Source organism: Lolium perenne, chromosome 7 (genome assembly GCF_019359855.2).
Source record: "Lolium perenne isolate Kyuss_39 chromosome 7, Kyuss_2.0, whole genome shotgun sequence".
Lineage (NCBI taxonomy): Eukaryota > Viridiplantae > Streptophyta > Magnoliopsida > Poales > Poaceae > Lolium > Lolium perenne.
In genome coordinates this window covers 185,610,277-185,682,365 of record NC_067250.2, presented here as the reverse complement: position 1 = coordinate 185,682,365, position 72,089 = coordinate 185,610,277, and the positions used below count along the sequence as shown (strand labels likewise).

The 72,089-nt window shown below is 44.0% G+C and overlaps 1 protein-coding gene and 1 pseudogene across 1 annotated transcript; both read right to left on the bottom strand.

The window, feature by feature from the left end:
* Positions 1-6,824: 6,824 nt before the first annotated feature.
* Positions 6,825-8,621, bottom strand: LOC127315697 (protein FAR1-RELATED SEQUENCE 5-like). Its single transcript, XM_071824130.1, has 2 exons — positions 7,873-8,621; positions 6,825-7,548 (listed from the first exon to the last, which is right to left on the bottom strand). Exons 1-2 carry the CDS (start codon positions 8,619-8,621, stop codon positions 6,825-6,827), a joined length of 1,473 nt encoding a protein of 490 aa, XP_071680231.1.
* Positions 8,622-42,525: 33,904 nt separating this feature from the next.
* On the bottom strand, positions 42,526-46,208 carry LOC127314708 (F-box/kelch-repeat protein At3g23880-like; annotated as a pseudogene).
* Between the last annotated feature and the right edge of the window lie 25,881 nt (positions 46,209-72,089).

The window sequence follows — 72,089 nt, the reverse complement described above, 5'->3', positions numbered from 1 at the left end:
TTCGTGTAATCCTACGCAATGGTGTTCATCATCCAACAAGAGGGTGTAGAGTATGCATTTATCTATTCTGTTATGTGATCAAAGTTGAGAGTGTCCACTAGTGAAAGTCTAATCCCTAGGCCTTGTTCCTAAATACTGCTATCGCTGCTTGTTTACTGTTTTACTGTGTTACTACTGCTGCGTTGCTACTGCTCATACTTATTCATACCACCTGTATTTCACTATCTCTTCGCCGAACTAGTGCACCTATTAGGTGTGTTGGGGACACAAGAGACTTCTTGCTTTGTGGTTGCAGGGTTGCATGAGAGGGATATCTTTGACCTCTTCCTCCCTGAGTTCGATAAACCTTGGGTGATCCACTTAAGGGAAAACTTGCTGCTGTTCTACAAACCTCTGCTCTTGGAGGCCCAACACTGTCTACAGGAAAAGGAGGGGGCGTAGACATCAAGCTATTTTCTGGCGCCGTTGCCGGGGAGGAAAGGTAAAAGGCACTCATACTCCGGTTCCAGGTAACAGTACTTTTCTGGCGCCATTGTGTTTATGCTCGAAGCTATTTCCTTTAGATCCTGCAATTGCAACTTTTTGTTTCTTGTTTACACTAGTAAGGCATAATGGAAAACAACAAAAATATGAGAGATCTTTATGAGCTTTATCTTGAATTAGGACATGATGTGTTTGAAGAAAGAATTAAAAAACCCATGGAACTTTATATGCATGCTAATGGGAATGTTATTAATATGAATGCTTTGAACACTGTTGTTGCTAATGCTATGGAAAATTCTAAGCTTGGGGAAGCTGGTTTTGATGAGCATGATCTTTTTAGTCCACCAAGCATTGAGGAAAAAATTTTCTTTGATGATACTTTGCCTCCTATTTATGATGATTATAATGATAGTAGTCTTTTGGTACCGCCTGTTATGGAGGATAAATTTGATTATGATTACAATATGCCTCCTATATTTGATGATGAGAATAATGATGATAGCTACTTTGTTGAATTTGCTCCCGCTATTACTAATAAAATTGATTATGCTTATGTGGAGAGTAATAATTTTATGCATGAGACTCATGATAAGAATGCTTTATGTGATAGTTATATTGTTGAGTTTGCTCATGACACTACTGAAAGTTATTATGAGAGAGGAAAATATGGTTGTAGAAATTTTCATGTTACTAAAACACCTCTCTATGTGCTGAAATTTTTGAAGCTATACTTGTTTTATCTTCTTAATCTTGTCACTTTGCTCTTCATGAATTTATTTGTGTACAAGATTCCTTTTCATAGGAAGCATGTTAGACTTAAATGTGTTTTGAATTTGCCTCTTGATGCTCTCTTTTGCTTCAAATACTATTTCTTGCGAGTGCATCATTAAAACTGTTGAGCCCATCTTAATGGCTATAAAGAAAGAACTTCTTGGAAGATAACCCATGTGTTTATTTTGCTACAGTACTTTGTTTTAAATTTTTGTCTTGGAAGTTGTTTACTACTGTAGCAACCTCTCCTTATCTTAGTTTTGTGTTTTGTTGTGCCAAGTAAAGTCTTTGATAGCAAGGTTGATACTAGATTTGGATTACTGCGCAGAAACAGATTTCTTTGCTGTCACGAATCTGGGAAAAATTCTCTGTAGGTAACTTAGAAAATTATGCCAATTTACGTGAGTGATCCTCAGATATGTACGCAACTTTCATTCAATTTGAGCATTTTCATTTGAGCAAGTCTGGTGCCTCAATAAAATTCTTCTTTACGGACTGTTCTGTTTTGACAGATTCTGCCTTTTATTTCGCATTGCTTCTTTTGCTATGTGGGATGGATTTCTTTGTTCCATTGACTTCCAGTAGCTTTAGGCAATGTCCAGAAGTGTAAAGAATGATTGTGTCACCTCTGAACATATGAGTTTTTGATTATGCACTAACCCTCTAATGAGTTTGTTTCGAGTTTGGTGTGGAGGAAGTTTTCAAGGGTCAAGAGAGGAGGATGATATACTATGATCAAGAAGAGTGCAAAGTCTAAGCTTGGGGATGCCCCGGTGGTTCATCCCTGCATATTTCAAGAAGACTCAAGCATCTAAGCTTGGGGATGCCGAAGGCATCCCCTTCTTCATCGACAAATTATCAGGTTCCTTCTCTTGAAACTATATTTTTATTCGGTCACATCTTATGTACTTTACTTGGAGCGTCTGTTTGTTTTTGTTTTTGTTTGAATAAATGCTTGTATGGGAGAGAGACACGCTCCGCTGGTTCGTATGAACACATGTGTTCTTAGCTTTTAATTTTCATGGCGAAGGTTGAAACTTCTTCGTTAAATTGTTATATGGTTGGAAACGGAAAATGATACATGTAGTAATTTGCTAAAATGTCTTGGATAATGTGATACTTGGCAATTGTTGTGCTCATGTTTAAGCTCTTGCATCATATACTTTGCACCTATTAATGAAGAAATACATAGAGCATGCTAAAATTTGGTTTGCATAATTGGTCTCTCTAAGGTCTAGATAATTTCTAGTATTGAATTTGAACAACAAGGAAGACGGTGTAGAGTCTTATAATGTTTTCAATATGTCTTTTATGTGAGTTTTGCTGCACCGCTTCATCCTTGTGTTTATTTCAAATAGCCTTGCTAGCTTAAACCTTGTATCGAGAGGGAATACTTCTCATGCATCCAAAATACTTGAGCCAACCACTATGCCATTTGTGTCCACCATACCTACCTACTACATGGTATTTCTCCGCCATTCCAAAGTAAATTGCTTGAGTGCTACCTTTAAACAATTCAAAATTTATCACCTCTGATTTGTGTCAATGTTTTATAGCTCATGAGGAAGTATGTGGTGTTTATCTTTCAATCTTGTTGGGCAACTTTCACCAATGGACTAGTGGCTTCATCCGCTTATCCAATAATTTGCAAAAAGAGCTGGCAATGGGATTCCCAGTCCCAAATTAATGAACAAAAATAGACACTCCTCCATGGTATGTGATTGTTGGACGGCACCCGAAGGATTCGGTTAGCCATGGCTTGAGAAAGCAAAGGTGGGGAGGAGTGTCATCATAATAAAACTAAAATAAAAGGGCACTCCTTCATGGTATGAGATTGTTGGCAGGCACCCGAGGATTCGGTTAGCCATGGTTTGTGAAAGAAAGGTTGGAAGGAGTGCCACACAAAAATAAAAATAAAATGGGAGCCGCTCTTTGAAGGTTTGTCTGGCAAGGGGGATTAGAGTGCCCACTACCATTCATTGACAACAACAAACACCTCTCAAAACTTTATTTTTATGCTCTCTATATGTTTTCAAAACCAAAACTCTAGCACAAATATAGCAATCGATGCTTTCCTCTTTGAAGGGCCATTCTTTTACTTTTATTGTTGAGTCAGTTCACCTATTTCTCTCCATCTCAAGAAGCAAACACTTGTGTGAACTGTGCATTGATTCTTACATACCTGCATATTGCACTTGTTATATTGCTTTGCATTGACAACTATCCATGAGATATACATGTTACAAGTTGAAAGCAACCGCTGAAACTTAATCTTCCATTGTGTTGCTTCAATGCCTTTACTATGAATTTGTTGCTTTATGAGTTAACTCTTATGCAAGACTTATTGATGCTTGTCTTGAAAGTACTATTCATGAAAAGTCTTTGCTGTATGATTCAGTTGTTTACTCATGTCATTTACATTGTTTTGATCGCTGCATTCATTACATATGCTTACAATAGTATGATCAAGTTTATGATGGCATGTCACTCCAGAAATTATATTTGTTTATCGTTTACCTGCTCGGGACGAGCAGAAACTAAGCTTGGGGATGCTGATACGTCTCCGACGTATCGATAATTTCTTATGTTCCATGCCACATTATTGATGATATCTACATGTTTTATGCACACTTCATGTCATATTTGTGCATTTTCTGGAACTAACCTATTAACAAGATGCCGAAGGGCCAGTTACTGTTTTCTGCTGTTTTTGGTTTCAGAAATCCTAGTAAAGAAATATTCTCGGAATCGGACGAAATCAACGCCCAGGTTCCTATTTTGCCCGGAAGCATCCAGAACACCCGAGAACCGCCAGAGAGGGGGCACAGGCCCACCAAACCCTAGGCCGGCGCGGCCAAGGGGGGGCCCACGCCCCCCTATAGTGTGGTCGCCCCTTCGACCTCCTGACGCCGCCTCTTCGCCTATATAAAGCCCCTGGACCTAAAACCTAGAGACGAAAAAGCCACGGTACGAGAAACCATCCAGAGCCGCCGCCATCGCGAAGCCAAGATCTGGGGGACAGGACTCTCTGTTCCGGCACGCTGCCGGGACGGGGAAGTGCCCCCGGAAGGCTCCTCCATCGACACCACCGCCATCTTCATCAACGCTGCTGTCTCCCATGAGGAGGGAGTAGTTCTCCATCGAGGCTCGGGGCTGTACCGGTAGCTATGTGGTTCATCTCTCTCCTATGTACTTCAATACAATAATCTCATGAGCTGCCTTACATGATTGAGATTCATATGATGATGCTTGTAATCTAGATGTCGTTATGCTAGTCAAGTGAATTTTACTTATGTGATATCCGGAGACTCCTTGTCCCACGTGTGTAAAGGTGACAGTGTGTGCACCGTGTGGGTCTCTTAGGCTATATTTCACAGAATACTTATTCACTGTTATGAATGGCATAGTGAAGTGCTTATTTATATCTCTTTATGATTGCAATGTGTTTTGTATCACAATTTATCTATGTGCTACTCTAGTGATGTTATTAAAGTAGTTTATTCCTCCTGCACGGTGTAATGGTGACAATGTGTGCATCCGTGTTAGTACTTGGCGTAGGCTATGATTATGATCTCTTGTAGATTATGAAGTTAACTATTGCTATGACAGTATTGATGTGATCTATTCCTCCTACATAGTGTGAAGGTGACAGTGTGCATGCTATGTTAGTACTTGGTTTAGTCGTGTTGATCCTTCATGCACTCTAAGGTTATTTAAATATGAACATTGAATTGTGGAGCTTGTTAACTCCGGCATTGAGGGTTCGTGTAATCCTACGCAATGGTGTTCATCATCCAACAAGAGGGTGTAGAGTATGCATTTATCTATTCTGTTATGTGATCAAAGTTGAGAGTGTCCACTAGTGAAAGTCTAATCCCTAGGCCTTGTTCCTAAATACTGCTATCGCTGCTTGTTTACTGTTTTACTGCGTTACTACTGCTACGTTGCTACTGCTCATACTTATTCATACCACCTGTATTTCACTATCTCTTCGCCGAACTAGTGCACCTATTAGGTGTGTTGGGGACACAAGAGACTTCTTGCTTTGTGGTTGCAGGGTTGCATGAGAGGGATATCTTTGACCTCTTCCTCCCTGAGTTCGATAAACCTTGGGTGATCCACTTAAGGGAAAACTTGCTGCTGTTCTACAAACCTCTGCTCTTGGAGGCCCAACACTATCTACAGGAAAAGGAGGGGGCGTAGACATCACTCGCCGCCATCAACCTTCAACGTGCTTCTTGGCTCCTACTGGTTCGATTAAACCTTGGTTTCATACTGAGGGAAAACTTGCCGCTGTACGCATCACACCTTCCTCTTGGGGTTCCCAACGGACGCGTGCTGTACGCGTATCACCTGCATACATATGTTTTCCAAAGTTACACATCTGTTTTAAATTTTGAGAAGTAACTCTGTTGAATTTTATTATGTACATGATAACATGTTAACCTTTTTTAAAAGATCATAATAATATCATTTTAGGCTACTTCAAATCCTGATCTATTTTCTTGCTATTCTTGCTGACTAGAACAAGTTGCGAGACCATGCCTTCACCGGCAAGGACATTAAGAGGGTGTTTTCATTCACAGAGAATAACCGTCTTGACCACAAAGAGCAGGTTACATAAACTACTTTTTTTCCCTCCACATAGCTGTTTGCTTTTTAACTTCCAACTGTGTTGACAGAGTTACATATGCAGGTCATGTTTCCTGTACTACAGAACTTATCTACTATCGATGATCCAAAGTACTTTTGTGGACACTACTACTTAATCAACCTCAATCTCAAGGCTGAGAGGTTCGAAATTTTTGATTCCTTGAGGAATCTTGGGGACAAGAAGCTCAAGAAAGATAGTGCAATCATAATTGATTCTGTTAAGACTCTCTGGGCCAGAAACTACAAGCAGTCAAATGTATCAATTCAAAACTACGAAACGATTTACATCCCATCTCCTAAACAACTTACAACGTAAGTTACCCCATATTTTCTCTCTTTTTTGTCTACATTTTTTCAGACATTTGCATTCTAGCAAAACTTCAAAAACTAACACTGTTTTTGCATTTCCTTGTTGTTGTAACACATGTTAGTTGTGATTGTGGATACTCAATGTTGAAATGCATTGAGTTATGGGATGGAAGAAAGTTGGGTCATTTCGACCAAAAGGAAATGCCACTATACAGGATGCTATACAGCTTCAAGTGGCTTGACTGGTGGGAAAACAAGATTTCATGGTGAAACAAGTTCAAAGCCAAAAAATGACAAGTTTTACAAAATGGTAATTCATGTAATGTTTTTTCCCAAATCATTTTTGTGTCTTCTATTTATGCAAGACAACACGGTTCACCGAGTGTTATGCTTCTGGTCATACATTGCAAATCAACATATATATCTTTCACTTGGGAAACACAAAGTAGTTTTCAGTAAACTCAATACTAGAAAATTAAACACAAGTAAACACCACTAATCTAAACACCCTGCATCTTCGATCCATATGGCTCAAGCAGTACAAGAAATTTTTCTGTCCAACTTTTGTTTCTACTTCTCATGTGCTGACACAATTTTTTACTTCCTCGTCATTGGAAAAGCTGAATAATTGGTGTCTTCTCTTTCATTGCAATCTTAGATGGACAATCTTTTGGATTATGCAAGCTTGACCCACAAATTGTACATTTTGTTGGTTTTGCAGGTTTAAGATGTAGTCCACTCTTCTTCCTCTTCTCCTCTGGCCTCCCTTTTGTTACTGTCAAAGGTGGATCCCTAGCTTTCTTGTTTACATGCATATTATGTTCAGCACCAACAGTTGAGCTGCTAAGATTTTCTGTAGTTTCAGCATGTTCTGCACATGGAGAAACTGTTTCCTTCTGCTTCTTTTTTCTCTTCAATGCATCTGCCGCTTGTTTCTTCATTGCTGCAAATTCAGCTTTCATTGCACGCATATGTTTCCTAGCCACTTCATCTGTTTTTTCTGAAGCACATGCATTAACTGCTAGTTTTGCGAAATCTTTAGTGAGGTTACCATAGCGAAGTAACCTCATTTCCTTCCTAGACAATTTGCCCGCTGGCATCTGCTGGGGTTCAGTCTGAGGAATACGTATGTCTGGAGGGGGAATTGACCACCCAGGTAGAATGTAACGTTCTGGCATTACTTCTACTTTACCAACAGCAGACATAACCTTTATTATATGGCAATAAATCAACCCATCTCTAGTAAATTTGCAGCATTCACAACTGTATTCATCTTGCTCCAGATTTGCAGTTATCCTGTAATTCCTTGCTCCATAACCAAACACTGCATTTCTGATTAGAGAAACCTCAAACAATGAAGGATTAATTTGCTGTATGTTGTAGGATGTAAATTTCTTCAACTCAAGTTGAAATCGCCTGAATATGGGTAGTGTGTATATGGATAGTACTTGCTCCTCCATTGGAAAGTCACACCAAGTTTTTAGAGTTTTGTCCTCACCCATAAATTCATGTGAATCTTCAGTAATATCTATCCTCTCTTGTAACTTCATGTATTGTTTGAAGAAACGTAGCAGGCTTGCATTTGGGTCAACATATCTCTTGAGCTTGCATTGAACCCTTCATCATGCGACGGTAGTTTGTAGGAAAGGGAAGAACCTATCCATAAAGTAAGCTGGGACAAATTTAGCTCTAATTTCATATAGGTAAGCAAGGTCTGTGTTGTCTGATACACCATGCCTCTCAATCATCTCTCCCCATCGGTTCTCAAACTCGACAGGTGTCAGGCTATAGTCAACAATTTCATTGAACTCCCTTCGTAGTTCCTCATGCTTCGCCATGAAAGGGCCGAGAGGGGATCCTTGTGCATTTTGCATTATATGCCACCGACAGTTCCTATGGAACGAGTTAGGAAACATTTCCTGGATGGCAGTAGTAATAGCAGCATCCTGGTCAGTGATGATATTCAGAGGGTGTAAACCATCCATAGCATCCAGGAACTGCTCAAACAACCAGACAAAGTTACTTATCTTCTCATTCCTCAAGAAGCCACATCCCAACTGGATTGTCTGCCCATATCTGTTAATTCCAATAATGGGTGCACACGGCATCTTATAAGCGTTTGTCATGTATGTAGTGTCAAAGGATATGCAGTCATTATAATTCTTGTAAACTTCTCTAGTGGGTCCATCGACCCAAAATATATTTTCAATCCTGTCCTCACTATCAAGTTTGTATTTGTAGAAGAAATTTGGATCTTCTTTCTTCAGTTCCTCAAAGTAACTAAGAAGCTCTGGTATGTCTTTCACATTTTGCTTCTCATCTATACTTGCCATGTAGTTACTTATTGTCTTCGTGTCATAAGGAACTGCTTTTCCTGTTCCATAAAGCTCAGACATGATGTCCATTATTCTTCATGCTGAGAGGTTCACACTGTCTAACAGATCAATGAACTTCTTTTCTTCTTTTGGTATCTTCTTGTGTGATCGTAAATACTTCTTCAAACCAAGCTTCTTGTTGATAGTTTCATGAGTGTGCTCTTCAATGAACTGTGTTACTTCCCATATTGAACCCTTCCTTTTTACACGCATTTTTGCTTGACAGTTAGTCCGTATCGTGATTGCTCTGTTCCTCAACTTCACTGCCTCAGTCTCTTCCTTCTCTGAATTAGTTCCAGACTTGTTGCACACAAACAAGTACTTGTCCTTCTGCTTGTCCAATACTGAATTTCTGGAAGAACTCATCTTCATAGAGAAACCAACATGTTCGGCATACCTGTTGTAGTGCACTTTAGCAGCCTCCCACGTATCAAATTTCATCCCTAGGTATGGTTTACGTGGTGCAAATCCTTCTGGCGTTGACTGCACCTCACCATCACTGCCACTTTCTTCACTAGACAGCGTTTGACCAGTCGGAGCACCATCAATAGTATCATCTACTGACATGAATCCAGAATTAGCACCAGTACCATCTACTGATGCGCCTTGGACTGGTGCTTCAGTTCCATCTGGTTCAATGAAGTCATCATAGCCAGGCGGATGGTTCAGGTCAATACCATGCAGGTTAAACCAATCCATTGCCTGCAAAGAAGAAACAAGTTAAAACATTTTTTTGTTACTTCACCCATGTTTGGCATCAAAACAAAACATCAAAGGGCAAATTACTTCTTCACATTGTTTGATTAACAAGCATCAGCTACTGTTAGCTTTATACAAGTACTGTTTTATGGTTCTTACACCCTAATTTTCTTTCTTTTTTCATGCAGATATCGTTCATGCCTACATCAGTGTTCCAAGAGCGCCATGTTTGTTTTACTGGTTGAATACTTCCTGCTGTCTACAAGATCAACACAACCAGGTTCTCAGCTTGCAACTCCCTGATGGCTTCTACAGAATTCAAAGGTCATCAACTAGATTACTTCCTGAAGGCTAGAATGTCAAGTAGATTACTTTCCTGAAGACTTCTACTGACTTTGGTACAGACAACAACTCAGCAGGAACTGTGAGTAACATGTGAGTTCCATTCAGTATGTAACTTTTTGGCTGTGGTGGATCTAGATGGAACTGCTACAACTGGATGGAACTGCTAGATGAATACTGGTAGTACTGGATGGAACTGGACGAATTTGAATCATGTTTTTGTCTTTGTTTACCTTTCTTACTTCTCTGGGCGTCGTCCAGATGAAGCAGCTCCTGTTGTGTTTCTTCCTGAAGGATCTGGGGATCAATTCATGGAGGTTCTAGGGTTTGCCTCCCCTTCCTGCTGCCTCCTCTTGCTGCTGGCGGCGGTGGAGAAACAGGGGAGGAAGAAGAACCCAGATCTGGTTAGGTAGGATCCTTTTCTATAGCTGCTTCCGTCGAGACAAAGTAACGTGTGTTGTTTTGTTCGTTGTTTTAACGTGGGCTGTGTGGTCCCGTCATTTCCTTTTCGGGAAAGAAGAAAAAACGTGTTTTGACCCTAATGGGCTGTCCGAACTGACCACCGGGGTAGGCCCAATAGTGGTTGACCACTGTGTAGTCAGTCCCAATTCAAAATTATTCAAAATCACTCTTGTGAGTGGTTTGGGGTGTCCTTCCTTCCTTGACCAACTTGCGGGAGGGGAAAGAAAAGATTCCACCCCCGTCCCCGCTGCGCTTACCCCTTCTTCCTCGCTTCCCTGTCCTTTGTCCATTCCCCGTCGTCCCCGTCATCGTTCGTCTTCCTCAAACCCCTCGCCTAAACCCCAACCTCCTCAACCACAAGCCATGGCGAGCGACTTGACCGTCTGGTCCCTGATCGGCCACGACATCCAGGCGCTTGGTGCGGCGGCCGGATCCGGCGAACAGGGTTCCCGGGAGGTGGCAAGCCGGCCTGTTGCGGCCACAGGCGCTGCTTCGGGAGCCGGAGGCGAGTATGTCGAGCATGCGTGGGTACCCGCTCTCCTCGGAAGCCGAGATTTCCGAAGGGCCGCGGCCAAGGGCCCCCGCGACGTCTGCTTCCCCAAGGTGCACGCGTTCAAGACATCCTTCGCCGCCCTCGTCAAGAAGGCGGTGACCGCCAACAAGCAGGAACCAGAGGAGCATAACGTCCACGACGCGACGTCGCGCACCAACGGCGATCTCAAGGCGCCGTGGGCCACTGAGAAGAAGCAGGGCCTCAAGCCCACCTTCGCGGCCGTCGTCAAGAACCACGAGGCGCCGCCGCCCACGCATGAAGATTTCAAGGCGCCGTGTGCCGGGGAGAAGGAGCAGGGGCTCAAGGCGGGGTGTGCCGGGGAGGAGGAGCAACTGCTCAAGCCCACCATCGTCAAGAAGTGCGGGCAGGCTCTCCTCCACGAGGCGGCGACTCTCACCTGCGACGATCTCACCGGTGCGGGAGAGCGCCAGCGAGAGGTCAACATCAAGGGGGGCGGCGAGGTGTACGCCTCGGCCATCGGTGCGGGAGAGCGCCCGCGCGAGGTCGTCAAGTCCAGCATCAGCGGGGCGGCGACCTGTACACCTCGGCCACCGGTGCGGGAGGGCGCCCGCGCGAGTTCGTGAAGGCTAGCATAAAAGGGAGCAAGCTATACGCCTCGTCCGTGCTTCAGTTCGACGACGACGCGGCTCACAAGACGCCGATCGCCAGCAACGAGGAGCCCATTATGGCGAGGGACGTCAGCGGCGAGCCGGATGACAAGCTGTTCGACCTCAACAGGGACTTTCCAGACCTTCCGAGCTCGAGCGCGATTCTTGGTGGTGGCCACCATGGTCTCGCAGGCCGGACACCAGATCAGAGTGGCCCGGCGAGGCAGCAGGCGGGTCATGGCGGCCGAGGCGGGCAGCAGCCTGGCAATGCCGGTGGCATTGCAGGTCCTGCCGGGCAGAAGCCAGTCAATGGCGGCGGCGGCGGAGATCCTGCTGGACAAGAGCCTGGCGGTGGCGGTGGCGGTGGTCGTGGTGGTGGTGGCGGCGGCGGCGGTGGAGGTGGATTCCAGTTGTGTCCGCTCCCGTTCGCGCGGTGCGGCATGCTGTTGATGGAAGGATTCAGGTGCCAAAAATTTAATGCCAGATACTGTACAAATGAGGATTGCAGGCTGAACGGGCAGAATTCCTTCTGGGGTATACGGTGCAGCGCATGCCCCTGCGGATGCGGTCCGGCCGGGCAAATGGAGGTTCTTCCAGCAGCACATGTTACCGGGAGTTTCACACAGTATCAAGTTTTTGCACCCATCCCCTTCAGGGATCTACCGTCCATCTTCATTGGCGCGCGCCGACCAAGCCTTAATCAGATACTGTATTACTTCGCAGACCTGAGGAACTTGACTGCTGACACTGATCAGGTATTGGTTCATATCTATGAACTCAACCTGCAAGGGTGTTGGGTTTATCCTTTGGTGGAGTACGACAGGCTTCTGAGCCGTCAGGATCTCTTTCGCTAGTTGCTGGATATGGTTCATTTTTACTCAGTTTTTAACCTTGTTCGAGTGGGTCGAGTTTCTGTTAAGTTGTGCAACTTATGTTTGGAAACCTGTTTTGACTGGGTTATGATGTAAAGCCAATGTTTGTGTCGTTGTTATGCTTTGAGACTTGTTGGGAAATTGGAAACTACTTTAAGATCTTCATGATGGCTCTATTTGTTTCCTTTTACAGTGAGATCTACACATCAACTATTGTTCTTTTTAGATATTTGGATGCAAAATTTAATTAAGTGCAAATGTTTTATGGTCCAAGCAGACTCAAACAAGGAACTCCCTACCAGGGCACTGCAGACCGTGGGTTGTGCTAGCTGGTGTCCTGTTCTTTTCTTATTCTTTTGTTGTTCTTATTCCCCCTCAGAGCACTAATGTTTCTTATCATACAAATCTATAAAACTAACACAGTCTAACTGGTTGGGTTTCAAACAAACAAACAAACAAAAAAGCAAAACCTTGCGACTCACAGTTCAAAATGGACACGTTTTAATGATTTTTTTTGACCCTTAAACACGTTTTAAGGATTAGCTCTATGTGGTGCTTAGGCTAGCAAAATAAAAATGAAGCTAGGATAGTTTTCAAGATAGTCCCAAATTGCGAGCGAAAGTCATTGCAGCTGCAGCTGTACAAAACACACAGAAAAAACCACCTGCACTGGCCGTATTCTGGATTTGCAGAGGCTACACTAGACTAGACATGTTGAGCCAGAGGAGGACAGGTGTAGCATGTAGGCATTTTCTGTTGATTCTGTAAATAAGCCATTTGATCTTACCACATCTCCAACGGGGCGACCCATATGATATCCGGTTGCATCGCTCCGCGAACATCTTTTGACCGCGCGTCCGTTTCCGTCTGGGTATGCTCCAGCGGGATGACCTATTTTTTCTTTTCCAATAATATTTAAAAATATAATATACTACAAACTACAGTCGATACAAGCCCTAGGATACTTGCAGCCCGACGGCCCGACCCCGTCGTTACGTCCCTCCCTCGTCTGCTTCTCCGTCGCCTGTCGTGCGGCCTCTAGAGCTTGGTGCGCCGCCGCGTTCTCTAGCAGGCGCCGCCGCATCGTCTCGTTGGCGGTATTCTCGGCTTTCTTGATCGTCTCGAAGGACTCGTCTAATGCCCTCTGCTCGCCTCCCTCTCCTCTGGGGTAGGCGCATCAGGGTCATCATATGAACATGAGATGTCGGAGGAGTCGTCCTCTGCGGCGGTCACCTCCCTGCGGCATTCCATCTCGGCATCGAACGCTGCGTGGGCTGCCCGCTCCTCCTCCGCTTCCTGCTCCGCGTCAGCCAAGAACTTTGCGTCCCTGGCCGTGTTGAGGACGTTGACCCTGCTTTCGTCGTCCTCCAACCCCTTGTCGGAGCTCTCGGCCGGGGGAGGTGGAGTCGGAGGTGGAGGCGCGGTAGCCTGGCCGCGACCGGTGCTGCTCATGGCAAAGGTGGAGGTTGTGTGGTGGCGGCGCTACAGTGGAGGTTATGCGGCGTCTAGGGTTTTGTTGGGAGGAGATGAGATGCGCGGCTGGAGGCAGACGACGGCCGCGACACACGTGGCATCGCCATTACTTCATGCGCAGAGGTAGGCGACGGCTGCACGCCACACGAGGCATCGCCATTAACGTGGCCGCAGACTGCCGAAGCGACGCCTCGGCGCCAATACTGGCGCGTGTGAGAAGACGCACCTAGCATGGGCACTGCCAGGCGAGCCCGACGAAACATCCGGCAGACGTGAGCAGAGACTTTGCGCGTCCGCGCAGCGTCCGTAGAAACGCATCTGAGGCACATATTTGGGCCAGGTTGTATCGCTGCGGACGGCCTAATCACTATACGTCACCTCGCTGAAGAAGGACCCAGATGTATTTTTCAACCGTGCGAACGCAAACAGTTGCGCGAATGCAAACAGTTGCCCAGTATCCGTTTACCTGCCTCATTGAAAATATCCTTAGAGCAAGTATAATAAGGCTGACTCAGCTGGCTATAGCACTTGCCACCTCATTGAAATCCTATGTGGCAGAGAGAGAAGCACGGAGAGAGAGTGGAGCGGGCGCTTCTGCTGTCGCCGGGCTGCAGCATGCAGTACGAGGACATGCAGCTGGATGTAGCCCATCCCTCCAATCACGCTTGTGCAAGCACATGCAAGACCAATATTCAATTCTTTCGTGAAGCAAGCTAACAGCCACCGTATAGCTGATCTATTATATGAGTAGGCTGTAAGTTAGCTTTTTGGTGACATGGAGTAGCTCTATAGCCGGCAGTCGACGGTTCTATTAGCCATGCTCTTAAGCAAAGAAGAAGAAAGCTGCTGTTCTCCATACTACTGGTCTGCAGCGTAGCAGCCCTGCAAGGGAAGAAAAGTAGGATGTAGGCGTTTTCTCTGGGAGAGACTTGTATAGGATCTCCCCATTAGGTAGGATCATAGGATCAACTTAGAAAAATCATACTTTGGCTATGCGAAAAAATCTGAAAATAATTAGCAACATGCATATAGGTTGTATCTACAACTCCAAGAAATTTCAGCTCAAAATCTAATCTACACTTGGAGAAACAAAAAAGACAAATTCTGTTGTGAATAGTGTCAGATCTGTTTGAATAGTATTTCACACTATTCACACCAAGATTTATCTTTTTTGTCTCTCTAAGTGTATGTCGAATTTGAAGTTGCAAATTTTTGGCATTGCATATATAACATAGATGTGTGTTGTCATTTTTTTTCAGAATTTTTGAACATGTTTTGTCTTTGTAAAAAATTAATCTCATAGATCCTATCTAAGACCTGATCCTACCTAAGTCTTCCCCCGTTTTCTCTTTGCTGTCTGTGCCCAGTGCCCTTCCACATGTAGTGCCCTTCCACGAAGTAATGGCGTGCAGTTTCTATATGTCGTGAATGCCGTACTGCAGAAACTGCAGAAATGCCCGCATAAAAGATATAAAAAATGCATAATTTTAGTTCGAAATGAAAACATAAACATGAAATACCAATAAATGGTGACATATAGGCTGGCCAAACTATGATTTTCCATGATTTTATGCATGTCATCAACAACGTGCTCTAGCTTACAACATCTTCAGGGGCCCTCTCAACAACCCTTTCAATAGGCGTATTGGGGCGCCGAACACAAAATCGGCGCTCAGCCGCGATCCAATAGCGCGGTTTGTACTGGCGGCCCAATAACTAGCAGATACTTCCACGCAGGCCTCAACCCATACAATGACAGGCTCTGAATTGCCTAACAGCGCTGACAAATGATGCCAGATCAGACTATGACAAGCGGGTATCACATGGCAGCAACCTAGCCAAAAAACTATTTCGTTTTCACTTTTCTACCACTTCCCCTCTCGCGTTCCATTCTCCTGCCCGCCAGCCTACGATATTGTACGTACTTTTCGTTTGCCGCCGCCGATGCCGCAACCCCAGCGCCTCATCGTAAGTAACATACTTCTCCGCCGCCGGGGATGCCACTAGAGGAGGGTAGGTGCCGGAGATGGCCCGACAGAAGGCTGCCATGATGATCACAATGGGAGGCGCAAGAAGGGAAAAGTTATGAATGCGGTGATGGATGCGGCAGCTGCGTTGGAGGGCTTTGCTGGAAACCAAGAGCTCAGCGCTGACACCATCAAACGACCCCGTTGGTGCAAGCAAAGGGAGCACCAGCACGATCCGAGCGCATCACCGTCTTCCACAACATGCTACGAAGAGAGCGTTGTAGTGACACCGCGGTCACAGGTTCCCCCTTAGATTGACGAGAACGAGGCTGCCTTTGATCCCAAATATCGTATTTTCTCCAACCAGCATCGACATGGATCATGGTACCTAAGGTGGAATTAGCGTCGACCTCTAGCTCTTACTCTGACTCGTTGGCCCTGTGGTGGGCGGCACTCACGTTCGACGACGACGTCGTCACCCAGGCTGGCATCAACCTATTTGGCATGCCAGTTGATTTTGATGGCGGGAGGCCATCAACTTGTTCGATGGATTGCTCGTCGGTGGCTTCGGCGCCGACGAGGTGTGCGAACCGAGGTCTTGTGTTTGTGTGCATAGAATAATCATAAGTTTATTTAGGAATTGTGTCCGTGTGCATAGATTTAGGGCGTCGAGATGTTAGAAAACATAATCCATGATGGTGGTTGTTCCGCGAGGGAGACATCGAGGCTACCGCCTCCACATAAAATGAAGAAGATTATGACTAGTAAGAGGAGCACATCAACACAACGATGTTGAGATGTTGAGACTGTAAACGAAGATAAGGGATGGGAACCGTGGTCCGAAGTGGAAGATTTGGAGGACAAGTGCTTGTGTGATGGTCGAAAAGTCGTGAGTCTTGACCCCATTACTTCATTACTCAAAAGGTTTAAGCATTACACCTAGCCTCTGCATAACTAATATGCACACAGCCGTTCAAAGTATCAAAAGGATCAAAACAAAAATGTTCAAAGTCAAAAAAGGTAAAACACTAGACAGTCCCGGTACAGCCTAATTAGCCTCAAGACGCCTATTATGATGCCACCCATGTTGAGAAATAAACTCCTTCGCCGTGTTCTCCAATCGTGTAGACACCTCCTTACAGAGGTCGCGATCCTCCAAACGTTGGAGTGGCGACCATGAACAGAGCAAAGTCATAGCGTGGTAAACAACCTGCAAAAGAGAAGATTTTTTGTCATTAAAAACCTTCTCATTTCTACATAGCCAAAGCGACCATACAACAACAATCGCGCCCATCCTGATAAGTGTTTTATACCTAGCGTCAACCCCGTTTAGCCAATTTCCAAAAATGTTTGCAACGCTACGGGGAGGATATAAAGTAGAACCTATCTAAATGATTGACCATATAGACCTAGCAACTCGACAGCTAAAGAAAAAATGTTTTATTGTCTCTTGTTCATGACAATAAACGCATTTCGTACAGCCATGACAATTGCGTTTGGCAATGTTATCTTTAGTGACAATCACACCCCGACGAACATACCATGCAAAGACCTTTGTTTTCAATGGTGTCTTCATCTTCCATATGGATTTGTTATTAACGATCGGTTGACTATGTATGATTAAAGCTTTATACATGGAACTGACCGAGAATTTACCATTCTTGGTAAGCTTCCAACTAAATTCACTGTTTCCCTGAACCAATTGGACTGAAGCTAATCTCGTTAGCAATTCATTCCATGAAGCCAGTCTGGGACCAATGAGATTACGTCTGAACGACATAGAGGGTGGATAGGTTTCCATTACCTCCTGTAAGGTATCTCCCTTATGTCGAACAATATTGTACAAAGCCGGATATTGTTCTCAAAGAGTAGTTATACCCTACCATCTATCCTCCCATAGTCTTATCTAAGACCTATTCCGAATGGAGAAGGAACCGAATGGGAAAAAGTGTTTTTTAGTTGCCATAATGCCAGCCCAAAAGTGAGAATCTCCAGGTTTCCATATAACCTTAGATATTGCTTTCGATCCCACATACTTTTTCCGCAAAAATTGTTACCATCGACCATCCTCAGTTAACAACCTGGCCAGCCATTTTCCTAGCAAGGCCTTATTTTTACTTCAAGATCATGAACTCCAAGTCCACCTTGATCCTTGGGACGGCAAACAACCCTCCATTTGGTTAACCGATATTTTTTCTTCTCATTATCCCCTTGCCAAAAGAATCTTGATCGGTAATAATCCAATCTATGCAAGACTCCTTTGGGAAATTGGAAGAAAGATATCATATACAATATCATATTTGTCAGTACTAAATTTATGAGAATTAATCCCCCCCCCGAGGGATAATAATTTACCTTTCCAACTACTCAGGCATTCTAGAGTCTTTCCGCCACAATTTTCTATTCGGCCAGCGTCAGCCTCCGATAATGAATCGGAATGCCTAGATAGTTAATTGGAAAACTCCCAAGCCTACATCCGAAAAGCTCAGCATTTAGTTTGGCATCGTCTTTGGCCTCACCGAAACAAAACAATTCACTTTTATGGAAATTTATCTTGAGACCCGACAATTGCTCGAAAGCTGAAAGAATTAACTTTAGATTCATTGCTTTGTCCAAGTCATGATCCATAAATAAAATTGTGTCGTCGGCATATTGTGTTGGAGATATGCCCAAGAGGCAATAATAAAAGTGTTTATTGTTATATCTTAGTGTTCGTGATAAATGTTTACATCCCATGCTATAATTTTATTAACCGGAAATATTAATACTTGTGTGTTTTGTAAACATAAAATAGTCCCTAGTAAGCCTCTTGTTAAACTAGCTTGTTGATTAATATATGATCATGGTTTCCTGATCATGAACATTGGATGTTATTAATAACAAGATCATATCATTAGGTGAATGATGTGATGGACATACACCCATAGTAAGTGTAGCATATGATCAAGTCATTAAGTTCGTTTTGCTTCAAGCTTTAAGATACATAGTAACCTAATCCTTCGACCATGAGATCATGTTAATCACCTACACCGGATGGATGCTTTGATGACATCAAACACTACTTCGTAAATGAGTAGTTATAAAGGTGTCATTAAGTGTTCGGAAAGTATAGGTTGAAGCACGTGGATAAATAGTGGGATTTGTCCATCCAGATGATGGATAGATATACTCTGGGCCCTCTCGGTGGAATGTCATCCAACTAGCTTGGAAGCGTGTGACTGGCTCACAAGGGATGACATATCACGGTACGAGTAAAGAGTACTTATCGGTAACGAGGTTGAACTAGGTATAGAGATACCGGCGATCAAACTTCGGATAAGTAAAATATCGCGCGACAAAGGGAATCGGTATCGTATGTAAATGGTTCTTTGGATAACGAAGTCATCGTTGAATATGTGGGAGCTATTATGGATCTCCAGGTCCCGCTATTAGTTATTAATTGGAGAAGAATCTCGATCATATCTGCATAGTTCACGAACCGTAGGGTGACACACTTAAGGTTCGATGTCGTTTTAAGTAGATATGAAATATGGAATGGAGTTTGAATATTGTTCAGAGTATCGGATAGGATCTAGGACATCATGAGGAGTTCCAGAATGGTCCGGGGAATAATATTCATATATAGGAAGTCACATTCCAAGTTTGGGAATGGTCCGGTGCATTTATGGAAGGTTGTAGAAGATTCTAGAATCATCTGGAATAAATCACTATGGCAGGTAGAGTCCCGGAGGGACTCCACCAGCCCTAGACAACCCACCAAGTGGGAAGGTGGAGTACATGGTGGACTCCACCTAGTTGGCCTCCCTTTCCATCTAGGTTTCCAATTTTGGTAAGTTTGGGAGGTGGACTCCAAAGTGGTTTTGGGGGAACCCTAGGTTTTCCACCTATATATAGAGGAGGAGAGGGGAGGGGGCAATACACACCAATGCAGCCACACCACCAAGGGGCTCCCAGGCCGGCGCCCCAAGTGCCCCTCTCCCAAACCCTAGCTACTCCCTCCTTCCACTTTCTCCCGCAGCACTTACGGCGAAGCCCTGCCGGAGATCTCCACCACCACCTTCACCATGCTGTCGTGCTTGCGGGATTCTGAGGAGAATCTACTACATCCGCTGCCCGCTGGAATGGGGAGAAGGACATCGTCATCCACACGGTACGTGTGACCGAGTGCGGAGGTGCTGCCCGATTGTGGCACTATCAAGATCTTCTACGCTCTTTTGAAAGCTGCAAGTGATCGACTACATCCATCGCGATATTTATCTCATTGACGCTTAACAATCTTCGAGGGCATGTTGATCTTCACCTCGTTGCTACCATCTACTAGATTAGATCTTGGCATGTTATTCGTTCTTGCGGTAGGAATTTTTTTGTTTTCTATGCTACGAATCCCTACAGTGGTATCAGAGTCATGTATATGCATAGATTGGTTGCACGAGTAGAACATAATAGTTTTGTGGACGTTGATGCTTTTGTTGTCGCTTGCTTATCGTGTACTTTGCATCTTGCGGCATGGTGGGATGAAGCAGCCCGGGCTAACCTTACATGATCGCGTTCATGATACTTGCTACACGCTTGACATGCAACTTGTATTGCATAAGTGGCTTTGCGGGTGTCTATCTCTCTCACCATAGTTAAGATCGGATTTACAATCTGCACTTGGCAACACTTGTATCAGCGTTATGGTTCATGTTCATAGGTAGATCGGATCTTAATCGAAAACCCAAGCCACGTAAAATATGCAAACAAAATTAGAGGCGTCTAACTTGTTTTTGCAGGGGTTGGTGATGTGATATGGCCATGATGTGATTGTGAATATATTTTATGTATGAGATGATCTTTATTATATTGTGGCAAACGGCAGGAGCCTTATGGTTGTCTTTAAATTCATATCGATTCATCATGTAGTAGTTTTATTTCAAAGTAGTTGTAATAGTTGCTACAAGTGTTGGACAACCATGAAGACAGCGCCATGGACCTTGACGCCCCGCCGACGATGATGGAGATCATGCACGTGCTTTGGAGATGAAGATAAAAGGCGCGAGATAAAAGGACCATATCATATCACATTGTGAATTGCATGTGATGTTAATCCTTTTTATGCATCTTGTATTTCTTAGATCGCGACGGTAGCATTATAAGATGACCCCTCTCACTAAAAATCAAGATAATAAAGTGTTCATCCTTACTTAGCATCGTTTATAAGACCCATTGTTTCAAAGCACCACGTGATGATCGGGTGTGATATATTCAATGTGTGCATACAATGGGTGCAAGCTATATTTACACATGCGGAAACTAAGGTTTAACTTGACGAGCCAATCATGTACAGACATGGCCTCGTAACACGGCAAACCGAAAGGTTAAGCATGAATCATATAGATGATATGATAAACATCTCGATGATCACCATTGAAGCTACATCATCTCTCGTGATGATCAGACTTGGTGTAGTGGATTTGGTTCGTGTAATCACTAAGGTAACGTGAGGGGTGTTGTTTTGAGTGGGAGTTCACCTAGTTAATTTAAGAATTAATAGTAAACTCAATTTATCATGAGCTTAGTCTAAACTGTATTTGAATTAAATTTTGTAGAATTGGCATCCGTTTTTCTACCATGCGCTAGGCTTGTAATTGAGATAGAAACAATGCTAAATCTGAGAAGTAACTTTACAGACTAGTACCGTATCTTTAAAGAATCAAGAAATGATTAAGTCCTATTGCAAACTTTTGGTAATCCTCAAATTGCTGATTTGAAAAGAAATGGTTTCAATTACTATCTAAAATTATCTTGTCTCCGTGAAACTTGATGTTTAAATCCGTTCGAAAAGTAAGGTGCTGAAAATTTTATTTTCAGAAATAAGCAAGGTGTGAGATATATGTGATATCTAAGACCTTATTACAAGGTAATAGAATATAATTCAGTGAGACTACATAAATTCATAAGTTTTATGGGAATGTACGAAGGTTGAAGACGCTAGGCGTCCCGATCCTCCAACTAGTTGGGCACTAAAATTATTCGCATATCCATTTGATCGAGCCATAGCAGCTTCATCATGAAATTTTCATGATTTGATGGATAAAATTATGAGTGAAATTGTTCATCACATTAAAAGGTTACTAATAGTGAAATCCAGAACACTTGTTATGTGATGATCAACTTCAAAGTGCGAATCTCAAGGTTATTGGTATTTGACCAACAAGCCTAGAAGTTATTGATGTTGAAGTGTTTTCTGAAATATGTGGAAATACGAAAGAGAAACTACAAAAAGATTTTGGCAGAAATAAAGAAAATACTAGAAAGTCTAGCTCAGGTGTATATAGATGATATACATGTTATGAATTTATTTTTTGATTGGTCACACAATGGAATTCTTGGGTATTTGTAGCATATTGGTTAGTATGAGATGTCATACAACACAACACAATACAAGAATACAATGGCCTAAGTGACTAACAAGGAATGTGGTAATAATGCATGTCTGGAACAAAATAAAGTGTTATTATGTTCGTCGTTGGCATTCTACCTAGCCCTTCAGATTTATAATAAAGAACTTAATAATTTTTATTTTGCTCTGATCAAATGAAAACAATGAGTTGTTCAAATTATGACCGTACTCCATGTACGATGGATAAGTTATTATAAATCTTAATGGTGAAATACACATGCATAACACTGACGCTAAAATGCCATAAGGCAAATGCTTTGAATTCCACTTATTTGTGGAACCGCCATTTTGGTCATGTTAGAAAGGAACACATAAAGAAACTCCGTTCAAATGGATTTTTGGAATCATTCGATTTTTGAATCGTTTGGCACTTGTAAATCTTTTCTAAAAGAGAATGACTGAAACATCGTTCATAGGCCAAGAGTTGAACGGGCAACTAGCTTAGTGGAAACATATACATGACGATGTATGTAGTTTATTGGGTATAATTGTGTGCGGAAGATTCTTCTAGTTCATGAAAGCTTCCAATAATGAATTGAGTGTATATATATGGATATATTTATTCAGCGAGGAAGAAGTCTAAAATATTTGAATAGATTCAAATAAATTTCAGTATGAAGTAGAAATCATCATAATAGAAAAGTCAAATATCTATGATTGGATCACGGTGAAAATATTTGAATTACGAGTTTTAGCGAACAACTAAGAGAGTTACGAAATTGTTCCACAACTCACGTTTCTCGGAACATCATAGTTATGAGGGAGTATTCGAGAGACGTATCCAAACCTTGTTGGATTAATGCTGAGATAAAATTAAAATGATGCCATTATAATTTTGTGGATTATGCTTTAGAGACTACCGATTTTACACTAAATAGAGCGTCATTATAATCCATTGAAATGACACCATACGAGTTATGGCATGGGTATAAACCCTAACAGTCCTTTCTTAAATTTTGGTATGCGTAGCATAAGTAAATGAGTTTACAACCAAAATCGGATGAAAGTCTTTGTTGGTTATCCCAGAGAACAAATTGGGAATTCTTTCCACTATGAAGTCAAAGACAAAAGTGTTTGTCGATGTTTCTTACTTAGTTCCAAGAAATTGTTTCTCACGAAATATTTGAGGGGGAGGAAAATGGAACTCGATAAGGTTGATGAACCTGAGAATGATGAGCAGAGTAGCGCAGCGTCGGAAATGGTCCCGGAAGCATCCACGATGCTCATAGCTCCCATGTCTACAAAGTGTTACAGCCATGGAGATCGAAGTACCTATTGAACCTTGTAGGTATGGTTTACTTTGTGATCAAATAAATGATTTGTGAACAAAGGATTAATTTTGAACAATGATAAACCATCTACATACAAAGAAGTTATGATGGGCCCTGACTCCGTTAAAATGGCTAAGAGCCATGAAATCCAAGGTAGTATCTATAATCAAGCTTGGAGCTTGGTAAACCTTCTGAAGGAATAAATACTTTTTGAAAGTAAGTGGATCTATAAAATTAATGGACATGGATGAAATATCCTTGAACAAGCTCGACTTGTCAAAAGTTTGTTTACGACAAAGTTTATAGAGTTAACTGCTATAAGATTAGATCTTTCGTAGCAATGCTTATAGTCTATACAGATTGTTCTAGTAATCGCTACATATTTTTTATGAGATATGTCCATAGAATGCTAGAAAGGTATACAAACTTCACTGAATTAAGTGAGTACCACGGAGTTGGAATCTTCATCGGATGAAATAATCAAAGGTTTTGATTTCATCGGGAACGATGAAGATTCTTGCATTTGCTAGAAATTAAGTGGGAACGCTAAGACATATTTGTAAAAATTTATGTGGGATAACATATCATTGATTATAATTATGTAATCACGTACTTGATGTGATTAAAAGGTTTCATTGAAAATTAACTTCAATTGAAAGGATATGGACTAAAAACATATTTAACGTCAAGATCTACGAAGATAGATTGAAACACATAATAAGTTTAAGTCAAAGTACATAGAATGAATATTGAAGTAGTTCAATATGAAAACGTCAAGAAGGTGTTCTTTTCCATGTGGATGTTTAACAAGAATTGGGTGTATTTAACACTCAATGAGTAAAAACACATGAGTGATTTTAGATCACGAATAGTATGTACACAATATGATGTCTTATGCTCTAAGGTGTTACCAGCATATACCATAATGATTCATATGATGCTCATTGGACAAAAATAAGAATATCCCTGAGTGCTTTGTCAGAGCCAAGGATATAAATATATAGTTTTATATGGGGTAATGACAAACAAACCGTTGTAAGGCGTTGCACCGATATTAGTTTGGTCACATATAAAAATGAATTTCGATCTGAATTAGGCCAAGTATTTATTAAAAGGTAGCACGATGGGCTAGACGAAGTCTATTCTAGATTTAGATGAGTTATAAATATTGTGGCGGATTCTACAAACGAAGGCAGAGTATATCATTGTTTTGACAATGACCGAGGGTGTTTGAGTCGAGGAGTTCTTTAAGAACTTGGTGTAGTTCCGGTAGTGTCAGAACTATAAAGCTATATTGTAAGTGACAATATTGGTAATATATTTCAGACTGCGGAATTAAGGTTCCACCAGAAGACCAAACATATACAATTAACGCTGACTCATTTGAAAAAAATGAGTGATGTGTGGAAACGCAAATACATTGCAAAATACATAAATTTCTGAGCATGTTAGATTCGTTGACTGAAACCTCTACCATAAGCAAACATGATAAGCACCAGAAGGCCAAGATGTTAGATCTTTACAAATGTGATTATTGACTCTACTGCAAGTGGGAGACTATTGGAGATATGCCCAAGAGGCAATACTAAAAGTGTTTATTGTTATATCTTAGTGTTCATGATAAATGTTTACATCCCATGATATAATTGTACTAACCGGAAACATTAATACTTGTGTGTTTTGTAAACATAAAAGAGTCCCTAGTAAGCCTCTTGTTAAACTAGCTTGTTGCTTAATAGATGATCATGGTTTCCTGATCATGAATATTGGATGTTATTAATAACAAAATCATATCATTAGGTGAATGATGTGATGGACATACACCCATAGTAAGCGTAGCATATGATCAAGTCATTAAGTTTGTTTTGCTTCAAGCTTCAAGATACATAGTAACCTAATCCTTCGACCATGAGATCATGTTAATCACCTACACCGGATGGATGCTTTGATGACATCAAACACTACTTCGTAAATGGGTAGTTATAAAGGTGGCATTAAGTGTTCGGAAAGTATAGGTTGAAGCACGTGGATCAATAGTGGGATTCGTCCATCCAAATGACGGATAGATAAACTCTAGGCCCTCTTGGTGGAATGTCATCCAACTAACTTGCAAGCGTGTGACTGGCTCACAAGTGATGGCATATCATGGTACGAGTAAAGAGTACTTATAGGTAACAAGGTTGAAGTAGGTATAGAGATACCGATGATCAAAATTCGGATAAGTAAAATATCGCACGACAAAGGGAATCAATATCGTATGTAAATTGTTCTTTCGATAACAAAGTCATCGTTGAATATGTGGAAGCTATTATGGATCTCCAGGTGAAAGATCATCTCTCATATTATGTTTTGTGTGTTTGATGTCAATATATGTGATACACTAATGTTTGTTTAAGTGGTACATGGTTTATATAGATACATATATATGTGTGATGGATGTGGTTAGTCGTGTCAAAAAGAAGCTGTAACTGGATCACCAGGCCGGATATTCCGGGCCGGATATTTCCAGAATATCCGGCCCCCAATTTTCGACTAAGGACTTGAGGTTTTGTGGCTAAGTACACCCTGGACATGGGCCGGATAATTGCCCGGATATTTGCCCGGATTTGCCCCAGGGCCGGATATTTCCAAAATATTCGACCCCCTCGAAATCGGCTAAGGACCTGAGGAAAAGCAGCTCTGGACATGGGCCGGACATTTGGCCGGATATTTGGCCGGATTTTCCCTGGAGCCGGATTTTCCGGGGGGGGGGGGGATTATCCGGCCCTAACTTAGGCCGGATTATCCGGCCCCCCGGAAGCTCCAACGGCTGGAAATTGGAAGGGGGTATTTATACCCCCCTTCTTCTACCTTGCTCCTTGCTCAATCATTGCACAAAAATCTGCAAAGTCTCACCACCATTAGAGCCACCTCAAGAACACAAGATTTGCAAGATCTCCTTCCTCCCCCAACCAAAGCTCTTGATCTTTGGAGATTCGAAGGAGAAGACACCGATCTACATCCTCACCGAAGCGATTTACATTTCCCCCTCATTTGTTTGAGGGCCCTCTTGCTAGTGTTCCTATTTGGTTCCCTAGTTGATTGTTGTTGATGTGTTGTTGTTGATTGTTGTATTGTTACAGATTTGGGAGCCTCCAATTCGGTTGTGGATGTGTGCCCCAAGAACCTTGTAAAGGCCCGGTTTCCACCTCGAGGAAATCCCTTAGTGGAAGTGGGCTAGGCCTTCGTGGCGTTGCCCATAGGAGATCTGAGTGAAGCCTTCGTGGTTGTTGGTTTGGCTTTCGTAGCAACCACACTCCTCCAAACGTAGACGTACCTTCTTGCAAAGGAAGGGAACTACGGGAATCATCTCCGTGTCATCGCGTGCTCCACTCTCGGTTACCTCTATCCTATTCTATCTCTTATATTGCGTAGCTATATCTTGCTTAGTTGATTACCTTGTCATATAGGTAAATTCACTTAGTTGCATATCTAGAGAATTTACTTTTGTGTCAAGCCAAAATTGAAAAAGAACTAAAAATTGGTTAGCACCTATTCACCCCCCCCCCCTCTAGGTGCGGCATACGATCCTTTCAATTGGTATCAGAGCCTCGGCTCTTATTTCGTGCTTAACCGCCTAAGAGTATGCCGGACGAAGAACCTATGGAAGGGGACGCTAAGATGGTCACCATGGATGATTTCAATTCGTTGAGGTCCTCCATGGAAGCTCAAATGGAAAGCATGAGAAAAATGATTTCCGAGCTTTTGACTCCGGCCCCTCCCATGGCTCCCACCAAAGAGGTAAATGTCACGGATGCGTTAGAAGAGGGAGTTGCTTCGGTATTACCCTCCACTACCACACCCGTGGATGGTGATAACTTAAACACTATCAAATCTACCATTGCATCTCCTAGGGGAACTAGTGGAGGTGAGAGCTACAATCGAGTGGCTCCACCTTTTCTATCTCCCGATATACCGGTTCCCCATCCTCATATAAACATTCGGGGCGACCCACCTAAGTTTTCTGTTAATGATTTCGATACTTGGCAATTTGAGTTTAGCTCTCATGTTCGCAGTGCCTCCAATGAACTTTGGAGAATCATCGTGGAAGGCTTCAAGCCTTACAACCCCGACAAGTTGACTAGAAGAGAAGCGGTTGATAGTCAACTCAACAACACTGCCTTGCACATGATTCAAACTAGTGTGGGGACAAAGGATTTGTCTCGTGTTCGGAATTTCACCACCGCCAAGGAAGCTTGGGATGGTTTGTCCGCTAGTTGCATTGGAAGTGAGAGCATGAGAAGGAACAAGTATAATGCTCTTCGGAATAAAGCCGAAGGATTCATGAGGCTACCGGATGAAGATCATGAAGTCATGTATGGAAGACTTCTCACCATCGTCGATGCTTTCTGGAATGTTGGTGCCACCCACATCAATGACTCTTGGATCAAGGATAAGTACATCGATTGCATGATGCCGTTTGAACCCATTGATGTCAAGACTCTTGTCGGTAGAGAATGCTATCCCTCTCTCACTTCTCAACAAGCCGTGCACGAGATGCAAGCTCTCAAGGTGCTTGAGCAAAACTCTCATGATTCTCGCAATCGAGCTCTTGGGATGTCAAAAGGGTCCAACCTTGCCTTGGTGGTCAACTCCGTGGAAGAAGTGATTCCTCTAGAATCTTATAGGGCATCTTGGAGTATGTCCTATCCGGAAGACTTGGAACACCACTACCATGACACATGGCATTCCATGCAAACACCTTTTGGGTTGACCCATCCAAGGCCAAGGAAGACAACATCAAGAGAAACAACTCAAGGGGGTTCACAAGCTCGGGCCCAAGGACAAGATCTTGCTACAATTGTGATGACAAGCGCCATTTCATTGCCGAGTGCCCCTATGAGAATAGGGAGACTCATGGTGGAAGGCTCATCCCCAAGGACAAGAGCAAAGACTCAAAGGGCAAGCATTCAAAGGCCCCCAACAAGAAATTCTACAAGAAGAGCAAGAAGGGCAAAAGGCCCTCAAGGATTGTGCTAGTGACTAAAGAAGAATATTCTTCTGATGAAGTTGAAAGTTCTAGTGATGATGAAGAAGAAAGCTCAAAGGAAGTGGCTGACATTGTCACTACCAACATTCCCTCTTCCTCTCTCTTTGATTCACCCAATGAGAATCCTCAAATCAAGAATGCACATTGCTTCATGGCAAGTTCCACCTTGGACACATCAATTGTGCTATCAACTCAATAAGAGTATACCTCCGGAGATGATGATGTTGATGATGAAGAAGATGCAACCTCAAATGGATTGGTTGCCCTTGCCTCCCTCTCCACTAACTCTTCATCAACAAGTGAATCTCCCAATGAGGTCATTCATGTGGAGGAAGAAAGTTGCCTCATGGCTAAATCTTCCGAGGTATCATCTCCTAACCCCTCTACGCCTAACATTTCAAATGATCTAGGGGTTGATCTTGCTAGTCTAAAAGTGAAACAAGAAATGCTAGAGTTTGATGATTTCATTCTTAACCTACAAGGTAACACTAAAAAGCATGTTTCAAATCTCATGGTTCGTATAGCTCAACTAAATGGTACTCTTGAGAAAAAAAATGCCAAATAGAGAGAGAAGACTCTCTTGAAATACACGCTCTTAAAAATGCTCTTGAGGAATGTCAAGAAACCATAGCGTCTCTTGAAGAGAGGCTAGAAAATCTTGAAGAACCTCAAGATAAACTTAACAAGCTCACTAAAGCTAGAGATCTTGCTAGAGCTAAGACTGAAGTGCTTATAAAGGAAAAGGCCAAATTTGGTGTTGATCATGAGAAACTTGTGAAGGATCTAGATGAACTAGACAAGGCTCACAAAGCTTTGAAGAGTGAATACTCTCTCCTCTCCAAGTCTTATGAGCAACTTCAAATTAGGATTGCTTCATATGACATACCTAGTACCTCTACTCCTTCATGTGATCATGCAAATATTATTGAGGAAAATGCTAGGTTGAAGGATGAACTTGCTAAGGCCTCCTCTCCCCAAAGTAAACTTTCCTTGGATGATCTTTTGAGTAAGCAAAGGTCAAACAATGGTAATGAGGGACTTGGTTATAATGCCAAGGCTAAAAAGGAAAACAAGAAAAAGGCCAAGCCCGCACATGAGAAAAAGAAAGCCACCACTAATGGTGAAACCCCAAAGGGCAAAACCATTAATGATGATGGTGCGGGAATTGATAACCCTCACTATGTTCTATTTAAAGATTATTATGGTGATGTTTATGCTAAATATGTTGGCCCATATGATGGTTATGTTGCTTGGTCTATTTGGGTCCCAAAGACCCTTGTTGCTAACAAAAAGTGGACCCATTGAGAAATGGGTACCTAAATCCAAGAATTGATCTCTTGTAGGACTATGCCGCCGGAGGTTCAAAATGGGTACTTGATAGTGGATGTACAAGTCATATGACCGGCGGCAAGAACCTCGTCAAGGAGTTGAGGCCCAACATAAATAATATCACCGTCTCCTTTGGCGATAATTCTACATCCGAGGTATTGGGTTTTGGCAAGGTTGTGGTTGCACACAACATTACTCTTGTGGATGTCATGCTTGTCAAAACCCTTGGTTACAATTTGCTTTTTGTTTCCGCCCTTGGCAAGATGGGTTTCGCCGTTTTTATTGATAAAGATATTATGGTCCTCTTGTGGAGCAAGACTCTAAAATTCGCTTTCGTTGGGTATCGCGAACACAACTTGTATGTGGTGGAATTTTCGGGGACCACCATGACAAGTACGATGTGCCTATTCGGAAAGGCGGATGTGGGTTGGTTGTGGCATCGCCGCCTAGCCCATGTCAACATGAGAACTTTGCAAAGTCTTCACAAGGGGAACCATATTTTGGGACTAATCGTAAATGTGTCTTTTGCCAAAGATCGTGTTTGTAGGGCTTGTGTTGAAGGCAAAATGCATGACTCTCCGCATCCAAGCAAGACTATCATCTCTTCCAAGAGGATCTTGGAGCTCCTTCATGTGGATCTCTTTGGTCCCGTTGCTCATGCAAGTCTTGGTGCGAAGAAACATTGCTTGGTGATTGTTGATGACTACTCAAGATACACTTGGGTCTACTTTCTCAAGATGAAATATGAGACTCAAAAAATATTCATTGACTTTGCTACCGAGGTGCAACGCCAACACAACCTCCTCATTATGGCAATAAGAAGTGACAACGGCTCCGAGTTCAAGAACTATACACTCAATGATTTTCTTAGTGATGAGGGGATTCGACATCAATATTCCGCTGCTTACACCCCTCAACAAAATGGTGTTGCGGAGAGGAAGAACCGGACTCTTATGGATATGTCAAGATCTATGATGGCGGAGTATAAATCCCGCTATAACTTTTGGGCCGAAGCCATCTCCACCGCTTGCCACTCCTCTAACAGGCTCTATCTCCGTAAGGGCTTGAACAAGACTCCATATGAAATACTCACCGGGAACAAGCCTAATATCTCATACTTCAAGGTGTTCGGGTGTAAGTGTTTCTACAAAATCAAAGGAGTTCATTTATCTAAATTTGCTCCTAAAGCTTTGGAGGGTATATTTGTTGGTTACGGTGCCGAATCTCACACTTATAGAATCTTTGATGTATCCTCCGGGATTATCATCGAATCTTGTAGTGTGAAGTTCGAAGAAAATGATGGCTCCCAAGTGGGGCAAGTTGATGTATGTGCAGGTGATGAAATACCTCAAGATTCCATAGTAAGAATGGGTGTGGGATTTTTCCGCCCCATTGAGGGACACGGTGTGGCGTCTCGGGAAGGACTATGTTCTACCACGGTGGAGCCCTCATCTTCTCAACATCAACAAACCCCCTCTAGTGAAGCAAATGATGCACCAACCCAAGAACAAGAATAAGACCCTCCCTCTTGTGTGCAAGATCAAGGACAAGATCAACCAAGCATTCATGATGGCTCCAATGAGGATCCATTCAATTCATGTCATTCACCTCATAATGTCCAAGATCAAGTACATGATGTTGAGCACTCTCAAGAAATTGAGGAAGCTCAAGTTGAAGGTCAAGACGGGGACCCAAATGATCAAGTTGATCAAGTGATACCTCCAAGGCCAAGAAGAACCAAGGAGGAGATCGAGGCCCGTCGTCTAGCAAGAAGAGAAAGGAACCTTGAACTTCGTGGACACACACATGACAAGGTCCTTGGTGATGTAAGGGCAAAAGTCTCCACAAGAAGGCAATTGGCTAACTTTAGCAATCATCATGCTTATATCTCCTTAGTGGAACCCAAGAAAGTATTTGAAGCCCTTGAAGATTCGGATTGGTTGGAAGCTATGCACGAAGAACTCAACAACTTCAAGCGCAACAAAGTATGGACCTTAGTAGAGAAGCCAAAGGGGTGCCGCAATGTTATTGGCACTAAATGGATTTTCAAGAACAACCAAGATGAGTTTGGAAATGTTGTGAGGAACAAGGCAAGATTGGTGGCTCAAGGTTTCTCTCAAGTTGAAGGAATTGACTTTGGAGAGACTTATGCTCCCGTTGCTCGTCTTGAGTCCATCCGTATCCTTCTTGCTTATGCATCGCATCATAACTTTAAGTTACAATAAATGGATGTGAAATGTGCATTTCTTAATGGTCCTTTGCATGAAGAGGTTTATCTTAAGCAACCCTCGGGGTTTGAGGATCTCAACTTCCCTAACCATGTCTATAAGCTTGATAAAGCACTTTATGGTCTCAAACAAGCTCCTAGAGCTTGGTACGAGCACCTTAAAGAATTATTGGTAGACCATGGGTTTGATGTTGGGCTAATCGATCCCACTCTTTTTACTAAGAGGGTCAATGGGGAGCTTTTCGTTTGCCAATTATATGTTGATGATATTATCTTTGGCTCTACTAACAAAGCTTTCAATGATGAATTCTCAAAGCCTATGACCGATAGGTTTGAGATGTCTATGATGGGAGAGATGAAGTTCTTCCTTGGTTTTGAGATCAAGCAATTGAGGGAAGGAACCTTCATCAACCAATCAAAATATCTCCAAGACACGCTCAAGAGGTTCAAGATGATCGAGTTGAAGGGTGTAGCCACTCCTATGGTTACTAAATGCCATCTTGCACTTGATCCCAATGGTAAAGAGGTGGATCAAAAGGTATATCGCTCCATGATTGGATCCTTGCTTTACCTTTGTGCATCTAGACCGGACATAGTGTTGAGCGTTGGTGTGTGTGCAAGGTATCAAGCTTCTCCTAAGGAGAGCCACATGATGGCTCTCAAAAGAATCTTTCGGTATTTGGTTGATACCCCAAGATATGGTATTTGGTACCCCAAAGGCTCAAGTTTTATTCTCAATGGATACACCGATGCGGATTGGGCGGGAGACAAGGATGATAGGAAATCAACTTCCGGGGCTTGCCAATTCCTTGGTAGGTCCTTGGTGTGTTGGTCTTCTAAGAAGCAAAATTGTATATCTCTCTCCACCGCCGAAGCCGAATATGTTGCCGCCGCAAGTGGATGCACTCAATTGTTATGGATGAGGCAAACTTTAAAGGAATACGGTGTCATTTGTGACAAAGTGCCTCTATTATGTGACAATGAAAGTGCCATCAAGATTGCCTATAATCCGGTGCAACATTCAAGAACGAAGCATATTGAGATCCGGAATCATTTCATTAGGGATCATGTTGCCCGTGGTGATATTGAGCTTATCTATGTTCCTACCAAAGATCAACTTGCCGATATATTCACGAAGCCTCTTGATGAAGCAAGATTCTCTTATTTGAGGAATGAGCTAAATATCATTGATTCAAGGAGTATAGCTTGACCATCTTGCAAACACACCTTTGTCTCAAAACTTTATTTGGTTCAGATGTGGGCATGGAAATAGGGGAGTGCGGTTTAAATTATTGAGCTATCCCCCCCCATAATGCCAACATTAAGAAATCATTCTCTTTATATCATATGTTGATATGTGAGCTTCAATGATGAGTAGTGGCTTGGACCCAAGATATATCTTCGCGGTGCCATGTCACAACACTCATATATGGTGGCCTAGGCCACCACACTCTTCTTTGTGAAGGGTTGGAGTTATTTGGATCTTATCGCCTTTTATTTGACAACTCCGTGTTCTTATGGGAAATCAATCTAGTTTGGCCTTATTTGCTCATATCTTGCAAACTTGAGTGATCATGTACCATTAACAGTTTGTGTCTTCTAAACCTAAGCCTACACTCATCCATAAGCCATTTCCATCTTGCTCATATGTCATGTTTTGGTAAAAACTTGGAGTTTGAGGTTTTTCGGTCGGATGATCTAGGTTGCCCCATCTTATTGGTAAATATGCATCTTATATGTGACGTGATACATTATTGCATCACATATGGGTTCATGCAAATAACCAACTAAAGATAGGCAGGATTTCCGGTATTCTGGAAATTTCCAGAAAACCGGATAATCCGGCCCCCTGGCAACCCGGAAAATCCGGCCCGGCCGGATTATCCGCCCTCACTTTGGGCCGGAATATCCGGCCTGGGCCGGTTGCGAGGGGACTTAGATAGGCCGTGGGGTGGACAGTTGCCACAGCAACCAGTTCCCCCCACGCGCCCTCTTTCTCCTCCATAGCCGCCGGAGCTCCTCCTCCTCCCCGGAGTCGCCCCGTCCGCTCCCTCTCGGAGTTTTTGGGTGGATCGGGTGCCTCTCCTCCCTAGCTACCATCTTCTCCAAGCGGCTTCCCCAATGGATGCAGGTATGACTCACAATCCCTAACCCTAGGTGTTGTGATTTGTATGTGCTATTTTCTTGGTGGAGATGGTGTCTAGTTGTTCCAAATCGTGTGTAGTATACTCCTCTTGCATGCTATAAGGCTGATCTGGTCGTAGACAAGCTTTTGATTGCAAGTTCTGCAAGATTCGCAGGGCCGGATTATCCGGCCCCCACGAAGATCGGATTATCCGGTCAGGCCGGATTATCCGCCCCCCGGGGACACCGGATTATCCGGCCTGGAGCTTCATCGCTGCTGCAGTGTTGATTCAATCTGTCTTGTCTAGACTTGTACCGACTTATAGTACGTTTCTAGAGTACATTACTGTATCATACATGACTTATGAGCATTATGTTCTCTTTGCTATCCGCCTTTGCTGTTCACAGGTAGTGTTTCTCGGGGTGCTCGGAGACGCCCAAGGCGTGATCGTTAAAGTGATGAATTCCCACCGAATGCTCCTCGCAAGTCCTCAGCTTCTAGGCAGAAGAACAAGGCTACTAGGGACAACTACAAGACAATGGACATTGTTTCTTATGCAACAATCCGTATGAAGAACTGGTATGAAGAACTTCCAAGGGATGAAGAGACAGAGGGCAGGCAATTCTGGTGCATGGAGCAAGAGTTCATCTACAAGGATATTTATGAGCCCATGAAGAAAGTGCGACCCATGCAAGCTATCAATGTGGATCTTCTGGCAGTCAACAATCATTTTGAGGATGCCATCTGGGTGACTGGCAGGATGGGCTTGCAGGATCTGATGAAGATTCAATGTGACTATAGTCCAGAGTTGGTTAAGCAATTTGCTACTTTGGCCATCAAGAAAGATGCTGAGTGCACTATGCAATGGATGACTGGCTCCACTCAGTGTGAGGCAACCTTGCGCCGGTTTGCCTCTATTCTTGGACTTCCTAAAGAAGGAGGCTGTCGCCTCCATGCTCCTCAGAAGACGGATAAGAATGTGCTGTTTGATCTCTATAACTCTTCTGGAGCAGTTGGTACTACCAAGGGGCTGCTTCCCATCTACGGTCAGTTGCTCCGTTTCTTTCGAGCCACCATTGCTCCAAGTGGTGGAAACAATGATGCACTCCGGGGAGCTCTTGTGGATCTTATGCACCTCAGTCTTAAGTGTGCTCGTGATCCTAATGAGGAACATGACTTCTCTCTTGATGTCATGGACTTCATCTTCAATGAGATTCATGATGCCATGGTTTCCCGGACCACCATACCATATGCACCATATATCCAGCTCCTCATCAACAACTTTGTGGCCATGAATGAAGACTTGAGCCGGTTCCCATTGGTGAAGCACACTGTCAAGAAGGCTTACAAGCTTAAGCCGGTTCCTCATGCTGCACCTGCTCCTGACTCCTTTATGGGAGATGCTCGCTCTAGTGGTTTTGCTCCTGCTCGCCATGCTGATCTTCCTGCCATGAAGAGACAAGTGAGGAAGCTTAGTTGGTTTCAGCGTCACATTCTTTGCATGAATATTGAGATCCATAAGGAGAACTATGCAGCCACCAGCCGTGAGCATTCTGAGATTCAGCATACTCAGGCGGTCATTCTTCATAAGCTCAGTGGTAAGCAAGGACCTCCGCCTCAGCCTCTAGTTCACCCAGGTTACAGTGGGTGGCATTCTTCACAGGTTCCGTGGAATGATCTTGAGGACTGCATTCAAAGGGCCAACTACACTCGCCGCTCTCCGTATGCCCCTGACACTGAAGATGAAGAAGAGGAAGAGGTGTACCAGTCCGATGACGAAGATGGCTCCGAGTGATCTACATGGGGCGAGTAGCATCGCGCTTTTCCCCTTTTTGGCGTCTCGATGCCAAAGGGGGAGAAGTGTTCTATTAGGACTTCTCTCGGGGATTTGCATGGTTTGGGCACAAGCATATGCGTTTATCATTCCTTTATTGCTTGTGTTCCCTCTTATTTGAACTATTTGGTTTGGTTGTGTTTCGTTTCAAACTATGTGCTATGTGGTGTGCGACATTGTTAAGGTTTTCGGATTTCCATATGTTGAGATCAAGGTTATTATATTGTGTGTGATGCTATATCTCCGTATTATATATCTCCATATGGGTATGACTTCTATCACCTTATCTCAACTTCATATATGTCTATGTCTCTCTTGTTAGAGCTCATGTTGGATACCTCTTGTGTTGAGGCACCTCGCACCTATGTGTTGTGTATTTGTATTCAAATGCAAATTACTTATATGCACACATGTAGGGGGAGTGCCTCTATGTTTAGCCATCATGCTTGACTCTATAGTGATTCTCTTGCAAATCCGTATATTGTCATCAAACACCAAAAAGGGGGAGATTGAAAGAGCATCTCTCATATTATGTTTTGTGTGTTTGATGTCAATGTATGTGATACACTAATGTTTGTTTTAAGTGGTACAGGGTTTATATAGATACATATATATGTGTGATGGATGTGGTTAGTCGTGTCAAAAAGAAGCTGTAACAGGATCACCAGGCCGGATATTCCGGGCCGGATATTTCCAGAATATCCGGCCCCCAATTTTCGACTAAGGACTTGAGGTTTTGTGGCTCAGTACACCCTGGACATGGGCCGGAAAATTGCCCGGATATTTGCCCGGATTTGCCCCAGGGCCGGATAATCCGGGCCGGATATTTCCAAAATATCCGGGCCCCTCGAAATCGGCTAAGGACCCGAGGAAAAGCAGCTCTGGACATGGGCCGAACATTTGGTCGGATATTTGGCCGGATTTTCTGGGGGGGGGGGGGGATTATCAGGCCCTAACTTAGGCCGGATTATCCGCCCCCCCGGAAGCTCCAACGGCTGGAAATTGGAAGGGGGTATTTATACCCCCTTCTTCTACCTTGCTCCTTGCTCAATCATTGCACAAAAATCTGCCAAGTCTCACCACCATTAGAGCCACCTCAAGAACACAAGATTTGCAAGATCTCCTTCCTCCCCCAACCAAAGCTCTTGATCTTTGGAGATTCGAAGGAGAAGACACCGATCTACATCCTCACCGAAGCGATTTACATTTCCCCCTCATTTGTTTGAGGGATCTCTTGCTAGTGTTCCTATTTGGTTCCCTAGTTGATGTGTTGTTGTTGATTGTTGTATTGTTACAGATTTGGGAGCCTCCAATTCGGTTGTGGATGTGTGCCCCAAGAACCTTGTAAAGGCCCGGTTTCCGCCTCGAGGAAATCCCTTAGTGGAAGTGGGCTAGGCCTTCATGGCGTTGCCCATAGGAGATCTGAGTGAAGCCTTCGTGGCTGTTGGTTTGGCTTTCGTAGCAACCACACTCCTCCAAACGTAGACGTACCTTCTTGCAAAGGAAGGGAACTACGGGAATCATCTCCGTGTCATCGCGTGCTCCACTCTCGGTTACCTCTATCATATTCTATCTCTTATATTGCGTAGCTATATCTTGCTTAGTTGATTACCTTGTCATATAGGTAAATTCACTTAGTTGCATATCTAGAGAATTTACTTTTGTGTCAATCCAAAATTGAAAAAGAACTAAAAATTGGTTAGCACCTATTCACCCCCCCCCCCCTCTAGGTGCGGCATACGATCCTTTCACCAGGTCCCGCTATTAGTTATTGATCGGAGAAGATTCTTGATCATGTCTGCATAGTTCACGAACCGTAGGGTGACACACTTAAGGTTCGATGTCGTTTTAAGTAGATATGGAATATGGAATGGAGTTTGAATATTTTTTGGAGCCTCGGATGGGATCCAGGACATCACGACGGAATGGTTCGGAGAATAAGATTCATATATAGGAAGTCACATTCCAAGTTTGAGAATGGTCTAGTGCATTTATGGAAGGTTGTAGAAGATTCTTAAATCATCCGGAATAAATCGCTATGGCAGGTAGAGTTCCGGAGGTACTCCACCAGCCCTAGCCAACCCACCTAGTTGGCCGACCAAACAAGAAGGAAAGGGATTTCTCCCTTTCCATCTAGGTTTCCAATTTTGGTAAGTTTGGGAGTTGGACTCCAAAGTGCTTTTGGGGGAACCCTAGGTTTTCCACATATATATAGAGGAGGAGAGGGGAGGGGGCAATAGACACCAAGCCAGCCGCACCACCAAGGGGCTCACAGGACGGCGCCCCAAGTGCCCCCTTCTCCCAAACCATAGCTACTCCCTCCTCCCTCTTTCTCCCGCATCTCTTACGGCGAATCCCTACCGGAGATCTCCACCACTACCGTCACCATGCCGTGGTGCTGGCGGGATTCCAAGGGGGGTCTACTATATCCGCTACCCGCTGGAACGGGGAGAAGGACGTCTTCATCAACACCGTACGTGTGACCGAGTGCGGAGGTGCTGCCCGATTGTGGCACCGCCAAGATCTTCTACGTGCTTTGGAAAGTGGCAAATGATCGATTACATCCACCATGAGATTTATCTCGTTAACACTTAGCAATCTTCGAGGGTATGTTGATCTTCACGCCGTTGCTACCATCTACTAGATTATATCTTGACTTGTTATTCGTTCTTGCGGTAAGAATTTTTTGTTTTCTATGCTACGAATCCCTACATATTGAAGAATAGATAAGCCCCCATCAACTAAATGAGGAACCACCCTTCAATCTGGCCATCAACTTTAGCCCGCTCGATTATAATAGCGAGCATATCCGCCAGAACGTTAAATAACATTGGGGATAGGGGATCGCCTTGCCTCAAACCTTTCTTTGTCTAGAAGTATCTACCAATGTCGTCATTGACTTTGGATTGCAATACTTCCTCCAAAGACAAAGTTATTAATCAGAGCGCGCCACTCATCGGTAAAACCTTTCATCCTGAGTGTCTGCTGAAGAAAAGACCATTTAACCTTATCATAGGCCTTTTCAAAGTCAATTTTGAGAATTACTCCATTCAACTCTTTACGGTGCATCTCATGAACTGTTTCATGCAAAGTGACAACACCATGTAGGATGTATCTACCTTGCATAAAAGTAGTCTGAGATGGAAGCACCACATGATCAGCCACCAAATTAAGTATAATAGTCGCAACTTTGCTAAAAATCTTGAAGAAAACATTTAGGAGACAAATTGGCCTATATTGTTGAATCCTTTTAGCATCAATCACTTTTGGTAAGAGAATGATTTCACCAAAATAGATATGAAACATATCAAGTTGTCACTTACGAAGTTCACTAAAGAGTTCCAATAGATCTCCCTTAATTATATCCCAGAAGTTTTGATAGAATTCAGCAGGGAAGCCATTCGGTCTTGTCGTACATAGCGCCTCAGAGCCCCATGCCCTGGCAAGCAGCCAACACCAGAAGGCGCATCACATTGCCCAGCCTCCAATTACCACATCGGCTTCTCCCCAAGTAGCCTCGACAACGTCTTCAAGAAGAGAACGACGCCGTCGCGCCGCCGCCGTCTTGCCCAGTGGACTGGATATAGGGTTTCCCCTGGCACTAGCAGAGAGGAAAGGCACGGTTGGGACCAAAGACCACGCCTTCCGGAAGGAAGCGGCGCCCTCAGATGTCGCCGTGGTCCGCACCGGAAGACACCGGGCATGGCTTTCACCCTGGTCCCCCCGATGCCGCCAGACCAGTGAACTGGAGACGATGGAAGGGGATGCAGATGCCGGCTTGGACCGCCACAAGAAAAGCAAGAAGCCACACCGGCCTCACCGTCACAGAAGAGGAGTGCCGGCCACCACCGGACTCACCGGTGGCCAGCAAGAGCTCGGGAGAGAAGACACCCTTGTCGGGCAATCACCACTGCAACCACGCCCACACAGCACGCCGGAGACAGGGCTCCTCGCGCCGCCACCACGACCCAAAGCCGCAGCCCGCACAGGGCCGCCCAAGCCCAGATCGAGCCCGGTCGCCATGCACAACCACGCGCAGCTGCCTTGACCACTGCCACCTCCATGCGCGAGAGGACGCTCCTGACGTAGCTCGCCGGCTGCCGCCGCGCCAGGCCCCGCCGACCTCCGCCGAGATGCACCGCCGCCATGGAGAAGCGCCGCCCCGCATGGCCCACCGCCGCCGGCACCGCGCGGGCTTTGCCTGGCGGCGCACGCTGGCGACGGCAGGGGGGAGGGGGAAGGGGAGCGGGAGGTTGAGGGCTAGGGTTTTCTCCCCTTAGGCCGCCGCGGGGGACGACCAATGAAGACTCCTCGAACTGATGGCTCTTAGATCTGCGGCGGAATTTTTTTTTATCCAAGTTGATCAGGCTAAGCAACTGTGGTTCTTCTCAAAATGAACCAAGTACACTTGAACTAGCAACCACTATGATCAGGGGGTTTGACTGGTGGAGTAGAGCAAACAACTCTGGTTGACATGTACTAACAATCAGTAATCTCACGTCTGGCAAAAAGCACTACAAGGTAGCAAACTGAAGCACAGACATATGCCTTCACTGTGAATGCAAGCCTCATATCTAAGTCATTTCGTGTGGTCAGAAATCTCGACAGAGCAGAAGTTCAAAATGAACGTTGAAGACTGCAATGCACTTTGACTGCCCCTAACCTAATCCAAGTAAACAAGACTTCTAAAGATAAAATATGCAAGTTAGTATATCCCCCTATAAACAGCCAGATTCAGTGGTGTCTAAGATTCAGATGTCTTGCCTACAAGGCAGATATTGTACCATAACAAAATGAATATCAACTGCACTACTGCAGTTGGGGGAAGAACAACGAAATGATCATAAAATTTCAGAATTCTATAAATGCCAACCACTATCCATACATGAACAAGAACAGAACGAGAGAAGTAATAAGCAGGCTACGCTTGTAAATGGGGAAACGGAAGGACAATGCAACTGCAAAATGCAAGGTGCATTCCCCAGTCCAGAAACTACATTCAGTCTTGCCCATCCCGGTTCAAATCATGGCTGCAAATCCTACTTATAAAGTTTGGAGTTCGTGATGAGTTCACTCTCCCTCCACTTGTACTTTCATAATATATATGGGACCAACAATCTTGCAAAAAACTCAAACTCAAAACCTTACTCTGGGTTCTAGCTTTTCGCAGCTTTACTTATTCTAACATGACGGAAGACCCTTTCTCCTACCATCTTTCTTCCTGGATCCCAGCCAGAATATGTCTCGCTTCAATCCTTGTAATTACCTCTTACTGGATGTTTCAGTTGATCCAACATCCCTGTCTTTTCGTCCTCCATTTCTTTTTGAACCCCACAATGGTTATAGGACACTAAGGCTCTTCCAACAATCCCTGTGTCAGTGTTCTAAATCCTTACCATTTTAGGTGATTTTTTATGGCAATGCACGATCTCCATGCTAGTATATAATATAACAATTGGTGTTTGTAGCTCCTCCGGTAATGCTACATAGTGACATACTATCAGCCAATCTTATAATTATTATATGTGCTTGCATACAATAACCAATTTTTTTACAGTGATTATTATGGAACAAGATAACAACAGTATAAGAGCATCAAGAGAGGTAAGAGCATATATGCAAGATGCTGGAATGTAGCAACCTGATAATGGATGTACATCAGGATGCAATAGTTTTAATATCGTCTCCAGGGCTTAGGGATTATGGGAATGAATTGAACTATTGCTGGGCTCAGCATACAGTTCAAGTTAGAGGTAGGTATGATCATCATCAATATCTGAGTACAAGCTGCCCAGGTCATGAAATGGTGGGATCAATCTGCCCAGGTCGCTCTAAAAAAGACAAGTTGTTGTTAGCTACTGCTTGAAGACTTAATTGAAGAAGAGAATGGTGCAAACGATTGCCACAACCACAAGCTACTTCCAATGAAGCTTTCCCATATATTCACTGCTTACGGGAGCTTAATCTTGCTTACGGGAGCTTAATCTTTCTCACCGAACTTATTATTATTCTTGATGGCCTGAATATTTTCTAGCTACAATTCAGCCATTTTTCTATTTATCTATTACTAACTTGTAAATCATATGTTTAGACTTGTCTTGAAGTACATTCATAATATAAATACTTGGCTTGTGTTTTACAAATATACTACCTCAATCCCAAGTTTTAAGGCCTATATTTTTTTCAGAAAGTCAAACTATGTTAAGTTTGACTTAATTTTTATCAAAAATCATAACATGAAAAGTATAAAATAAATATCATTAGATAGATAATGAAATATATTTTCATATGGTACCTACAAAATATCATATTTATTCATAAATTCTTCTAAAAGTTGACTTTCTGAAAAAATATAGGCCTTAAGCCTTGGGATGGAGGTAGTATTATAGTAAAAATTAGTGGTCAAAGGTACATCTTAAAGACCGTGGCAATGTCCAAAACGACATTTATCTGCGATGTGTAGTGAGTAGTCAGTTAAGATGGTTGCACATATGTATGCAACAAATAGACCACAAGGTTAAAATCATAAAATGCTAGTATCGTTTCCAAAATATATTAAATATAAGATCCTTAAGATAGAACAATAAGAGACAATGCAATGGGAGTGGCCTGACCCAATCTTATCCCAAATGATGAAAATGTCCATGTTAATCAATGCTTATACAAAACAATAAATTTAAAAGAAATAGTAACATGTATTAAGATAATAATAGAATAAAAATCATCAACCCAGAGAGTTTAAAACATAGCTATGCATGCACGAAAGAGCTAGCAATGCGCTAAGCGATCTTAAAAGGGTATAACGAATAAACTTAGACCGGACATCAGCCTGGATAGGAGCACTCCTTTCCATCCGATGAAGACTCGTGGACATCACATCGCCAAATAGGAACAAAGATCCTATGTAGACTGGGAGGAGTCCCGTAGTTGCTTTGCAGCAGTGGCGGCGGTAGGCAAGATCGCTCATGCGTCGCCAGAAGCCAAAGACCCTAAGAAGCAAACTCTAGTTCTCTCGAACCTTGCTCAGTCTCCCTGCTCATTGCTTGTTCCAGTAACTTTTCAGTCTTAACCATTGGCCTTCCTTCCTTGCAGGAATTCAGTAATTTCTCTGGTGGCAGGTAATTGATCAACAAAAATAAGACCCATCCAAATATTCCAATATCATCCAAATAAACTTAGCTGTAGCCGAATTACAGGACACTGAATTGTTAAAAACTGAATCAAAACACAATCAGCGCAACCATCTAGTTTAAGCTCGGAGGTGGAGTTGTTGACAGGGCTCTACCTCTTAATCTGTTTTATGCACTGGAGCAAGGCTCTCTTCAAATAAACAGAATCTTGAACTAGGGGTCATTGTTTGAAGTGATGTGTGTGTCTCGGTAATTGAAAGAATGGTCTCTAGAGCTTGAGACCTAAGGTCATAGGTGTGAACCTTCTTCAGAAACTTGTCAAAAAGTCTGTGCTGGCTAGTAGCGATGATTATCTTCTTCCTTGACCTGCCATTGCCATTGCCATTGCCAGTAGAACCAATAACTCTCACAACCTGTGGCTGACGTAAATCTCTTGCCACACGACCTAACAAATTAATCCGATGATTCAGTGACCAAGCACAAGAGGTACAGTCAGGCACTTTCCATATTTCCAAAATGCAACCACCATTGCGATTATTCCGAAGGTCTCGGACCAGACATAGTTGGTTATCCATCTGCACTAGGTGCTCTCCTAATGTCCCAGGGCAGAAGGGTGGAGGCGGTCCTATTGATGCCCGGAAGAGGGGACGCTGGTACATTTCTGATGTCCAGAACGGTGGTGGTCCGACCGAACTGAAGGTCTCCTCTGCAAGAGAAAAGGATATCACGGCAGCTCTTGGCACTTTGGAGAATAAACATGGCGGGACCAACCAGTACAGGGATCCGTTTGCAAACACAGGTGGTAGATTGTACGTAGCAACATTGGCAACAGCAGCTGCTGCAAACCTGCACAATCCAAAAGGTATTCCTCCGGTAGGTGGCCTCCAGAGATCCGCATCACCACCTCCATGTGTATACAACTCACACCTGACTCTCTCATTGTCATGGCGTGTCCCTCAGATCAACCTGACCACCTTGTACTTCCTTGTCCGGACATCGAATCCTAGCCCAGTAGATGTATGCCGGTTTACGCTGCGGAAAGGTGGCAGACGTGTGACTGCCGTGTGGCTGCATTGCAGATGTAATAGGCTGGCGCAGCATCATCCAGCAGAAGGCTGAGGCCATGACACGTTGCTGGCATGACTAGCTGCATGGAGTTGCCGCATGCAGAGTCAAGGGTGAAGAGCAGTTCATCCTTTGGGCCTGATGGGCAGCATGAGTACACCTCCGTAGAGTCAGATGTTGCTGTGGGTGAGACAAACAGTAGCTTTGGTGGTGCAGCCTTGGGGGTCGCCATGTAAAGACGGCAGAACTCATCGGTAGAGAAGAGCGCAGCCCAGGAGCGGCAGACAACCCGGAAGCGCATGATGGATTTGACGGGGAGCCGCAGTAGCACCTCCACAATCATCTCGTCTGGGAGCAAACCACCATCGCAGGATATGGTGGCCCTTTTTCTTTGGTTAGTAACAGAGGATAGCATGGCAGTGGCAATCTTTCTTGCCTCTCTGTGCGCCGCCCAAACTCCAGTGATCAATTTGCTCTGAAATAAAATTAACACATGGGGTCATTAGTCTAAGTGAAGAAGAAAAATAAACTTTTGAAGTAATGACGATACAGATTTGTTCCCCGATGGGTGATCATGACCACGATCACCTCGCGACACGTGCATCCCTACATCCCCACTCCCACACCCGGCCTCTCTCTCCCCTTATCTCTTCTCTCTTCTTTCCTTCCTCTTCCTCGGCCATCGAAAGAGGGAAAGCTCCACCGTGCCGGAGTCAGGGCTGACGCATCTGCATTGGCCCTGCCTTTGGCTCAGTCAAGGATCGCCGTCACCGGCACCACAGTGGCCCCAACTCCAGCGAGGAATAACCTTAGAGCATCTCTAGCAGGCATCGCAAACCCCAAACCTCAAATACGGTGATGGAGGGCACCCCAAACGCGTTTTGCGGGCTGAAAAAACTGCTCGCAGCCCAGACACCGCAAAAGAATCCCTAAAAGAGTACATTCCCTATTGTGGCCCACAATCAGCATTTTTTTCTCCTTCTTCCTCAGCCTCCCTTCGCCAGCAGCCCGATCCCCGCCGGCCGCCCACCTAGCTCGCAGCCATGCCGCCCCCGTTGGCCGCTTGCCCGCCCGTCACCGCACGCCTCCAGCTGTCGGCAGCTGCGATGCCCGCGCCTCCTGCGCCCGCCCGCTCGTCGGCCGCCCGAGTGCTTGCAGCCACCGCTCCGCCCTCCGCAACAGCCGCCCGCTCCAGATTCCAGCGAATTTTGGCCCGATTCCGGCGACTCCGAGGAATTTGGTAGACTCTGAAGCTCGTACTGGTTGAAGTTTCCTTCGCGCCAACGCGGATGTCGGGATGTTGTTCCCTCTCGGAAGGCCTCACGGAACTGGGTAGTTGGGGTTTGCACGATGCAACACTGGGTAGACTGGAAAAAAAAATTCGGATGGGGGCTCGGTGCGGTGTCTAGACCGGCCTTTTTTTCTCTCAAAAACCGCAAAAGAGCAGTTATTCTCCGGATGGGGGCTTGATGCGGTGCCTGCTAGAGATGCTCTTAGGGATTAGGGTTGGGGTGCTGGGTCCCCGGCACGGACATAGGGGTAGCAAGGGCGTGGGTCACCGGCAGCGGAGAAGAAAGGTGTGTCAGGGCTTAGAGGGATGACCGGGGGAAGAGGAGACTCCGGCAAACTGAGTTAGCAAGGCGCGTCTGCAGTGACGCTCGACACGGTGGCGATGGCTGTCGGTTTGGCCGGTGGCGGTGGCATGGGAGATGGTGGTGGAGTTCCAGCGCAGCAGTAGTTCTCTCCTTCCAATCCTCTCCCGCGTTCAGACAGCTAAACGATCGGGAAATCGATTGTGCTCATGGATGCCCAGTTGCCCACCAACTAGCAGCCCTCAGGGGCGATTGATGGTCCCATAAAAAATACTCTAAGCTATGAAATCGATTAATAACTATACCCATTTGGAACAAGGCGGATATGGTTTATGTCCACAGCAAAGTGAATAAAAGAGGGCGGGATCTGGTTGTTGACCGGGGGCATCAGCGGACAGGCGGAAGAACAAGGGATTGCTTCCTTACTTTACCAACACGACGAATCGGTTCCGGATGCGTAGCTCGTTCACTTGGAGCTCAGCTGGATGTTTAGGTTTGGCGTCACGGGCGAAGAAAGACTCGACTTTTTCCTGAGTGGGACGATGGTAAGGGGAAGACGATGGACACGAGATCGCTGCGGTTCTATCTACAGCCGCCATTTCTCGCTGATACCGAGTCCTAGTGCTTTTTTTGAGACAACCGAGTCCTAGTGCTAAAGCCCCCGCGCCCGCGTGAACTCTGTGTTGGGCCACGGCCCAGCTGGCGTTGTTTCTGAGATTTGGAATTTGATGGGATTATATCGATGTACGCCTTTATCTAAAACTAGCAAAAGTGCCCGTGCGTTGCTACGGATTATATATTTTATAGTATTTTTTATGTAGTACTACCTCCGTTAGGGATTACAAATCTGGCAGTTATTTCTAGGTTATCAATTTAACCAAAATAACGTGAATTATGCAATACAAAAATTATGACATTAGAAAGTAGAACATCTAAACTTTCTAATTATATATATTTTATAATATATCTTTTATTAGGTTAGTTAAATTTACGACTTAGGGATACGCGGGGCTTTATAATCTCTAACGGAGAGAATAAGTCTGATATTGAACCAACTTTCTGGTATAACACAAAAAATGAATGGCCGTACTGGGGAAGAAACCGAGCAGCGTTGTGTTATTGATAGAGGTAATTGTGTGCACAACACCAAAAATACAAGTACGAACACTCGAACTCGGGCGGGCTGAGAGCTATCAGCAGCTCACTGCCACCAGGCTATGCTTTGGTTCACCTTTCTGGTCGAGCGAATTGTTTTGCATCTCAAAGAGTACACAATCGTTTGCTTGATATCGTATTACTACAATCTTCGAGGACTGCTACTATATAATTTGTATTTCCATCAAGCCATCTCCTGAATGAGCTAAATTGTCATCTTACGCACTTGGACGGATGAGATAGGAGCGTTTTTCATTTTCATTATTTGGTATAGATTAGATATAAATTTTCACTTATTCATTTGTCTCGGTTTGGAGTGTCTCGACTACAATAAATGTATTGCTCTTTTTTTATGAGCTAAATTTTTGTCATGAATATTATGTGATTAAAATTTATTTGGAGCATACCTTCACTCAACTAACAACAATACGTAGTTGATCTTCAGTTTCACTCACCCAGGTTCCATGTGCAAGTACATAGGAGTAGTTTATCTTCACATCCGTCTCAGCTCGTTGAAATAGACAACATGGTGATTGCTTTTTGCACAACAGTCTGCAGAAGGCTTTTGATTATATTAGTACCGTCCCAAGCTAGAGCTAGCACAGAAGGGAATAGTGGAGCTGCAAGACGCAACAGAACAACAACGCTGACGAACTGATAAAAAACTGACACCTATGCACCAAATCCCTTGCTTCATCTTCTTTGGTTTGAATAAGAAGATGCAGGGACCTCACCGAGTCACCGGAGTATTTCGGCAGCGATTTGGGAGCTTCGTCCGGCAGCCGCACGGGATACCAATCCGGCAGCGAGGTGGAACCAGACGCCAACTGTGGTGCGTAGTCTCTCGGAGCCTGTTAATCAGCACGCCCCCTTATGGTTATGGGCAAACACCGACTTGTTGGGGAGGACAATCATCGCAGATCGCAGTTTGTCGTCCGCTTCAGTAGCCCTCCGACGACCAGATAAATTAAAAGCTACTACAATCGCAAAAGCTTGCAACCCATATCAATCTCCTCAACGATGGAGGCTGGTGGCGCTGGCCGGCCGCCGGTGCACATGAACCGGCGTCCATGAGCGTGAAAAGCTTACACGGGGCGACGCTCTACCTCGATGTGCATCTTCTAGAGATTGCATGTTATCCTCGGGTTGGCATCCATTATCCTCGGACACGATGGTACAGGGAGTAGCGTCTGGTGTCAGGCAGGCAAAAGGGAAGGTCAGAAGGATCCCCTTGGGAGGCTTGGCCGAGCGGAAGAAATTGGGCTGTAGTTTCTGGCGCGATCGATCAAGCTTCTGCCGATTCAGAAATTTACTCGATCGAATCGCCGCGCATCTGCAGTGCCGCCTAGGGTTTTGGTGCTGAGAGCTAGGAGATTCAGAGAGGTTACGATGCCGTGGAATTTATATATTGCTAGTGAGCCGATTTTGCGGTTTTTTAGAGTGCTAGAAGGGGTAATATTTAATTTTGTGGGAGGGTAAATTAGTCCAAAAAAGTGTTGGACCAAGGAAACAATCCTCCCTTTATTATTATTATATTATACTAGTAAACGTGCCCGTGCGTTGCATCGGGAGAGAAAAAAATACGATCACAAAGGCATAAAAATAAATTTTATTTGTATGGTGACGGTTTGCCGCTGAACCCACCCAACTTCATCGCTTCCACGTGGGGCTCTAAGGTTAGGCCCTCTTGTCGCTGCACCACTTGGTACACCTTCTTTTTGATATCCGGATCTAAATTCCTGACATGAATAGACCATAAAATCAAATGAAAAAACACATACAATATTGGGTGTCTCATTACCATATAGTTCGAGACCAGATTTTTCTAGCCTCTATCAAAATTGTTACATGATAGCAAGGATAAATTAGTCAATAGTAAACCTGGTTAGAAAAATAAAGAGTAGAATAAAGAATGTGTGAATGTAAATATCAAAATGCACATGTCGATGAAATAATAGTTTACTTGGCTACTAAATCCTAAATTAACGGATAATAAAATACAGATCTCATGTGAGAAAATAATAACAATATAAATTCGCACATGATTATATCATAGGAAAACTGCCTATGCCTTGCAACGAGAACTATATTATTAGTCGTATTACTAAGGAGTAACCCATCATATTTTGAAACTATCCTTAACCCACGAGACCATGTCTCTCAAAATAAAGCTACATAGGCACGACACGACGTGCAATCTACGATTGCTGGTTGCCACAAATGTACTTGATTCTTCGTACATAAAAAAAGGGGATATTGATCTATACGAATTGAATTTCCAATAATGAACTGCATTCTATTAATATATCAGAGGTAAGCGTCATATAAATCCTTACATTTAGAGTCATGAATAACACGTCCTCAAACTGCATCTTCTTATCGGCACCAATAGTGAGACTTGTACTGATTGCTGAACTTCGTTCACATGTCCAAAAAGCTGAATAAAACGAAATATCTACAATAAATATCCTATCTTTCTTTTGGCAAAGAGGCGTCAACATGCCCGAGTCCCGACCACTGCTCCAACGGTGCTTCGATTGGCGTCTCCCTCGTCGTGGTCTCTCGGCTGCCCTATTGGGTTGGAAACTTGGAACTGGCCGGTGGCCGCATAGTCCTCGAATGCTCAAAACAATTGACAACCGATGGATCGAGTGGATTGGCTAAAACAACAACCTGAATCGATCGGGACATCTGGACTGCATCGGGTTACGGCAGCTGATTGCATCTGAGAAGTAGGAGATGAGACTGATCCACGCTACCTGCTTCAGCGTCGACCACCTCCTCTTGTTCTTATGTTGCCGCGCGTCGACTGCGTCATCTATGCTGCCGAGCATCAACCAGATGCACGCGATACTCGCACGTCTGCACCTCCTCGAGCAGCTATCCCAGCTCTGCATCATCAACCTTAGAAAATTAGCCTCCTAGACAGGGAATTCGGCGTCGATGGCACGGACTCGAGAATAGGAGGTCGCCGGCTCTGGTGGCGAGGCGAGATGCGGGACTTCAGCCATGCCTCCATGGTTTCATGCGGCTTCACTTTAGGATGTGGCCATGCAGCTTTTATTTGAGCGATCGAGTCTTCAGGATGGATTATGCTTCGACTCTCCGACTGGAGCGAATAAGAGAACGTATGATGGATTCTGTGGGATTGTGATGTGTCGACGAGATCTAGACGAAGCTCCCTGGCGGGCTGGCAGCCGAGCATGGAGACGGCATCCAGCCACGCGGGAGTGCCGCAAGCGCCAGAAGCATGAGTGTGTCATATCTCATCTGTAGTCTCATGTTGTCTTTGTCTACTCAGTTCCCGTAGCGGCGCGGCGGTAGATCATGTAATATGGCAATTCGGATCAGCCGACGAAACCATCGATCCACGCGCAGGAGCTGTTCGACTGCTTGATCATGACGGCCAGGCTTAGTTTGGTCGTTATTTATAGATGGATCGATCATGCCGGGAGCAGCCAAAACAGCCCAATGACTCTACGTTTTCCTTTTCTTCCCTGATTTGGTTGAACCGGTGACCTCCCATACGTGGCAAAACAGTTCAAGGACTCTACGTTTGAACGGGTGACTTCTTCCTGTACGTAACCATGCCTGATCAATCAATCGTATTTGTAAACGAAACAAAGTCTGGCCGACTGACAACGGAAACCAGAACCAGCGCCGGAGGAAAAAAAAAACACAACCGGTGCAACTTATGGGTGGTATTGGTGGGTAATTTCCTGCAACTTTAAGGGTAGTTTAAGTTGGACCGCAAGAAACCTTATTTTCTTTATTATTAGGATTAGGTATAGATATCAAAAAAAGCCCATATACATGGTGAAGGAAAACGGGAGCGGCCGCATCTTGCTGGGAAAACCTATACATCGACCAGGTTAGTGGCTACCGGCCACCGCATACTTTCTGGTCGGGTATTGGCCAGGGTCATTAGTGTCTGTTTAGCCTATAGCAGTTCGTTTTTCCTTTTTCTTTTCTGGTTTCTTTTTCTGTTTTCTTTTTTCTTTTTTCTATTTTCGGTTTTGTTTATATTTTTTCAGATTTGAACATTTCAATTTTTAAAAATTGTTCAAATTGAAAATGTTTAAATTTAAAAATGTTTAAAATTGAAAACCGTTCAAATCCGAAAACCGTTCAAATTCGAAAACCGTTCAAATTTGGAAACCGTTCAGATTTGAAATTTGTTCAAATTCCAAAATTGTTCTAATATGAAAATCGTTCAGATTCGAAAATTGTTCAAATATAAATTCCGTTCAAATTCGGAAATTGTTCATAGAGTAAACTACATTTTTGTTCAAATTTAAAAATGTTCAAATCTGAAAAATGTTCAGATTTTTAAAAAGTTATTTCTTTTTAATTTGAATTTTTTTAATTTTGACAAATGTTCAGATTTTTTAAAAAATCTAGTAAAAAAGAAAACAAACAACAGAAAACAAATAGAAAGGAAAAAAGAAAAAACGAATTACCTGATGTTGGGCCACGGCCCAGCTAGCTACCCGGGAGCGCGAGGGTGTGCGGCAACCTCCCAGCGCCGACCAGGTCGGTGTCGAGGAGCTCCCCATCTTGCTCAACAGAAAGACAAGAACAAATTGGGCCGCGCCAGCAGGTTCACCAGCTGCGTCTTCAGGTGGCCCTCCCGGTGTACCGTAACTCGGCCCAGTTGTCTTCGTGGTTGCCGTCGGCGCGCCGCCACCTGACCTCCCGTTCCAGCGAGAACCACCGCACGCAGAGGCGGGACAGCGGCGCTGCGGCGGGAAGATGCGGGCGAAGAGCTCGCCGCATTCTGACTGCAAATCATCACAAATTCGAGCAATGCACTCTTGTGCACTAAGCACTCTGAATGAATTTAGCAGATTTTATTGCAAGAATGGTACTATGATCACTGTTCAAAAAATCGGCCGAGATACCGATTTATCAGCCGATTTATCGTGAATCGGGTGGTAACCGATAAGATTTCATCATATCGGTTAATTTATCGCTGCACCGATATTTCGGCCGATTTTCCGTCTGAGGGCCGATATTTCGCACGATTTTCACTCTAGTGACAGATATTTCGGCTGATTGTCCGTAAAATTTCACTGAAATTTTGTATGGCAGTCGTTATTTTCTTCCTATGGTCTTGTACAACTGTGCATTAGCTCAAAATTTTCATTTTGATTGATTCAAATGCAAATAATCAAGGTAATACTTCTGCTTAATGCTCCAATATTATTTTTACATAGCATATTATATAAAGTTGAGTGCTGCAAATTAGAATATACAAAAAAATAAGCTGATAAATGGGCAACCGATAAAATCGATTAATCGGACGATAAGCGATTAATCTTTATTTTGAGGCTGGCCGATAAGTTAAGATTAACGATTTCTTGAACATTGACTATGATTGATTGATTCTTCGACACGAGCAAGCTCAGGGAACTCACATCACGCCCACATTTTGGAGTGTTATTAGTGTGCTTAATGATTTGTATAGGGATTGGTTTAATGCCCACTTAGGTAAATATAGAAAAAACTATTATCATAGGAGATGTGGATGTTATTTGTGTTGCTTGGAGAACAAGAAATAAGTCTTGTTTCCAAGGTATTCCGCCTGAGATCCTACAAATGTAATTCTCTTTGGGCATACTCCCACCATCTGTGAATACGTGTACGCTTTCCTTTTTTGAAAGTCAAAGATTTTAAAATTGAATCAAATTTTAACACAAAAATAGCAACATATGTGACATCAAGTTACTATTTATTAAAATATTTGTCAAGATGAATCTAGCCACATTAAGAATTTATTTCATAAATATTGTCGCTTTTTCTATGGAGTTGGTCAAGGTTAATAAACTTTGACTTAAGACATGTCGTAACGTATACTTATTTGTGGACGGATGGAGTAGGTGGCATAGGAAGTCTTCGGCAAAACCACGGCTAGAATCCTGTGAGGGGGAGGATACTTTAATACATTATTACTTAGCTTTTCTTTATAGCGGATCATAGCTTATGGTTGTAACCTTTTTGAGCTATTTTAAAAAATACTAAGTTTTTATTCATTTCCACGAACAACACCTGATTATGAGAAATTTAGAAAATAATACGCCCTCGGCATCTATGACACTGACATGTCCTTATCAGCGTCGCTGAAGCCGACGAGCTTATCGACCAGAAGGACATCCATGTCGATTGACAAGTCGGCTTCACCGAAATCGACTGAAACATATCGGGGTCATGGTGGTTGACCAGGGTTTTGGGCTTGGGCATGGCCAACAAGATTTGATTGGCATTGGCAACGCCGAAGCTACATGATTAATGTAGTGTGTACATGGTTACCAATTTACTAGTAGTTTGCACCCTAAAAACCTTCGATGTTAGTTCCCGCCACTTCCTCCCACAAACGGTTCGCGCCACTCACGCCACCCATTTCTCGCCATGTAAATCAAGCATCGACGTGTTTTGATGTGCTATTGCTTCTACCCCTCCTCTTTCCCCCGCCAACTCTTAGCCACCATGAATGTGCCTTTCTCAGGCCAAGGATTTAGGCCGGTGAAGAAGAAGGATGCAAGCTTGCCCCCAGGGGTGAGAGCGGAGCGGTGTTGGTACAGAGATCTTGCGAAGATGAAGGAGGCAGAGGATTTTTCTGATAGGTTGGGCATGCAGTTTTTCAAATGTGCCAACTATGATCATGATGCACTGGCAAATTCGTCGTACCCGAGGTCTACGGTACGTTCTCAGCAAGATAAATAGGCATATTGTTTATTGTACTACTGTTTTTTAGTTAACGTTCTCATTTTTGTTGCACTCTCCTCCGCCCTTCTGCATGTGGTACAATTGGGATGACACGGATCAACTGGAGTGAGCGTTGAAAGAGATTGAGGAATGGAGTTGCCATGCATGGGATGACCTATACGCGGAGGAGCGTGGGAGATGTTGCTGCATGGACGAAAACAGCGCGAGAAAGAGCTCAAAACTTAGATGAGCAACAATGTTGTCTTGTTGAGTGGGGAAAACAACTCGAGGAGCATTAGGCGAAGATGAAGATGAAGGAGGACGAATGGTTGCACAAGGAGCTCTGTGAGGCAGAGAGGCCGAGGAAAAGACAAAGATTGGAAAATGAGCACGCTAGGCTCAATACATCTAGATTTCTATCGTATTAGCGATGTATCTTAATTTACGTTGTAATGTAGCTGTGTATCTTAATTTCGATTGTTGTTTTCGCTATTGTATCTTAATTTCAGTTGTAGTGTAGCATTGAACCTTAAGTTATTATCGTTGTAAATATTGTGTTTTCCCGCCAGCTGTATCCAACAAGACTCTTCCCGTCCAATTGTTCCCACCAAAAAAATTCCACCCATGAGTTCCAACAATTTCCCCTCCTCTCGTCCTATAAACCCCCCATAACATTCATTCTAGACCAGCGTGGGAAATCTCGAAGATACTTCCTTCAGTGCATAGTGCATGAAAGCTTAGATGCATATAACAAAAGAGGAGCACACTCAATGTAGAACAATGACAGTTGGCAACTGATACGCGTACATCACGCGTCCGTTGGGAACCCCAAGAGGAAGGTGTGATGCGTACAGCAGCAAGTTTTGCCTCAGTAAGAAACCAATGTTTATCGAACCAGTAGGAGCCAAGAAGCACGTTGAAGGTTGATGGTGGCGGAGTGTAGTGCGGCGCAACACCAAGGATTCCGGCGCCAACGTGGAACCTGCACAACACAACCAAAATATTTTGCCCCAACGTGACAGTGAGGTTGTCAATCTCACCGGCTTGCTGTAACAAAGGATTAGATGTATAGTGTGGATGATGATGTTTGCAGAGAACAGTAAAACAAGTATTGCAGTAGATTGTATTCGATGTAAAGAATGGACCGGGGTCCACAGTTCACTAGTGGTGTCTCTCCGATAAGAAATAGCATGTTCGGTGAACAAATTATAGTTGGACAATTGACAAATAAAGATGGCATGACAATGCACATACATATTATGATGAGTAGTGTGAAATTCAATTGGGCATTACGACAAAGTACATAGACCGCTATCCAGCATGCATCTATGCCTAAAAAGTCCACCTTCAGGTTAGCGTCCGCACCCCTTCCAGTATTAAGTTGCAAACAACAGACAATTGCATTAAGTATGGTGTGTAATGTAATCAACACAAATATCCTTAGACATAGCATTGATGTTTTATCTCTAGTGGCAACAGCACATCCACAACCTTAGAACTTTCTGTCACTGTCCCAGATTTAATGGAGGCATGAACCCACTATCGAGCATAAATACTCCCTCTTGGAGTTACAAGTAACGACTTGGCCAGAGCCTCTACTAATAACGGAGAGCATGCAAGATCATAAACAACACATAGATGATAGATTGATAATCAACATAACATAGTATTCCATATTCATCGGATCCCAACAAACGCAACATGTAGCATTACAAATAGATGATCTTGATCATGTTAGGCAGCTCACAAGATCTAACAATGATAGCACATGAGGAGAAGACAACCATCTAGCTACTGCTATGGACCCATAGTCCAAGGGTGAACTACTCACACATCACTCCGGAGGCGACCATGGCGGTAAAGAGTCCTCCGGGAGATGATTCCCCTCTCCGGCAGGGTGCCGGAGGCGATCTCCTGAATCCCCCGAGATGGGATTGGCGGCGGCAGAGTCTCTGGAAGGTTTTCCGTATCGTGGCTCTCGGTACTGGGGTATTCGCGACGAAGGCTATATGACATAGGCATCCCAAATGGGCCTGCCGAAGATGGTACCCGGGGTTTACTGAAGGCCCACTACCCGAAGAATAAGAAGATTCGGAAGCCCAAGATATTATTAAGGAAAGCTAGAGTTGTAATAGGAAGCATTATTTGTAATCTTGCGGGATGAGTTAGAAACCGTCCCGGACTCTGTAACTTGTACAACACGAATCCCTCGGCTCCGCCTCCTATATAAGGGGGAGTCGAGGGACGAAGAAATCATCGAATCATTGTCTCTCAAACCCTAGTTTTCATAATCGTCGAGTACTTTTCGGCTGAAACCTTCGAGATCTACTTGCCCTCTACTTCCAACTAAACCCTAGTCTACAACCCGTAGGCATTGACAAGTTAATACCTTGTCAATTGGCACCGTCTGTGGGAACTAGAGGCGTCAAGGATACGATTTCGATGGCACGTTCAAGATCGTCGACTTCATCAACCGCAAGCAACGCAATGGATCGAGGTAAACAGATCGCAACTGGTCTTGTCGATTTTGTTCCTCACCCACCCTCCCGTTTGGATGCATATGCGTATCTGGAGGAGCCTATGGAGGTGACGTTCGGAAGATTTCACTTTCGCGTCGAGAAAGAGGGATCGTATCGTGTCGAAATTCCGATTTCGTCGGGATCATCGGCGGTCGATTCCGATTTTTCAAGCTATACATCTTCAACCGAATCAGGAGAGGAAGAAACTTCGTCGTCACGCTTCATCAGCACCAGGGCGAGAGAAAAACTTGCCAAGATCTTCAGCAACATGTCGTTTGAGTCATCTGCGGACTCCTATATAAGCGATGGCTCAAGCAGTGTCGATAGCTACGACTTCATCGACAAATCTACTACAGTGGGCAAGGTCTTCGCCAATCTTCATGATGGTGTCACCAAACCCAACATAGATCTGAATACGAAGTATCATCAGATTTATGTCATCGGAGAGCCAAGTCATGATCAGGAGGAAACATCTGAGGCTTTCGACGATTTGGGAAATCCATACGTCGATCCCTCTGATTTGCGACGAGGCCTAGGCAATAAATATATCGGGCCACAGCCGCGAGACAGAGTTCGACTCCCGCAAGCAGCATGGGATAGAGCCGCAAGAGCTATGGATGGCTCAGAACCAATGGCTACTACAGCCACGCCGGAAGAATTACAAGCATATCAATATAGGCTTGCACGAGCTGCAAGGGAATTGGAAAAACAGACAGCTGAGCTAAACAGAAGAAAGGAGGCAGCCTCTGCATCAAGTAGGCGAAGGGCAGAGCTGAGTCGACAATCTAGAACTTCGGGTGATAGCCACAGAGAAGCTCGGAACAGAGCAAGATCAAGGTTACAAAACGTACCTGAAGGAGAAAGAGAGCACTTGGTGCAAAACCTCGACATGTCTTTTATGTCGATAGACACGAGAGGGAACATCATACCCAAGACACCAGAAGCTGGGTATATGGCGACACAAGCTTTCATCCTTGCATCCAAACCATCCCCAGGAGATCCAAGGGAGGCATTGTACAACATGGCAATGGCAGGAGTTGGAGCCATGGGAACGGCGTTTGTGACAACACCTCCCGAAGGAACAGCAAGGCAAAATAGTCCACGACCTACGGCAGCAACAACAGCAGTTCCCGAAGGACCAAGTGGAGCAAGGGACACGGCAGCACAAGCAAGGGTCGACAGAGCGCGACAAAGCAGAAGGGAACATCGACAGTCCCCAGAGTTAAACGACGAGGATATGTGTGGCTTGCCGTGCTTTACGAGGAGAGTTCGAAAAACTCGAGTCCCTTCAGGATTCAAATTACCTGATAACTTCAAGAAATTCGACGGCCTTCAAGATCCAGAGGATTGGCTGGTGGATTATCTCGAGACAGTGAAGCTCACAGGAGGAACCAGAGCAACAGCCATGGAAAGCATCCAGGTACATTTGAGTGGAGCCGCACGATCGTGGATAAAGAAACTTCCTCCAGGATCTATCGACAGCTGGGAAAGCTTCGAGGACGTGTTCGTCAAGAACTTCCGGTCCACGTGCAAGAAACCTGCGTCATTAGAGGAGTTGCGAGCGTGCCGACAAAAGCCAGATGAGCCAATGAGAAAATATATCCAAAGGTGGAACATCATCAAAAACTCGGCAGAAAATGTATCTGACGAGAGAGCGATTGATGCGTTTCTCGCAGGAATCAGGCGTGGAGATTTTGTTGAAGATTTGGGGAGGACCAATCCAAAGACAGTATCTGCTTTAATGGAAATAGCAAACAGATGGGCAGATGGAGAAGATGCTGTTCACAACAAGCGGCATAGGTCGCCAGAGGAAGACCGCGGTCGAAACTATCAACCAAGGCGACGATTTCCTCGGCAGTACCCGAGCTATGACGCCCCAGGTCAAATTTCGGCAGGCTTCCGAGCAAACACCGAAGGAAACAATAGAGATGATTATCAGAGAAGCAATGAGCAACGAGATGACAATAGAGATGACTCTCGAAACAATAGGCAAAATAGTGGGCCAAGGTTTCAGAGGCCTTTCGTGTCTCCCGAAGAAATGATGAACGGGCCGTGTCAGATGCATTTTTCCTCGACAGCAACGGAAAAAGATAGTCAGGACATCTGCAGAAAGATTGTCGCAATTTCCAGGCAATGTTAAGGTGGGCAGGGCATGCTAATGCTCAGGAAGCACAGAGAAATCCTCGAGAACCCAGGAGTGAGATTCACTTGCCACCTCCTCCTGCGATTACGGACGACAATCGACATCAGCTCAGAATAGCGGCAGCACCTCCACCACCGCCCTACGTTGATCCTAATTCTAACGGAGCGGTCTCGATGATTCAGAAGGGAAGGCCATCCAATAGAACTCAGAAAGTAATCTCGCGGCAAGTATTCATGGCAGAAAAAATGCCTCCACCAACAGTTGAGTACCTCAATTGGTTAGGGCAAGACATCGGCTTCACCATAGCAGATCATCCACAGCAAGTTCCTCGACCAGGGCAGTCAGCACTTATCCTACCAGCAGTTATCGCAGGGTTCGATGTCTCTCGCGTGTTCATAGATGGCGGCAGCAGCTTAAACCTTATGTATGCAGATACACTAAGGAAGATGAATATATCCTTAGCAAACCTGAAACCAACGGACACGAGGTTCCATGGTATCACACCGGAGAAGCCAAGTTACCCGCTGGGGAAGATCAATCTCGATGTTCAGTTCGGGACCCGAGAAAATTATAGAATCGAGAAGTTGGAGTTTGAAGTCGTCGATTTTCCGTCATAGTACCACGCTCTGTTGGGTCGACCAACATATGCTAGATTTATGGCGGTACCACATTACACGTACCTGTTATGGAGGATGCCTGGACCTAAGGGACCAATCACAGTCAAAGGAAGCTTCGCCCTAGCCGATAAATGTGATAAGGATTTTCATCGAATATCAGAAACTTTCGGGATGCAAGCTGAGTATTTGGCGTCAAGGCTCATGACTGACTACGACGTGCTGCCAGACGTTGGAAGGCCAAATAAAGAATCAACTTTCAACACTGAGAAAAATTCTAAGGAGGTGCAGATTCACCCGACAGACCCGAAAAAGACGACATCCATCGCAAACAACATGGACCTTGCATAGGAAAGCGCGCTCGTCGAGTTCCTCCGTGAGAACTGGAAAATCTTCGCATGGTGTCCAGCTGACATGCCAGGAGTACCCAGGGAACTTGCCGAGCACCACCTAAACTTGGATCCACTAGCGAGACCAATCAAACAACCCTTGCGACGTTTTTCGGAACCAAACCGCAAGGCTATGCTGTCAGAAATTGATCGACTAAGAGAAGCTGGTTTTATCAAGGAGCTGCATACAGAGGCCACATGGGTAGCTAATCCAGTGTTGGTGCCGAAGAAAAAACACTAAGGTCCTTCGTATGTGCGTCGACTTTACGTGTCTCAATAAACATTGTCCAAAGGATCACTTTCCCCTCCCGAGGATCGACCAAATTATCGACTCCACGGTAGGATGTGAACGTCTTTCCTTCCTGGACGCATATTCTGGTTATAACCAGATCAGATTAAAAGAAGAAGATGAAGTAAAAACAGCGTTCATCACACCTTACGGCGTGTTTTGCTATAGAACAATGCCCTTTGGCCTGAAAAACGCGGGAGCAACATATCAGAGGATGATGCAGAAGTGTTTGGCGACACAGATTGGAAAAAATGTGCAAGTATACATCGATGATGTCGTCATAACATCAAAAAAGGGGACGACGCTGATCGAGGATCTCAAGGAAACCTTCGACAACCTCGACAAATTCTGTCTCAAGCTGAACCCAACGAAGTGCTCCTTCGGCGTTGATGCGTGTGGTTGACACGTCCGTTGGGAACCCCAAGAGGAAGGTGTGATGCGCACAGCGGCAAGTTTCCCTCAGTAAGAAACCAAGGTTTAATCGAACCAGTAGGAGTCAAGGAGCACGTTGAAGGTTGATGGCGGCGGGATGTAGTGCGGCGCAACACCAGAGATTCCGGGGCCAACGTGGAACCTGCACAACACAACCAAAGTACTTTGCCCCAACGAAACAGTGAGGTTGTCAATCTCACCGGCTTGCTGTAACAAAGGATTAGATGTATAGTGTGGATGATGATTGTTTGCAGAAAACAGTAGATCAGTATTGCAGTAGATTGTATTTCAGTATAGAGAATTGGACCGGGGTCCACAGTTCACTAGAGGTGTCTCTCCCATAAGATAAACAGCATGTTGGGTGAACAAATTACAGTTGGGCAATTGACAAATAAAGAGGGCATGACCATGCACATACATATTATGATGAGTATAGTGAGATTTAATTGGGCATTACGACAAAGTACATAGACCGCTATCCAACATGCATCTATGCCTAAAAAGTCCACCTTCAGGTTATCATCCGAACCCCCTCCAGTATTAAGTTGCTAACAACAGACAATTGCATTAAGTATTGCGTGTAATGTAATCAGTAACTACATCCTTGAACATAGCACCAATGTTTTATCCCTAGTGGCAATAGCACATCCATAATCTTAGAGATTTCTGTCACTTCCCCAGATTCATGGAGACATGAACCCACTATCGAGCATAAATACTCCCTCTTGGAGTTACAAGCATCTACTTGGCCAGAGCATCTACTAGTAACGGAGAGCATGCAAGATCATAAACAACACATAGACATAACTTTGATAATCAACATAACAAGTATTCTCTATTCATCGGATCGCAACAAACGCAACATATAGAATTACAGATAGATGATCTTGATCATGTTCGGCAGCTCACAAGACCCGACAATTAAGCACAATGGGGAGAAGACAACCATCTAGCTACTGCTATGGACCCATAGTCCAGGGGTAGACTACTCACACATCACTCCGGAGGCGACCATGGCGGCGTAGAGTCCTCCGGGAGATGATTCCCCTCTCCGGCAGGGTGCCGGAGGCGATCTCCTGAATCCCCCGAGATGGGATTGGCGGCGGCGGCGTCTCTGGAAGGTTTTCCGTATCGTGGCTCTCGGTACTGGGGGTTTCGCGACGGAGGCTTTAAGTAGGCGGAAGGGCAGGTCAGGGGGCCACACGAGGGCCCCACACTACAGGTCGGCGCGGCCAAGGGCCAGGCCGCGCCGCCCTATGGTGTGGCCGCCTCGTGGCCCCACTTCGTCTCCTCTTCGGTCTTCTGGAAGCTTCGTGGCAAAATAGGACCCTGGGCGTTGATTTCGTCCAATTCCGAGAATATTTCGTTACTAGGATTTCTGAAACCAAAAACAGCAGAAAAAACAGAATCGGCACTTCGGCATCTTGTTAATAGGTTAGTTCCAAAAAATGCACGAATATGACATAAAGTGTGCATAAAACATGTAGATATCATCAATAATGTGGCATGGAACACAAGAAATTATCGATACGTCGGAGACCTATCAGCATCCCCAAGCTTAGTTCTGCTCGTCCCGAGCAGGTAAAACGATAACAAAGATAATTTCTGGAGTGACATGCCATCATAACCTTGATCATACTATTTGTAAAGCATATGTAGTGAATGCAGCGATCAAAACAATGTATATGAGATGAGTAAACAAGTGAATCATATAGCAAAGACTTTTCATGAATAGTACTTCAAGACAAGCATCAATAAGTCTTGCATAAGAGTTAACTCATAAAGCAATAAATCAAAGTAAAGGTATTGAAGCAACACAAAGGAAGATTAAGTTTCAGCGGTTGCTTTCAACTTGTAACATGTATATCTCATGGATATTGTCAACATAGAGTAATATAATAAGTGCAATATGCAAGTATGTAGGAATCAATGCACAGTTCACACAAGTGTTTGCTTCTTGGGGTGGAGAGAAATAGGTGAACTGACTCAACATAAAAGTAAAAGAATGGTCCTCCATAGAGGAAAAGCATCGATTGCTATATTTGTGCTAGAGCTTTGATTTTGAAAACATGAAACAATTTTGTCAACGGTAGTATTAAAGCATATGTATCATGTAAATTATATCTTACAAGTTGCAAGCCTCATGCATAGTATACTAATAGTGCCCGCACCTTGTCCTAATTAGCTTGGACTACCGGATCATCGCAATGCACATGTTTTAACCAAGTGTCACAAAGGGGTACCTCTATGCCGCCTGTACAAAGGTCTAAGGAGAAAGCTCGCATCGGATTTCTCGCTATTGATTATTCTCAACTTAGACATCCATACCGGGACAACATAGACAACAGATAATGGACTCCTCTTTAATGCATAAGCATGTGGCAACAATTATTTTTCTCATATGAGATTGAGGATATTGTCCAAAACTGAAACTTCCACCATGGATCATGGCTTTAGTTAGCGGCCCAATGTTCTTCTCTAATAATATGCATGCTTAACCATAAGGTGGTAGATCTCTCTTACTTCAGACAAGACGAACATGCATAGCAACTCACATGAAATTCAACAAAGAGTAGTTGATGGCGTCCCCAGAAACATGGTTATCGCACAACAAGCAACTTAATAAGAGATAAAGTGCATAAGTACATATTCAATACCACAATAGTTTTTAAGCTATTTGTCCCATGAGCTATATATTGTAAAGGTGAATGATGGAATTTTAAAGGTAGCACTCAAGCAATTTACTTTGGAATGGCGGAGAAATACCATGTAGTAGGGAGGTATGGTGGACACAAATGGCATAGTGGTTGGCTCAAGGATTTTGGATGCATGAGAAGTATTCCCTCTCGATACAAGGTTTAGGCTAGCAAGGTTATTTGAAACAAACACAAGGATGAACCGGTGCAGCAAAACTCACATAAAAGACATATTGTAAACATTATAAGACTCTACACCGTCTTCCTTGTTGTTCAAACTCAATACTAGAAATTATCTAGACCTTAGAGAGACCAAATATGCAAACCAAATTTTAGCATGCTCTATGTATTTATTCATTAATGGGTGCAAAGTATATGATGCAAGAGCTTAAACATGAGCACAACAATTGCCAAGTATCACATTATCCAAGACATTATAGCAATTACTACATGTATCATTTTCCAATTCCAACCATATAACAATTTAACGAAGAAGAAACTTCGCCATGAATATTATGAGTAAAGCCTAAGGACATACTTGTCCATATGCTACAGCGGAGCGTGTCTCTCTCCCACAAAGTGAATGCTAGGATCCATTTTATTCAAACAAAACAAAAACAAAAACAAACCGACGCTCCAAGAAAAGCACATAAGATGTGATGGAATAAAAATATAGTTTCAGGGGAGGAACCTGATAATGTTGTCAATGAAGAAGGGGATGCCTTGGGCATCCCCAAGCTTAGACGCTTGAGTCTTCTTAGAATATGCAGGGGTGAACCACCGGGGCATCCCCAAGCTTAGAGCTTTCACTCTCCTTGATCATATTGCATCATACTCCTCTCTTGATCCTTGAAAACTTCCTCCACACCAAACTTAGAACAACTCATTAGAGGGTTAGTGGACAATAAAAATTAACATGTTCAGAGGTGACACAATCATTCTTAACACTTCTGGACATTGCATAAAGCTACTGGACATTAATGGATCAAAGAAATTCATCCAACATAGCAAAAGAGGCAATGCGAAATAAAAGGCAGAATCTGTCAAAACAGAACAGTTCGTATTGACGAATTTTATCGAGGCACCAGACTTGCTCAAATGAAAATGCTCAAATTGAATGAAAGTTGCGTACATATCTGAGGATCACTCACGTAAATTGGCATAATTTTCTGAGTTACCTACAGAGAAAACAGCCCAGATTCGTGACAGCAAAGAAATCTGTTTCTGCGCAGTAATCCAAATCTAGTATGAACTTTACTATCAACGACTCTACTTGGCACAACAAAACACTAAACTAAGATAAGGAGAGGTTGCTACAGTAGTAAACAACTTCCAAGACACAAAATAAAAACAAAGTACTGTAGTAAAAACCATGGGTTGTCTCCCATAAGCGCTTTTCTTTAACGCCTTTCAGCTAGGCGCAGAAAGTGTGTATCAAGTATTATCGGAGGGTGGTGCATCAACCTTACCTTGGGCTTTACCCTTACCTTTCTTGTTGTTTTTCTTTCTCTTTGATTTAGGAAATGTATGATTCCCTCCCGGTATAGAGGTGAATTCCAGGATGCCTTCTCCCACATCTATGACTGCTCCCAATAGTTTTAGCAGGGATCTTCCGAGTGTGATTTTTCCTGTCCCTACACATTCAATAACAAGATAATCAATGGATATTGTTCTTCCAAGAATGGTTGTATGCACACCTGTGGCTATTCCCTTAGGAATTATAACAGAGTTATCAATGAGAGTTATTTCTTCTCCTCCTTCATCAACTCCCCAAAGTTTCAAAGATTTATAAATGCTCTCAGGTATAAGGCAAAATTCAGACATAATATCACAGTTGGCACGAAGAGTTTGATCACCGATAACAATTTTAACAGTAGGATCCCATAATGAAGGTTTAGAGTTCACTAAAACTTGTTCAAGACGATTATGAACATGGTGATAGTTGTCATCCAAGCGAGATGTCCTTATCTCGAGATTGTTTAATCTATTATAAATGCTAATAAGGGCTGAATCAAAGTTATTAGCTGAATCATGTGATGCAACCAACTTCTTTATGGCATTAAAAGCTTGATCCCCATTGCAATGAAGGAAATCTCCTCCCACTAAAGCATCCAAAGCATATCTATAACGAATCATAAGACCAAAATAAAAATTACTAAGGAGCAAACTTAGAGTCATTTGAGGTTCAGTTTTACGATAAGAAGTAAAAATTCTAGACCAAGCATCCTTAAAACTCTCCTCATCCCCTTGTTTAAAAGTGAAGACTAATTCTTCAGGCGAAGAAGTAACAGGTTCAGAGCTAGACATGGTAACAAAAGTAACTAATTTTTTTGTATTTTTAATATAGAGTGCAAGACAGTAAATAAAGCAAACTAGATAAAGTAAATGCAAGTAACTAATTTTTTTGTGTTTTTGATATAGCAAACAAGATAGCAAATAAAGTAAAACTAGCAACTAATTTTTTTGTATTTTGATTTAGTGCAGCAAACAAAGTAGTAAATAAAATAAAGCAAGACAAAAACAAAGTAAAGAGATTGGGAAGTGGAGACTCCCCTTGCAGCGTGTCTTGATCTCCCCGGCAACGGCGCCAGAAATTTGCTTGATGCGTGTGGTTGACACGTCCGTTGGGAACCCCAAGAGGAAGGTGTGATGCGCACAGCGGCAAGTTTCCCTCAGTAAGAAACCAAGGTTTAATCGAACCAGTAGGAGTCAAGAAGCACGTTGAAGGTTGATGGCGGCGAGATGTAGTGCGGCGCAACACCAGAGATTCCGGCGCCAACGTGGAACCTGCACAACACAACCAAAGTACTTTGCCCCAATGAAACAGTGAGGTTGTCAATCTCACCGGCTTGCTGTAACAAAGGATTAGATGTATAGTGTGGATGATGATTGTTTGCAGAAAACAGTAGATCAGTATTGCAGTAGATTGTATTTCAGTATAGAGAATTGGACCGGGGTCCACAGTTCACTAGAGGTGTCTCTCCCATAAGATAAACAGCATGTTGGGTGAACAAATTACAGTTGGGCAATTGACAAATAAAGAGGGCATGACCATGCACATACATATTATGATGAGTATAGTGAGATTTAATTGGGCATTACGACAAAGTACATAGACCGCTATCCAGCATGCATCTATGCCTAAAAAGTCCACCTTCAGGTTATCATCCGAACCCCCTCCAGTATTAAGTTGCTAACAACAGACAATTGCATTAAGTATTGCGCGTAATGTAATCAGTAACTACATCCTTGAACATAGCACCAATGTTTTATCCCTAGTGGCAACAGCACATCCATAATCTTAGAGATTTCTATCACTTCCCCAGATTCACGGAGACATGAACCCACTATCGAGCATAAATACTCCCTCTTGGAGTTACAAGCATCTACTTGGCCAGAGCATCTACTAGTAACGGAGAGCATGCAAGATCATAAACAACACATAGACATAACTTTGATAATCAACATAACAAGTATTCTCTATTCATCGGATCCCAACAAACGCAACATATAGAATTACAGATAGATGATCTTGATCATGTTCGGCAGCTCACAAGACCCGACAATTAAGCACAATGGGGAGAAGACAACCATCTAGCTACTGCTATGGACCCATAGTCCAGGGGTAGACTACTCACACATCACTCCGGAGGCTACCATGGCGGCGTAGATTCCTCCGGGAGATGATTCCCCTCTCCGGCAGGGTGCCGGAGGCGATCTCCTGAATCCCCCGAGATGGGATTGGCGGCGGCGGCGTCTCTGGAAGGTTTTCCGTATCGTGGCTCTCGGTACTGGGGGTTTCACGACGGAGGCTTTAAGTAGGTGGAAGGGCAGGTCAGGGGGCCACACGAGGGCCCCACACTACAGGTCGGCGCGGCCAAGGGCCAGGCCGCGCCGTCCTATGGTGTGGCCGCCTCGTGGCCCCACTTCGTCTCCTCTTCGGTCTTCTGGAAGCTTCGTGGCAAAATAGGACCCTGGGCGTTGATTTCGTCCAATTCCGAGAATATTTCGTTACAAGGATTTCTGAAACCAAAAACAGCAGAAAACAGCAACTGGCACTTCGGCATCTTGTTAATAGGTTAGTTCCAGAAAATGCACGAATATGACATAAAGTGTGCATAAAACATGTAGATATCATCAATAATGTGGCATGGAACACAAGAAATTATCGATACGTCGGAGACGTATCAGGCGTCCCAGCAGGAGAACTTCTTGGGTTCCTAGTTTCAGCAAGAGGAATTGAAGCAAATCCCGACAAAATACAAGCTATCGTAACAATGAGGAAGCCAACAAAGTTAAAAGAAATACAACAATTGACTGGGCGAGTCGCAGCTTTAAGCAGATTCGTCGCCGGGCTGGGAGAAAAAGCGTTACCGTTCTACGCTTTGATAAAGCAGGGGGAGAAATTCCAGTGGAACGAAGAAGCCGATAGAGCTTTCGAGGATCTGAAACACACAATCTCGACACCACCAATCTTGGTGGCGCCAAAGGAAAAGGAACCTCTCCTGCTGTACATTGCAGCCACACCCCAGGTGGTTAGCACAGTGCTAGTTGTCGAAAGAGAAGAAGAAGGGAAACTCCATGGAGTGCAAAGGCCAGTATATTTCATCAGTGAAGTTTTATCGCCTTCCAAGCTAGCATATGGAGTAATTACAACGGCAAGAAAGTTGCGCCACTATTTTTTGGCACACCCGATAATAGTAGTCAATGAAGCACCTCTCCCAAATATACTGAACAATCCAGAAGCTACAGGGCGTGTCTCCCTTTGGGGAATAGAACTTTCCCCTCGGGACATCACGTATGAAAAAAGAAAGGCAATCAAGTCGCAAGTTTGGCCAGATTTCATTGCAGAGTGGATGGAACTGCAAAACACGGGACCTCCAAATTTATCGAGAACTTGGACTATGAACTTTGATGGATCCAAGAGAGTAGAAGGAGCTGGCGCAGGAGTGATACTTATATCACCTGAAGGCGACAAGTTAAAGTACGTCCTACGGATGACGTTCCCAAACGCATCCAACAATGAAGCGGAATACGAAGCCCTCATACACGGGATGAAGATGGCGAAAGCTTGCGGCGCAACTCGACTAAAAATCTTTGGCGACTCACAATTGGTAGCTCAGCAAGTTATGAACCAATGTGATGCAGTCAATGATAGCATGATAGCATACAAGGAGGTGTACAATGAGCTTGAGAAGCTGTTCGATGGATGTGAGGTAAATCACATCAGTGGGTTGAGCAATGATGAAGCCGACATTCTCGCAAACATCGGGTCGCAGTGCCTCCCAATCCCGCCAGGTGTATTTTGGGAAGAAATAGCGGAGAGATCCACAAAGCCGAAGAAGGCGCAGAAAAAAGCAAAAGAAGAAAAAACTTCGGTGCCCCTCAAAGAGGCCGTGGAGGACGAAGAAGACCAGGAGCTTGTGATGATGGTAGAAGTCCCTTGGATGCAAGCCTGCATATCGTATATCCTCAGGAAAGAAATACCCGACGATCCAGTTGTGGCAAGGCGAATTATTAGACGGTCCAAAGCTTTCACAGTGATTAAAGGGGAGTTATACAAGCGAAGTATTTCAGGCATCCTGCAAAGGTGTGTCACACCCGAAGAAGGAAGAATAATCCTAAAAGATGTGCATGAAGGAATATGTGGTCACCATGCGAGCAGTCGAGCTATTGCAGCAAAGGTTTTTCGGGCAGGATTTTACTGGTTGACAGCAATCGAGGATGCGAAAGAGATAGTAAGAACCTGCGACGCGTGCCAGAGATTCGCCGCAAAACCTCACTCTCCGGCGGCAGAGCTGATGCCAATACCATTGTCGTGGCCTTTTGCCCAATGGGGACTCGATATGGTGGGCAAGTTGCACAAAGCCTCGCCAGGAGGATACGAGTACCTGTTGGTTGCTGTCGACAAATTCACAAAGTGGGTAGAAGCGAAGCCAATAAATTCACCAGACGCAGCGTCGGCAATAAAGTTTGTGAAAGGCTTCGTTTTTCGGTTCGGAGTGCCTCATAGCATCGTCACAGACAACGGTACAAATTTTACATCCAAGGAATTCAAGGAGTACTGCGCAGAAGTAGGCATTAAATTGCACTTTGCGTCAGTTGGGCACCCGCAAACCAATGGCCAAGTCGAGAAAGCCAATGGCATCATCTGCAACGGTATCAAAAAGCGCTTGCTAGGACCGCTTGAAAAGGCTCTACATACCTGGCCAGAAGAGTTGCCAAGTGTTTTATGGAGCATCCGAACAACACCAAATACGGCGACACAAGAAACTCCGTTCTTCCTCGTCCACGGAGCTGAGGCAGTACTACCAATTGAGATAGAGCATGATTCTCCAAGAGTAACAGAGTATGACGAGGAAACATCACGAAAAGCTCGGGAGGATGATATGGACGCACTCGATGAAGCTCGAGATGAAGTACTTTCACGAGTCACCAAATACCAGCAGGACCTCAAAAACTACCACAGTCGACGGTTAAGGCCAAGATCTTTCCAGGTCGGAAATTTGGTCTTACGGTTAAATCAAAAAAGTACTGAAAAGCTCGAATCACCATGGCTAGGCCCTTACGTCGTCACAGAAGTCATCGACGGAGGAGCATACAGGATCAAGGACAAGAAGACGGGGGCTCCCGAGAAAAACCCCTGGAACGTGGCGCAGCTCAGGCGGTTCTACGCCTAGAGTCGAAATATAGTCCTCCTTTGTAAAAATACAATGTACTGAAACGCCCGCGAGTTTTCAGACGCACTCTTTTCCTTTTCGGGGCACCGAGTGGGGCCGGAAAGGTTTTTAATGAGGCGGGCTCGCGGTGCTGCAATATAATAAAGATAGTGGAGATATACTTCTTATTCTTCGACACACTCGGGGGCTCAACGCCTTCAAGTTACAAAATATATACAATATAGATAAACTAGATTTACCGAAATATTTCGCCTTGGTACAATAATACCTCGCCAAATAGAACATCGGAAGCTAACAACTATAAATATAGCATACTCGTCAAAATCTTATTGCTTTGGTCTGAAAACCTCGCAACAAAAATATAGAACTTCGACACCAAAACACTCGGGGGCCTGTAACCCATCGATGGAAAAATAAATATACCTTCTTGCAACAAGAAGAAGAATCTTCGAGATAGCAAAATAGTATAAACTCTAGCCAGAGGCTCGGGGGCTCCAACAATATAGGCTGCTTTACAATATAAATAAATTCTTTGGAACCAAAGAGATAGACAAGATATAGACATAATTTCTCGCAATATAGTACAGTTCAGTTCAGGCCTAGTATACTATCTATGGATAAACCTCTGGTTGTCTTGTGCTCAGCATAGGTTCCCTTGATGAAGAATTCTGAATCCATCCGAAGAAGTTCATCCATCATCGCCTCAGCCACAGGAGTAACCATCTCATTGATTGAGTCAATGTTATTTTTCCGCCGCGATTTCTTGGCCAAGCAATCAGCAACAATCTTCGTCAGGTCCAACTTGGGATGGCAAATGTGTATCATAATCATGGCAAACCTTGCGCCAGCAGTCAATTGAGCTCGCACAAAGTTATGAATACGAGGAGCATCTCTAAATTTCTCCATCAGTCCAAGAAGAGTTTCGGGAGCCTCATCTCGAGGAAATAAAGTCTTGTAAACAAGGGTTAAGGTTCTCGTGCAGAAATTGAGAAATTCGCGCACCTGACAAGCGCGATCTTGGAACCTGACAATTTGCTGGGTTTGCTCAGGAGTGGCCCAGAAAAGACATCCATGGTTAAGAGAAAGATTGACGAGGAGATTCGTCCTGACGTTCACTCTTTCGTCTTCAGCGGCAGCGTCGAGAACCGAGCCTATTAAGCGGCAAAGCAAGAAATCTAAGGGGAGGCACAGTGACAAAAAGAAAGAAGCAGTGTGAGGTTGGAAAAACATACCTAGCATATCCGCGCTAGCTTCAATCATTAGCTCGAGCATGCTATTTTCTCGAGTAGTGGCTTTCTCAGCTTCCGACACAGCAGCATCCTTGGCAGCTATGGCCTCTTTGGCTTGTTGAAGAGCGATTTTCTCTCTCTCGGATGCTTTTCGAGATTGTTCCATCATTGCCAGAGTTTGTTTTTTCATGGATTGAAGTTGCTGTCGAAGTTCTTGCAAATCTTGCGACAAATGTTTGCTTGAAGAACCTTCAATGAGATTATCATCGACTAGTGTTTTCTTCGAGAAGGAGGAAGCAGGAGAAGTATCGGCAGCACGAGGACTGGCAGAGTAGTTATCAAAAATCAACTGGAAAAGAAAATTTCAATATCAAATGATCGCGCAAGACAGAATTCCATTGATCTTCAGGAAATTTACATAGATATTACAGAAGGAGTTCTTCAAAAGGACTACTAAGGCAATTGTCGCCAAAGCTAATATGGCGACAATAGCTAAAGAAACAGAAAAATAAAAAAGAGGAGGCATTCAACTAGACCTCCGGCCTTGATGAGCTAGGAGTTGCAGATGGCTTGATCCCGAGATAGGCCAAGATTTTCTTCGTGTTGGGCTTGGCTGCCTTGATCAAAGATCGCCATTTTGTTTGCTCTATCTGGTCTGTGTCGCCTACTTTCGCCCAGTCGATAGTTTGTTGGCTATCAGCGACCAAGGCAACAGTGCTTTCGACAGCAATCTTCATGTTCTCTTGGCGCATCTTCAGTCCAAGATCTTCTGGTGGATTGAAGTCCTTGGCAAGAGCAAGGAAAGTCTTAGGCTCCTCTTTCTTCGGGAAGAAGTAGGGGAACAGCCTTGATAATCCTGTGTCAACATGCTCCATGCCTTCGCGAACTTCGGTTCCATGAAACTCCAGGAAAGAGAGTGCATCAAGGAGAGGATCATTGTCGGGATCTTCAAGCTCAAATTCTTGGTTTGTTTTACCTGCCACATGAAATATATGTTGGTCGACAGCAAGCAAGGAAAAGTAAATCTACGAAAGATGGAAGAGATCGACAAGATTACCAAGGAAGCGCCGGTTCTGCGTGTTCAAGCGCTTGATGATAGCCTGTTCACGAGTAGCCTGTGCGGCCTTGTGTTCGTTCAAAGCAGTTTCGGCGTCATCAAGTCTTTTTTGCAGATCTTCGACACTAGCAGCTTTTGCCTTGGCCTTCTCAGCCTCTGCTCTAGCTTGGCTAGCATCAAGTTCAGCTTTCTTGCGAGCCGTTTCACTTTGCTCCAGTTTCTGAGCAAAAGGGTCGACAAGCTTGTTGGCTTCTGCAAGTTTCTCTGATAAAAATAGTAAAGAATCGTCAAAATTGCGACAAAACAAGAGCACGAAGTTGTGAACAAGGGTCATCAAAAAGTTATTACCTTCAGTTTTGCTGGCATATTCACGGTACCCAATGAATTGGGCACCGATACGAACAAGCTCTTTGATCATAGGCTGTCAAAGAAGGACAAAGAAAGAAAACGTCGGTATGGGAAAAATATGAAGGTATAAAGAAGCAAACGGAGGAAATATAGATAGCGACAAGCAAATTAAGAACTTACATCATCCAAGAGAGGATTGGAGGAGCTACCCAATTGGAGGGT

What these genes read in the sequence shown, in the direction of transcription:
- LOC127315697 (XM_071824130.1), bottom strand. Translation starts at nt 8,621, where the DNA reads ATGGACATCATGTCTGAGCTTTATGGAACAGGAAAAGCAGTTCCTTAT. An exon ending in CCAGCTTACTTTATGGATAG is followed by an intron (nt 7,549 to 7,872) that starts GTTCTTCCCTTT and finishes TTCTCTAATCAG; the next exon opens with AAATGCAGTGTTTGGTTATG.